This window comes from Cavia porcellus, unplaced genomic scaffold (genome assembly GCF_034190915.1).
Source record: "Cavia porcellus strain 051 isolate PalLab524CR breed Dunkin Hartley unplaced genomic scaffold, mCavPor4.1 scaffold_31, whole genome shotgun sequence".
Lineage (NCBI taxonomy): Eukaryota > Metazoa > Chordata > Mammalia > Rodentia > Caviidae > Cavia > Cavia porcellus.
The window spans coordinates 26,112,604-26,184,523 of record NW_026947514.1 but is presented as its reverse complement, the minus strand read 5'-3'; the positions used below and the strand labels follow the sequence as shown (position 1 = coordinate 26,184,523).

General features: G+C 40.3%; 1 protein-coding gene across 4 annotated transcripts; it reads left to right on the top strand.

The window, feature by feature from the left end:
* The first annotated feature begins 14,642 nt into the window (after window positions 1-14,642).
* Window positions 14,643-66,064, top strand: Gpatch2l (G-patch domain containing 2 like). 4 transcript variants are annotated; one of them, XM_013155295.3, is made up of 11 exons: window positions 14,643-14,758; window positions 16,902-17,573; window positions 30,713-30,777; window positions 34,032-34,208; window positions 35,716-35,795; window positions 38,796-38,863; window positions 39,858-39,912; window positions 42,303-42,388; window positions 48,700-48,799; window positions 53,360-53,454; window positions 59,504-59,689. In XM_013155295.3, exons 2-10 carry the CDS (start codon window positions 16,912-16,914, stop codon window positions 53,396-53,398), a joined length of 1,332 nt encoding a protein of 443 aa, XP_013010749.1. In that variant the 5' UTR covers window positions 14,643-14,758; window positions 16,902-16,911; the 3' UTR covers window positions 53,399-53,454; window positions 59,504-59,689. The 4 variants fall into 4 exon arrangements, with proteins under 4 accessions (XP_013010749.1, XP_063097284.1, XP_013010748.1 ...); XM_063241214.1 differs by lacking the exon at window positions 39,858-39,912 and adding an exon at window positions 39,766-39,805; XM_013155294.3 differs by lacking the exon at window positions 48,700-48,799 and having other exon boundaries at window positions 59,504-66,064.
* Window positions 66,065-71,920: the final 5,856 nt, after the last annotated feature.

Genomic DNA, 71,920 nt, shown 5'->3' with positions numbered 1-71,920 from the left:
AGCGCAGCGCTGCTCCCACTTGTTAGATTGCAGGCGCCTCTCCAGGGGGGGAGCCTCCAAATTGCTAATTAGCGCCTCTGAAAAGGCCTGGCTGTGATACGGCGCGGCTGAAAGCCGGCTAATGAAGGCGCGGCGCGGCCGGCCCCTCTCCCGGCCGCGAACAATGCGGCGGGCAGCGGCCGCTCCCCCAGGCCTCGCCGGGACGGCCGGCGAAATGTGGAGGGGGAGATAAGGCGGCGCGGAGGAGAGGCTCCCTCCCAGGGGCCCGGGGAAAATTTGCAGTTATTATGAAGGAGATGAGACAGATTAAAAGCCCTTGTGCGCGCCGCTTTGCCCCTTTATTTAGTGGCTTCATCTGCGAGATGAAAGAAGTTGGAAATGACTTTCTCCGCTTTGCGCTGCAAGAAGCTTCGTGGCACATTTCTTGACTTTATTCCTTCTTTTGTTTCTTGCTGCCTCGGTGTTTAACCCCTGACAGCCTGCTCCGTGAGCACTGTGGGCGCTGGAGCCTGGACGCAGGGACAGCGAAGGGGGTTTCTATGGGCCGTTGGAGGCCTGTGGCTTTATCGTGGGGACAGAGGCTGCACGGGGAAGTGACAGTGCACCCTCCCTGCAGGCCGCAGGAGACCCTCATGCTGGAGGAGCCCAGGCCTGTCCCCGGGCGCTGCAGCGCTGCTTAAGCTCTGGGGGTCCACCACCAAATGACTGGACTCAACCCCGAACTCCCCCACACATCAGTACCTGATCTTGGGCAAGCGAGGCATCTCTGTGCCTCGGGTTCCTGCCTGTAAAATGGGGGTGCTGCTTGATAATGCAGTAGGAATATCTGCTTCCTACATCTAGTAAACTGACTCATTGCTACCCTTTGTGTTGTACACCTCCCTGTCTACACCCTCTGCTGGATGCCTTTCTCTCCAGGCTCCAGGGTTGCTGGCAAGACCTGCTTTGGCCCTGTTTCACTTACAATCCTGATTCAAGCCCAGGCTAGGAAAAGTCTAAGTGTTTGTGCTGCCTCCTCTTCTTAGCATCCTGTTAAGGTGGTGAGAACACGCCAGAGCTAGCCTTTGGTCAGGAGAAAGTGTTTTTGTCAGCTTATGAGGAGAGCTAAGTTGTTCCAGACAAGGACAGTGTGGAACAGTGATGGAGAATGTTTTACAGACCAAACTGGAACCCCAAATACATTTATTTATCAAAAAGTGCCAGCACTGCAATTAAACCTGAATACCAAGGGGTTTTTTTGTTTGTTTGTTTGTTTTGGCTTGGTTTTTTGGTACCGGCAATGGAACTCATGACCTCACACTTAACCAGGTAAGCACTCTAACCGCTAAGATAAATCCCCGGCCCTGACTACCAACATTTCAGTTTTGAAAAAAACAACTGTTATCCAGGGTTGGGCTGCAGGGGTGACTGAGCTCATGATCCAACAGAGAGGACTCTGTGTGCCCACTGTGGCATGCTTGTCATAGGTTCACTGTCACCCCCCCAGAAAATTGGGCTCCCTCTGACTGGGGGGGGGGGTACATGAACAAGACCGTCCAATACCAACCATGCTTAGCCCAGGTGGTAGAGCTTCCTAGCCCCCTATGAACTTGTGAGAAGCAGTAAATGAAAGTGGTTTTAAGTAACTAAATTTTGGACTGGCATCCTATTATTGTGGCAGTAGATAATTGATATACTAGTTATGCCTAGAAATCAGGTGCTGCCTAAATCAAACCAACTCTGACATACATTGCACTGACTTTGGGATTGAAAAGCAAGTGGAGGCTGGAAAAGATGGTGAAGAAACTGCTCTAACAGGCTCGGAGGAAAGCCGACCCCTATTATGCCTGGTGCAGTAACTGCTAAGACTGTTGTCTGAAGTCATTTGGAAGATGGAAGTACTTAATGAACTCACGGGTTTCAGTAATAAGATTTCCAGGAAGAAAGCTGAAAGGATCAGGTTGCTCTTCCTAACTGAATTGATGGGGGACCCTGAAGAAAGGTGGTGTGGAAGAAACAATGACCCTTTTGTTAACAGAAGTTAGAGAGGGATGTTAACAGCCCAGAACTTGCTGGACTGGAGAAAACTACTGTTTCTGCTGTCCAGCTGCTCTAACTAATAAAAGCTACTCAGATAATAGAAGACCTGAGAGTTTCACTTCTGCCATTAGTGAAACAACAGAAACTGTATTTAATCTCTCATCTTAACTAAGGAGACATAAATATTTTCAGGAGCCATTAAGGTAAAATTAGCCATGTCTGAAAAACAATAAAAAATGGATGAGATAGAGAAGCAGGAAAATATAGTTATAAAGGAATTTGATCAATAAATATAGACACAGAAATCACATCAATGATAGGACTAGTGGACAAAAACAGTGGTCTACAGTAGACTAGTGTACAGAAAACTGACGTGCTGAAAATTATACAGCTATTATAACTATATTTCATATGTTTAACAAGATAGGAAAAAAGGCATATTAAAGAGATATGGAAGATACATTTTTAAAAAGCGCTGTATATCTGGGCCAAGGATACAGCTCAGGGGAACAGTGCCTGCTTGGCAAGCATGAGGTCCTGAGTTCGATACCTGGTACAAAAAAATCCCATATTAACTTCTGTACAAATACAATATGTGAGTTGAATATATTGGATTAAATAAACAGCAGATTAGATGGCGCAGAAGAAGACAAGATTAGTGATTTTGAAGACATAGCAATATAAACACACAAAGAAAAAAAAATACCAGTAATAGAACAGAAAGAAAAGGAGGCACAGAAGAAGAAAGGAGTAAGGAATTAAGATATAGAGGGGAGGAGGGTGTGAGGGAGAGAGGGAGAGAGAGCGAAAGAGAGATCGATTTAATAAAAACAATCTAGAGCAAGTTAATCTATGTGCTCCTTGAATAATGATGGGTTATAATCTGATAGGCCCATCACAAGTTGCAAAATTTAGATTGTGAGTCTAAAATACATTTAACATACCTAACATGTTAAGCATTATAGCTTCACCCATCCTTTTAAAAACATCTTCAGAACGCTTATGTTAGCCTGCAGTTGGGGAAAATCGTCTCTCGCGAAGACTACTGTATAATAAAGTGCTGACCACCTCTGTGATTGAATGAATACTGTACTCAAAGTGAAAATCAAAGCGATTGTATGAGTACTCTCTCAATGAACAGTGAAGTAAAAAATAAAAAACCACAAATTGAACCATTGTGAAGTCAGGCCCCATCTGTAATCAGAATTCCAGAAGTAAGTAAGAAATGAGAGGAGACAATATTTAAGAAATAATAGCCAAAAGTTTTTTAAATTTAACAAAAACTATAAACCCACATGTCTTAGTCATTTTCTTGTCTCTGGGGACAAAATACCTGCCACCTACAACTTGAAGAGGGAGAGGCTTTTTATGACTCACGTTTTCAGTCCATAGTAGGCTGGTTGCAAGACAGGAAGGGCCTGCTGGAGGAAAACTACTCAAATCATGGGAGCCAGGAAGAAGGAAGGGAAGGGAGGAGCGAGGGAGGGAGACATAGCATCTCAGGTCATGCTTCCTTGTGATCCGCCACTTCCCTCCAGGCCCCACCTCCCAGAAGGACACTGAGCCACTGAACTTACCAATGGATGAATCCACTGATGCGTGTATCACCCCCATGATAATCTTACGAAAAGCCCTATGAGTACATAAAGCTTGGGGTGAGGTATTCTTGATCTAAGCTCTGTTACCACAGACCCTAGATTCTACATCCAGCAAAGACAGCTTTCAAAAACAGACATGATAAATGACTTTTTCAGGGAAATCAAAGCTGAATGAGTCTACACAAATGTACCAGAACTACAAGGAATGCTGAAGAAAATATTTCGGACAGAAGTAACTTTATACATGGGAATCTGAATCTACAAAAACAATTAAAAGTACTGAAGATGGTTTTTATAAAACTATAAAATATTTTTATTTAAGAATTATTAATGCAATGATTCTTTATGATGAGAAAAAGCTGTAGGATTTCTGCCATATGCAGAAGTAAAATGTATGACAACTGATGGGCTCTGGACTGGTTACCCCAGAATGTGACATGTTGGTCACAGAGGATATAGCAGAAACAGGCCATGGGAACTACAAAGAATTCCTCTTGTCCTGTCCCCCTAAAGATAGGACCTTCATTCAGAGGTGTCCTCATGTGCTGAGAGAACAAGAAACTTTATTCTCCCTGGCACAGACACCAAAAGGAATCTGAACCCACAGACCTTGCTAAATTCCCCTAGTTTGTTTCCCTAAGTCACATCCTTTGTCTTCCAGTCACACGTTTGCATGTCTGTTCATAGACACATATTGTCCTTTCTTTGGGTCTTCATTTTTGAATGTTCCAGGGTCAGGTAAAACTTCTTTTAAACACATTTGCACACTTTTATCTTACTAATATGTTTTTTATTATAGGTACTTCAGCCGCGAAGCTTGCAATGCCATGAGAAATCTTTTTGAAAGGTTCAATCAGAGGTCATATAATCCTCTGCTTCTCTATATCTGGGCAAAGGAGACAGCCCAGCCACCATGGTTGTGTGCTACTTTCCATGTCCTCAACTCAATAAACCTGTTCATTTTGCACTTTTTGCTTCTCTGTTGCACCAGAATACTCTAACACTTTTCATCCCTCTATGACAACAGAGACAAGGACAGGAGAGAAGAAATGATAACAAACTTTTACAAGCTTCTCTCTGTGTGCTGAGGCTGAAACTCAGGGCCTCAGGCATGTGTGGCAAGCACTCTACCACTGAGCTACATCTCCAGTCCTGTTATAACCTTCTTATAGGAGACATGAAAGGGCATAATGTTGCTTGAAGGCAGACTAAAATAAGTTACAATTATATATTATAAACTCTAAAGCAACCACTGAAAATATAGAACAGAGATATACCCTGTAAGCTAACAAAGGAGATAAAGGAAACCATAAAAACCAAGCAAGAAGAGGAAAGAAAAAAAGAGAAAAAGTAAAACATAATGTTTGGGACAACAGAAAACAAATAAAATGGTGGCATATGTAAAGTTAACTTTCAGGGCCTGGGATGTATGATCCCTTTCCCCAAATTAATATGTTGAAGTACTAACGCCCAGTACCTCAGAATGTGACTGCATTTGGAGAGAGGGTCTTTACCGAGGCCATTAAATTAAAATTAGGTCTTTCTTTTTTTTTTTTTTTTGTCTTTTTCGTTTTTATCGGTACCAGGGATCGAACTCACGACTGCCTGCTTGCAAGGCAGGCGCTTATGCCGCTGAGCTAAATCCCCAGCCCCAAAATTAGGTCTTTCAGATGGGCCCTAATCTAATATGACTTGTCTTAGGAAACTTGGACACAGACATGCACAGAGGGAAGACCTTGGGAAGACACACGGGAAGAACACAGACAATTATAGGTCAGAGAAGGAGACCTCCGAAGAAACCAAAATTCCTGACGCTTTGGAGACATTCCACTTCCAGGACTGGGAGGCAATTCCTGTTTAAGCCTTTTGGTCTGTAGTACAGTATTTAGTTATGGAACCCTGAACAACTAATATATGAACTGCATCAGCATTCATATGAAGTGCAAATATTCCAAACAGCCTAGATACTGCTACTTGCTATCAGCCCAGCCAGAGCAGAGTCAACCTGCCCCTTTGATTTGTAGACCTCTGGGTCAAGAGGATCCACCTGCAAGGAGAGGTATATAGTTCTGATGATGATCCCAACATGCCAGAGTGCTAGCAGTGATTGAATAAGACTTCTGGCTGGGTGTCTTAGAATGAGGTATGCATATTTTGTATGTTAGAGAGATATGAATAACTGTGGTCTAACTGTGGTCTCCAAATATATATATTTGGAGAGAGAGTCTTTACAGAGGCCATTAAATTAAAATTAGATCTTTAGGATGGGCCTTAATCTAATATGACTTGTCTTAGGTAATATATATATATATATATAATTCCTAAACTCTGGTACCCTTGAAGGTGATAGTCTTTTCAGGATACAACCAAGTTAAGAAAAGGTCAGATTGCCTAATCCAGTGTCAAGAGCCCTTACAAGAGGAGAAGGGACAGGGACAGCCATATAGAGAGGAAACCCTGCAATGTGAAGATGAGGGAAGACATGGGACCCAGGCAATCATAAGCCAAGGAACACCAAGGATTGGCACCACCGGAAGCTAGGAAGAGACAAGATGAATTCTTCCCTAGAGCCATCCTTGATTTTGGACTTTTATCCTTTGGAACTGTGAGAAATGCCTACGCTCTCAATTTTGGGCTTCTAGTTTCTGAAATGATGAGGGAATGTATTTATGTTGCTTCAAGTCACCCAAAGAAGTCCCTCCCTTCTTTGAGGTATTTGCTCAGATGAACCCTTACCAAAGACATTACAAGTGGAGGCAAGACCCACCCCTGTAACTCCTTTCCCTTATTTTGCTTTATTATTTTTCATGCAATTTCTACCACCTGACATTTTATATATTGATCTGCATAGTGTTTGTCTCCTTCCTCTGAAAGAAAGAATCATTAAGTCAGGGACTTGTTTGTGGCTATATCTTTGGTATCTACGACACCAAAATATTTCCTATTTTGTTACTGTTTAAATCTAGATAGTCACCCAAAGACCATAGGTGGGGCTTTTGGAAGATGATTGGATCAAGGTTGTGACACTGGATTATAGGAATGTGATTCTGGATTAGTCTCCTGATGGGTTTATAGCTGAGTGTGTTGCTGGGAGGGGAAGACTGGTGGGCAGAGGTGGGCTGCTGGGGGCGTGGCCTAGAAGAATACATCCTTTCTACTCCCCTGACCCAGCTCTCTGCTTCCTGCCTCTCATGCCATGAGCAAGCCTCCACGCCACATCCCTCTGCCATGGTGCTCTGCCTTGGAGCCAGCTGGCTAAGGACTGAAGCTTCTACAAATGCTGAGTGCAATGAGCCTTTCCTTCTTTAAATTGTGGGTGTTGGATGTTGTGTTCCAACAACGATGAAAGGAAGTAAGACTCTGATTGAGTTAATGAACAAATGCTACTGCAGGAAATTCCTGCCAAATACCTTCCTATAGAAAAGAATGTTTAGTGAAGAGCACCCTCTGGAATCATATGCCTAATTCAATCACAGTTTTTTCATTCACTTACTATGTGACCCTGTTTCACCTGTCTTAGCTTCAGTTTCCATATGTATGTAAAGTAGCTCTTAAAGGGTTACTTGAAGGGTTAATTGACCTCATCAATATATATAGGAGATAAAACTTTCTTTGCACAACCATATACACCTAACAGTTAATATATGTCATATATGTTTGTGTTGCTATGTGCTGTGCAAAATGTTGTGTACACACTGTTGTTTCAAGGCATTACAGCTTAGTGGTTGAAGGTTTGGCTCCTGATGTCACTCTGCCTTGCTTACAGGCTAACTAGTTGTTTGGCCTTCAGCGAGCTAGTTAACCTCTTTAGTTTTCTCATCTGTAAAAGGTAGATAATAATACTGCCTACTCACAAGATTTCTATGAAGATTAATCTTCAGAAGATTAATGAGGTAATTCGTGTTAACACATAGAATACTCTCTGGGAACTACTCAAGAGATCCTAAAGACTATTATAGTCCTGTACTAAATAATCATGTTTTGATCAACAGTGGACCACATATATAATTGTGGAGCCATAAGATAGGAATGAAGCTAGCCAAATGTGGCGGTGCATACTACAATCCCAGCACTTTGGGAAGTTAAGTCACTAAATTGCCTTGCTTGGGCAACTTAGTGATTTAGTGAGACCCTGTTTCAAAATTTAAAGAATAAATTATATAGAAAGAGATGGTCATGTAGCTCAACATGAAGGGTTCAATCCATAGTACTTCAAAACCAAAAACCAAAAAGATCATTAAGCAATTCCTCTCATTTCATGACACAGCAGCTGTCATAATAGTGTGGGGCAACTTATTACTCATGTGTGTATGGCGATGCTGATGTAAACAAACCTAGTGTGCTGCCAGTCACACACAGTGTAATGGAGCTAGGACAGTGGTGCACACCTGTAATTCCAGCCACTCAGGAGGCTGCGTTAAAATGATCACAAGTACAAGCCCAACCTGGGTAACTTAGCAAGACCCTGTTTCAAAATTAAATAAAATAAGTGACTAAAAATCCTGGGGATGTAGCTCAGCATGAAGACCGTAGGTTCAATTCCCTGTAACCATCAAATGAATGAATGAATTAATAAATATTTTAAAAGATAAAATATAAGAAGGGGATGAGGGATATACTTGAAGGTAGAGTGTACCTGAGTTCAATCTCTAGTACCACCTACTTGTACTCAAAGTGTAGCCCTATGTACAGAACATAATACTTAATGACAGTAAATTACAGTGACAGGTTTTGTCTTTACTGTACTGTACTTCTTATTGTTACCTTAAAGTATACGCCTGCTACTTATAATCAGTTAACTTCACTGGTGATGCCAGCAGCAACTTCGCACATCTTGTGTGTATTGCATCTCTCGGTTGCATCAAGAGACCACACTGAGTGACGGACCCATACCAGCCAGGCTCGTGTGAGCATACTCTATGATGTCTGAACAATGATGAAATTGCCTGATGGCACATTCCCCAGAACGCATCCTTGTTGTTGTTAAGCCATGCATGACTATATTGTATTATCACCTAACTTAATCTTTCATGTATTTCTGGGGCAGTCTTTGGCACATAAATACTAATTCCCTACATACTGTTTTTGCTTCCTTCGTCTTCTTTTGCAAATCCAGGTTTAGGTAACTTTTCTTTGGTTTTCTCCTGGCTTCCCAGTGAGGTCCATCTTGAATGGTCTTGTCTCATGTCTCTGAGCCCTAGATTTATTGCCTTTTTTTTTTTTTCAACAGGGAATTGAACTCAGGGCCTTGTGCTTGCCAGGCAGGCTCTTTGCCTCTAAGCTACATCTCCACCCTCTTGTCTTTTTTTTGTATGTTAGCACTAGCTCAGGCAGGCAAACAAAGCAAACGCTCTGTTTTTGGTTCTTAACTTCTCATTTTCTGCCCAGGTGGTCCCTATTCCTTGTGAGACTCCTTCCACATACAGATCTCCAGGAATTTGTAATGCCAACCTTTCGAGTGGAGAAAAATTTTTATGCTTCTGTTGGAGAAGACTGGGTATGCATTTCATATTCATTTCTGTAAAGGGATGGAACATGGGATGTAGGCAGAAGAGCTGCACATTCTAAGGTACACTAAGTAGCAGTACATGGCAAGAAAAGAGAATGTGGTGGTTATGGGAAAGTGGGCTCAGTGATGGGTGGGTAGAAAGCTGGGGTACTTTGGGCTGCAAGTAACAGACTATTACAGCTCAAAAGTTGTTTAAACAGCAGCAGTTAGTATGTCACATAACAGAAAGTTCTAGAATAGACCCTTCAGGGATGATTGATCCAGGGCTCTGTGTTCTGATCAGGGGTCCAGATTCTTTCCATTGCTGTGCTCCTCCATCCTCACCATCAGTACATCCTTAGGATGGTGTGGCAATTCCAAGCAAAATTTCCAGAAAAAGATGAGAAATGGTCTCTTCCTATGATTCTCTCTTAGAAACATATATCACTGGGTGCCCCAATCCTTCCCTTCCTACTCATCCCTCATTACTGTGCATGGAGAGTGCGATTGGTTATGCTGTCACCCTCCCATGGCACACACTTGCATTCCTAGCTACTTAGGAGGAAGTGGGGAGAAGTATGAGTTTGAGAATAGCCTGGGCAAGACCATATCTCAAAACTACAAAAAAGACTTGGACAGTAGGAGTAGAGGGAAAAGTAAAAATGATTAATATGTATATATATATATATATATTCTCCAAGATGATTAACATCTATCACCTTAATCTTTTCCATATATCAATGGAAAACAAGAAGTTTAGGAATGTAGCTTACAGGTAGAGGGTTTGCCTAGTATACACAAACCATGGATCCTCAGTAACATGAAAAAACTATGACTGTGCCAGGCCTGTGATCCCAGCACTTGGGAGGAGAGTTCAGGCTGCCAGCAGTAGTGCGTTTAAGCCCAGCCTGAACTGCATCACAGACCCTTGCCTCAAAAAAAAAAAAAAAAATCTATATTTTTATCTGTATCATCTATATTTATATGACCGAGGTAGATACTTTTAATTTTCCTAACCCAGCATCTAATGAACAAGTACTTATTTAATTTTTAATCTATATCACAAGGCCAGGTATGTTGTAGGTACTCAGGAAATATTTGTTGAGTGAATGATTTCATTGGGCAGGCAAACTTCTATATAGTTGCCTCTAATTCAAAGATGAATGAAGAAACTGTTGTAATGAAGATTCTGGCAAGAACTGATAGAGAGGCGCCAAAGGGGAGGGCAAATGAAAGGAAGCCTTCATGGAGGTGATGTTGGCACTGAGCCTTCAAATCACCCACATCCCAAGGGTGTTTGAGAACCAGCAAATTGTGGGTTAAGCATCATATGGGAGGAAGTGGTAGGTGGCTAAAGTGAAGGGATCCAAGTTGTGTTTTGGGAAGCTAACCGTAGAACCAGGCTTGAGAATGGCTTTTCTGAGAAAATACTGAAAGTGGTGCCTGCCTAGATGAGGTTAAGAGCAAATTGAAAATGAAAGAGGGAGGATGGGCTTGAGAATCCTGTAGGACAGGCTTAGCATTTAGCTAAGTAAATGAGCATAAAGAGAATCAAGAACTGAACATTATTTTGAAGCTTTTCACCTGAATGAGTGCATGGGCGTGGTGATGTTTCCCAAACAGGGAAGAGTAGAGAAGGGGCAGACTTTACAGGTATCATGGAAGAAACTAAGCTTTATTTTGACATCATAAGTTGGAAATTCTGGTGGTGGGTATAAGTGGAGACATTAACAGAAGCAAAAAATAAAAGATTTCAAGAAATTTGGGGGATTTAGCTCAGCGGCATGAGCACCTGCCTTGCAAGCAGGCGGTTGTGAGTTCGATCCTCGGTACCAATAAAAAAGAGTGGAGATGCTATACGGAGCCCACTGTCCTGACTTCCTAGGATAGCCCATGCCATGTTTTCCAGACACAGTGTGTACTTTATAGGGGCTGGGGACTTAGCTCAGTGGCATAAGCGCTTGCCTTGCAAGTGTGCGGTCGTGAGTTCGATCCCCGGTACCGACAAAAAAAAAAAAAAAAAAAAAGAAATCTCGCAGCTCTCAGTGCAGATAGAAGTAATGGACACTACAGGAACTGATGTGATTTGTACTGAAGAATTTTAAGTGGAAAAGAGGGTTGACAGCTGTGGATACCTGTTAAATATTTCTGTACTTCTGCCCTGTGGGAATCACAAATTCAGTACATCCAAAAGAGAAAATAGAAGTGATCATCTTCCCATCATATCCCTTTCCTCTCTCCTCCCCTTTCTCCCTCCCACCCTCTCATACCTGGGATTGTACCCAGGGCTAAATCACTAAGTACTCAGACTGAGCGCAAACGTTGGATTCTTCTGCCTCAGCCTCCCAGAGGGTTGGGATCAGAGGCTCTTACCGGTAGGTCCAGCTACTCCTCTTGTGCTGGTCTTGATTTCTCTAGCTCTGAACCCAGTGCTGATCCGTCTTGCAATCACTCTGGTGCAAAACCTGACTTATTTTTGTCTCCTCTCCTAATTCTACACAGTAAATTTCACCTACAGGAAATACTGAAAATTCGTAAAAGCAACAGGGTATAAACGTAGGCATTTAATGGAACTATTTTAGCACAGTGTAAAGTATTGTTCTGGTCATATTCTTATGCAAACATAGTTTTAAGTTTTTATATGAATACTTTCAAACTACATTTTTGAGCACACTTTTTATTAACTGTAACAGCCATACAGAAATATACTGTATCATAAATCAGTAACTTTTCATGTCATTAAATATCTTTCCATAACAACAATTTCATAAGGCCATAAGTTATTCTGTCCCAGAGATGGGCTAGAATTTAACTAACCCCTTTAGTAGCAGTTCTGGATTTTTTTTTCAAGTCTTTTCACTCCTCAGCAATGCCGCAGAAATAAATTTACCTGCATTTAAGATATTTGCACCCATTTCCAAGTCTTCCTTAGACTAAAATTTTTAGGAAAATTTCTGAGCCAAAAGCCATATGTGTGTTTAGAAATAATCTTTTAATTTTTGAATAGTTTCAGGTTTATAGAAAAATTGTGAAGATTTTGAGTTGGGAGCATTGCTCACTGGTAGACTACTTGTTTAGTATGTGCAAGAGACACTGAGTCTGGTCCCCAGCACTCCAGAAAAAAACTGAAGATTCTACAGCTTCCACATAACCTACAAGCAGTTTCCCTTATTGTCATCTTATATTAGTACAGCACGTTATCACAATTAAACAATATTAATAAACTATTATTAACTATACTCCATTCTTTATCTAGATTTAATTTTTTCCTAATAAACATTTTCTATTCTAATATTCCATCCAGTATATCACACTCTGTTTAGTTGTCAAGTGTCCTTAAGCGTCTCTTGGCTGTGACAGTTTCTTAAACTTTCCTCATTTATTTTTTGCGATAGGATTCTGTTATGTAGTCCAGGCTGGCCTTGAATTCACTTTGAAGCTCAGGTTGGCCTGGAACTCACGTTGATCCTCTTGTCTTAGTCTCCTGAGTGCTGGGATTACAGGCATGTGTTACCACACCAGGAATTTTCCTTCTCTTTGATCTTCATAATTTTGAGGAATTCTGGTCAGGCATTGTGTATGATGTTCCTCAACTGGGGTTTGTTTCCTTTCTTACAGTTATGTCAGCAGTTAGGATGGGTCTAGCTTTAGTGATAAGGAAAATTAAAACTATAGCACAAATTTGCAGGAAAAGGGTTTAATTAAAAGAGAAAATAAAGGAGAGCACAGCTTCGACAAAGAGCAAGCTGGTTCCCTAACAAGCAAAGTAAGAGCGAATGGGAAAGTATTTTAACTTGAATAGCTGGAGGGTAGGAAGAGGATCAGACTGGTCCACTCACAAAAGAGAGGGCTGGGGGCTGGGGATTTAGCTCAGCTGCCTTGCAAGCAGGCAGTCGTGAGTTTGATCCCTGGTTTCGATAAAGAGGAAAAAGACCAAAAAAAAAAAAAAAAAAAAAAAAGGAGAAGGCTAACTTATAAGGATCAGCTGAAATGGATGGATCAGGGTCCAGTGGATCATTATCTCAGTTTTGGTTTCCATAGATCTGAAGGAATTCTTATGATATGAGGGACAAGAGATATTTTCACATGGGAAAATCTCAATCCTGTGAGGTTCTGCTAGAATCCGAGGTGACCTTCAGTGTAATGCCACCACTGAAGGCTTGTGTAGTTGAATGTTTCTGTAAATTACTTATCTCAGAGTCTTCAGTCTTAAAGGGGCACATGACTATGTAAATTCAGGGCTATCAACCCCATTTTGCCAATGTTTAGGCATATACTCCCATAGGTTTAGCATACCTATGTGCAGAGCTGAGATGGTATTTAACTTAAAGTTTTAAGGTAACAAGACTGTCAAAGGAGGAGGAGGAGAAAGAGGAAGAGGAAGTCCAGCTTTGTTCTGATTTTTAATTACCTATTGAACATCTGTAGACCCAAGAGGTCCCTTTTATGTCTCAAATTGCCTCAGAAGAAAACACAAATCATGCTTTTAATGAGTAGCAGGTTAAAGACCCAGAATTTATTTTTTCCTCTATCCCTATGGTGGTCTCTGTGTCAGTTTGACCAGGGTTACAAATTTTGGAAGGAAAGTACTATAAAGTGCCACTCTCTGTCCATCAAGTTCACACAGTGTTAGCATGATGCATCACTGTTGATGCTAACCTTGATCACTGTTGATGCTGAGATAGTGTGCCTCACGTTTTTCCACCATAAAGCCACTCATTTTGCCTTCATCCGATACTCTGTACTCATTGGAAAGGAGTCACACAGGGAGCTGGGAGTTAAGCTTGGATGCTGTATACACAAATTAGGAGTGTTCTGCACGCTGTACCGCTGAGCTACATCTCCAGCCCTTTTGTAGGAAATTTCTCTTCCCCACTTATTAACTTTGTCACTCATTTACATCAGTATGGGATCATGAATATTTCTTTTATACTTTAAGCTATATTTCAACACTACTTGTTTTATTGTTCAAGGTAAATATATATATTTTGGTACGGGGAATCAAACTCACAACCTTGCGCTTGCCAGTCAGGTGCTTGTGCCGCTGAGCCAAATCCCCAGCAAGGTAAGTATATATTTTTTTTCTTTTTTCTTTTTATTGGTACCGGGGATCGAACTCATGACCGCCTGCTTGCAAGGCAGGTGCTTATGCCGCTGAGCTAAATCTCCAGCCCCAGATAAGTATATTTTTAATGCTTTGAGTAACAATGCAAAATCGTCCCCTTTCAAAGTTCATGCCGTCTTATAAGGGTAAAAATCAAGATCCATTTCTCTTTAGCTTAACAAATCTTCAGCGCCCAACTTTCTGACGCCCACTGGCGAGATGAGGCTAGCCTGCGGGGTCTACTCGGGTTCCACACAGGAGCCACAAAGACTATTCTTGCCCCCCACCGAGCAGCTCTCCCCGCCCTCTGCCCTACAGCAGTTTTCCCGTGGCCCCGCCCACCACATGGCGGAAGCGATCGCGACCCCGGGCGGAAGCCGCTGGGTCCTGGCGGAAGCTCTGGCTCGGGGCGGGCTCTCCGTTAGCCCCTCCCATTCTGCCACCGCCCCACCCCTCCGGCCCAGACCGGAGATGATGTCAGAGGGGGAAACTCCGGCGGGGAGGCTGGCCCCCAAAAGCGGTGCCAGTTGGAGGTGGCTGCGGCAGCCGGTGAGAGGGGGTGGAGCGGGTTGAGAGGTTCGGGGTTCGCCACTGCCGGGGGATCCGGGCAGTGGTCTGCGGCTGGGCGGCTAAGGATTTCTAGCGGCCGTGGCTCCCCGCGGGAGGAGCGAGAGTGGCGGGCCTAGCCCTGCGGGGCCTGTTGCCCCCATCCCGGGTGGTGAGGTGTCTGTGTCCTGGGCTACTGTCTTCCTGTATTCTCCTTTCGGCAGGCGACAGCGTGAGGGATTGGCGTCTTGGGTCTTGGTCGCAGTAGCTCTCGGGGGCTGACCGGAGGGTGGGGAAAAGTCCTTCCAAACAGGTTATCTTTTGGGGTCCCCCCCCACGTAAGTGGCCCATGGTATAACTCTCGATCGCAGAGGGAGTCTGCTTGTTGTTTAGCGGTTTCCGACTTAGAAGGGCAGACTCTACTGCTTCGGGTGAGCCCAAATTCGAAGTTGCCTCCTGCCTCCCTGCCTTCCACAACTCCCATCCTACTTCTGGCTCTCCTATACTGTCTGTCAATTCCTGTCGTGACAGTCTTACCCCTCCCTGGGCCGGTCCTGGTCCCTGGGGCCTCTTGGGGTGTTGATCTGAGCGAACCTGGAGGTGTGGGAGTCTCAGGGCTCTTCTGGTCACTATGTTTGAATTGTAGTCTGAAAGGCAGGAAAAGGATTCCGCGCGAGTATTTGACTACAAGTTGTTTGATAATTTCGTTCCAGTTTGTGCATTTGTGCAGTTGTGCAAGGGTTTTAAAACAATATTACTTTATGAGGAAATGAGATTTATAACTGCTATTTCTACTTGTTTGTCTATTTCGGTCATAGTCACGGTACTATTCCAAACCCCAGCAGGAATCCTAAACTACTAATTATTTAAACAGTCATACTCTTTTAGTGTATGTGGCTTTTGACACCTTGAAGTTCTGCTTGGGTGGTCATTTTGTAGCCAGGTGTCTGTGTTGCTCCCATAAATATGTCACATAAGCTAGAAAACTTTTCCTAGCTTTGAATTGATTGGCATAGAGACAGTGTGAGAACAGATTTTTGAAAGTCCTTTGCAAAATGTAGATTGCATGAACAGAAATATGGGCTGAGAGTGGCGAGCTACCTAGTTTTCCGTTCTGATTATGGTCTTGAAATACTTTGAACTTAACAAGAGCTAGGCAGAAAGTGTTAACTTATTATGTACTTTATTAAGTGTTGCACACATTAGCTTTCTTTTTAAAAGAGAATTTTAAAACTTGCTTCTACTACTACCCCTTGAAAGGTTTGCCTCTGAAGTGTAGTTTCATGAGTGAATAGAAATACAGGAAATTTTGAAAAGCAGTTAGCCAAAAACTTCATTTCCACCCCATCCCCATCACTTTAGCTTCAGTTATATTCCGTGTGTGTGTGTGAGAGAGAGAGAGAGAGAGAGAGAGAGAGAGAGAGAAACATTGAGAGAGAGGTTGTGCAGCACCAAAGCACATAATTAGGATGATCAGAATGGGGAGAGGAGCCTAAAACTTTCTAATTTTTGAAAATAAATGACACATTCTATAAGGTTCTCTACCTAGTAGCTTCCAGATGGCAGTTGGTACACCTGCATCACTACAGATTCTTGGATCTCTTAAACTGCAAGCTGTCCTCCTTAAGTGTGTTGCTTCTCTTTCTGTTCCCTGCCACACACATTCTCAGCAGTGAACCAGATTCCAGTCTCAATACCATAGTGCTACTGGATCCCACCCTGTATGCTCCCAACTCTACTGTGACTTTAAAATTGTGTGTTTTTTCTGTTCCTCTTTGAGAAGGCATTGTATAATCTTTTGGGGTCTCATCACTTTGTAATTCACTGATAAGTTTAATTGGGGAGGGAGGGAAGAGATCTATTCCAGAGTTTGCTTGTTTTTGCTATACCTCAGTTATCTTGTGAGTGGTCAAGTTTTTGTACTTAAGAACATGTTGGAATCAGGCATTTAACAGGGATAAGACATTTTTAGTGGCTTAAGGAGGCAAGGATGGTGGGAGCATTATCTTATGTGAATCCAGCTACAAGCTGTCTACACATGGGCAAGACTCCTTAATCTATTCATAGAACTATTTGAAAACAACATCCTATTCAGGGTTTTTTTTTTTTTTTTTTTTTTTTTCATTTTTGAACTTTTTCTTGGCAGATGTGGCCTCATGGATGAGCTGGTGCATGACTTAGCCTCAGCCTTGGAGCAGACATCTGAGCAGAATAAGCTTGGTGAGCTGTGGGAAGAGATGGCCCTGAGCCCTCGCCAGCAGAGACGCCAGCTTCGGAAACGGCGGGGCCGGAAGCGCCGGTCTGACTTTACTCATCTGGCGGAGCACACCTGCTGCTACAGCGAGGCCTCTGAGTCCAGTCTGGATGAGGCCATTAAGGACTGTCGAGAAGTTGCCCCTGCCACCAATTTCAGTGATTCCGATGACACAATGGTAGCCAAACAGCACCCAGCTCTCAGTTCCATTGTTAAGAGTAAGCAACATTCTTGGCATGAATCTGACTCCTTTACTGAAAATGCACCCTGTCGGCCACTCAGGCGCCGGCGGAAGGTGAAGCGAGTAACTTCAGAGGTGGCAGCCAGCCTTCAGCAGAAGCTGAAGGTGTCAGATTGGAGCTATGAGCGAGGCTGCAGGTTCAAGTCGGCTAAGAAGCAGCGTCTGTCTCGCTGGAAGGAGAATACTCCCTGGACCTCATCAGGCCATGCCTTGTGTGAATCGGCAGAAAATAGGACTTTCCTAAGCAAAACAGGAAGGAAAGAAAGAATGGAATGTGAAACAGATGAACAAAAGCAGGGCTCTGATGAGAACATGTCAGAATGGTGAGACTCCCTCGCTGTCAGATTTTCCTAGTTAATTTTACCCGAAAGACAAGTGCAGTCCCTTGATGAACTCTTTTTTCCTAACCAGCCATTCTAGTTTGGCTTTGTGACCTTCCCTGAATTAATCAGAAGTTTTCTCTAGTTTTTAAAGTAACATTTATGATTCTGATTCCTTCCAAGAAGGTTCTATGTAATAGAAACAGTTTGAGTCAAAAATTGTGTATTCCAAATGCATAATCAAGAAGTTAACAATTTGCTGCTGTTTATACTATATAATCCACAAACATATATTGTTCTTTAGAACAAGGGTCTTAGCAGAGGCTGGTGATATAGTATATGTGAGAGAGAGAATGCCTAGGTGCCACCAGACAAATGCACTCTGTAAATGTTTCTGGTAAGCTGCACTTTTAAGAATCATGTTTAGCCTGTAATCCCTGTACCCAGAAGGCTGAGACAGGAGGAACATTGTGGGTTTGAGGCCAGCCTGGGCTACAAAGTGAGTTCAAGGCCAGCCCAAACTGCATAGGGAGACCCTGTCTCAAAAAGACCACCAAAAAAAAAAAAAAAATCATGCTGTAGATATTTTGGGATCATACTTCTGCTCTCTGTCACTTGTGTATGAGTGTACTTTTTAATGACAGACTTTCGAGTTGTCTGAATACATTGTGAGCTTTGAAAATATCAGTGCCAAGTGATACTAATCTTAGACCAAATAAGATCAGATCAGAGAAATTTGTCTCTAAATGGCTAGATGTTTAAATGTCAGTGTAGCTTTTGAAATTTTTCTACATTGCATTCCCAGGAAGATTGATGCTCTCCAACTTTTTACTTTAATATTATTATTATTAATCTGTCACTTTCTCAATGAGGATCCTGTTGGTGTTCTGGGTAAGACTGTATTTGGGTACACTGCAGGATATTTAGCATCTTTTCAGTGTTCCTACCCTTCATAAAATCAACCCAAATGTCCTAGAGGGGTGACTCTTAGGTGGGTTGAATACTCTTGGTTGAGATAGTTGTATATTCTGTTACTGTTAATTAAGATTCAGTGTCATTTATTAAGCACTGTACTACACACTGGATATTGTGTTTTAATGTTCACAGCTTTGCTGTATGGTAGAATTTCACTATTTCTATTTCATAGAAGAGGAAGCAGGTTTAAGAGAGTTTAGTTAATTGGCTCAGGGTCACCCAGTCCCTCGCGTTTCACCGTGTTTTGCTTGGTTTCTTCCATGCTGGTTTCTTCCGTGGCCCTTTTTCTGTTTCGTTTTAACTTTTACAACTGTAGAGCATATGACCCTTCTTAGGAGTTTGCTTCTTCAGAAGTTTTATCTTAAAAACAAAGACATCAGAGATTAGGCTGTGTCACTAACAGGACAAACCGTGTAGGTGCCTGTGTCACTACCTTTATGGATGGTTTTTAGTCCAGCTTTCTTACTAACTTTGAATTTGCAGGTGTGGTCAGTTACCGTATGGTAACAAGTTGGTCCACAATTTGGCTTTCCTAGTTTTTCACTATTCTAAGGCTGATTTATACAATTTATATGTGTATTTTTGGATTATAAAAGTCTCTTTTTCCTTATGCTATTTTTAACCAAACAAGAATTGCATAGTCAGCTTGTAGCCTTTCAGGATATTAAAGCCCTCCTTTGAGGTATTCAGGATTATTTTAATATTGAGTATATATACCTTGTAATTGTATGGTCGAGAATGATGATTTTAAAAATAATCACTTGGAATGATAGTTTGTGTATATGTCTTCCCCAGAATTTTTGTTAAGCTGTGAAATAATTGTGTGTGTTAGAGACTGTTAACTGTCTACTCTAAGGTACATCTGCAAGTGCAAAGCGAGTGGCCTAGCAGTGACATGCTTTAGTTTTTCTTTCCCTTCTTATCCCAGACCATCTATTACAGTGAGGTGGTGGTAATATAAATCTAATTATCTCAGAGGCTGAGAGATTGAAGTAGACAGAAGTTCTTCTGAGTTTCTTTCTCTTTTTAAACTAAAGAAACCTGTTTTTCCCATTTGGACTACTTCCCTGATCTGTGACTCAGAGTTCCTTGAGTAGTATGGTGTAGAGTCCTGTAGCTATGACGGAATAGCGAATGGAGTAAGAGCAGACAAGAGAAAGAGAAAAAAATAATCTTTAAAATCTAGTTATTCAGGAGTCCTAAATTGCCCTTGACTTGTCTTCTTTTGTGTATAGTTATAAACAGAAATGCTTTGTTTTATTCTGCCTGAATTTCTTTTTTTTTTTTTTTTTTTTTTTTTGTCTTTTTCATTTTTATCGGTACCGGGGATCGAACTCACGACCACCTGCTTGCAAGGCAGGTGCTTATGCCGCTGAGCTAAATCCCCAGCCCCTACTGCCTGAATTTCTTCCGTGGGGGAAGAGAGATGATTCTTACTTGGCTTCATATTGTATCCAGACTCTCTTCAACAGTGAAGTGGAACGTTTGTGTTTTAATATTCAAGCTGCTCTCAATTATGATCCCTTTTTATGTATTCCAAATGCTGTGGATTGAACTCGGTCTTGTGCCTGCTAGGCAAGTGGTGTACCACTGAGCTTCATCCCCAGTCCTTCCTTCAGTTACTAAATACACTTTACAAAAGGGCTAGCATGAGCGTGTAAGTAGGTAATAGTGTATGACTCGGATATCATTCCATCTTTGTGAGTTGATCCTGTCAATTCTGTCCCCCTACGTTAGAAGAAGCACTTTCAAGAATCCTCTTGGTTACTAGTTAATACATCTGCTTAAATGTGACAGTTTATTTACATAGGGACCAAAGTATAGAACTTAATTTTAATAGTGGTATTGAGGGTGTCAGTCATGATCCACCTTGTAAAATTAAGATCATTAAGTTTAAATTGATTTTGTCAGTGGATAGTTTTAAAAAGGATGGAAAGATACTTTAGATTTAAAAAAGTTATGTCTCAGTCAGCTTTATTTCTAGTTTCCTTAAATCCTCTTTTTGCTGCCTAGGCGCTGAGTAGTTTAAAGATTAACCAGTATTTCTGTTTTGCTTCTTTCTTTCTGTTCTTCCTTCTGTTCTGTACCAACTTTGGAACTTACAAGTTCTGAAGAACTGAAAATGATTAGTGTATAGATTTTTTTAAGTGTTGCATGAAAATCAAATAGTTATTTTAATTTTATCCTTGTTTGTGTTTTTGTGGATATTTTAAAATGGGGCAACACTTACAAAATTACTTTCTATAGATTTATTAAATTGTCTGTATAGCAGCTATTAGTTAGATGACCATGGTCTAATTTTGCTCGGTTTTCAGTAATGCGTCGTTTGTTTTCCTTTAATGTTATTTATCTTCTTTTTCTTACATAAATGACTTGGTTAGGTGATGGCCTGAAGTCACATTCAGGAGCCTTCCTAAGGTGATGTATTAGAGGCTGTTCTCACAGAAAAGAAAATATTCCCTTCTCTTGGAAGGCAAGTGACAGAGATAGAGTGCTAACCCTCCCCCTCCTTCTGCAGCCCAAGCTGACCTTCTGAGGCCCCTTGGTGCTTCTTGTTTTCTTATTTTTATAGAAAATCAATATCCCTTCTGACACAAACAATAGCTCAGAAGCAAGAATAAATGGGAGAAAGCTGAGATCTCTGTCCATCACCTCTCACTTTAACTCCCCCAAACTCTTTAATTATGAGCATGCTTTACTCCAGGTGTTTGTGACAGTGAAATTGCTAAATGAGGACCATTTTAACCAAAGATTGGGTGATCAATAACACTCTATAGCAGTAGCTTGTTGGATCAATAGCATTCATTATTTCATGGTTAAGGTAAGTAGCCTCCTTTGCAAGTGGAGGTCATTAATCAGGGGTTACTGAAGCTGAGGAGAAGAATATATGTGCTAGGTTGGTGATGTTCTGTTTTCTAGGAACACTGACCAAGAATGTACTTACCATTCCTGCAGTTCATAGTATTCATTGGAGAATGCTGGCTAGCTAGCATCACTTATATAGATTTATGCAGAGTTTTGTTGGTATATCCTCGGGGAACAAATGTAAAAGAAGACTCCTGAGGTGGATATGGTACTATTGTATTTAAAGGTCTATCTCTTGAAAGAGTGTATCATTCTTGAAAGAAACATTGAAGTTATTCTATGGCTCTAGAGGAAGGGACTAGGACTAGGGGTTAAAAACAGTGTTAAGTGTTACCTTAGTATAAAATATAACATTCTTTTATAACTGTAAAAATAAATAATCATTTTACCAAGTTTTTGCTCTCTGGTGGGAGTGGCCTGAAGACTGCTATTACTCTAGAGCTGAGGAGGTTGGACTGAAACACTTCAAGGACCCTTGGAACACGATCTTGTGATTTTTCAGTCACTACCTACCTTCTACCATTGTAACATTAGTTTTAAAAGGCATCTGATAAGCAGCCTTAACTGCTTTCTAGAATATTTATTAAAAAAATCCAGTATTTGCCCATTCACATAGTCAGAAACCAAAAAGCAGTTAGATTATTGCCAGAAGTTCCTGAAACTACGGTACAAGGCTAGTACAGCTGTGTTTGGGAATGCATTTGCAGACTGGCATTAGCAGTGCTGAGCCTGCCCTGACCCTGCAAGACTATGTGTCCTTTTCCATGGGCAGCCTTCCCAAATGCAAGGCCTGCTCAGTCAGGGAATTGGGGAGAATGTTGCTTTGGCTGGGGGTGTAGCTCAGTGGTACAGCTGCTTGCCTAGCGTGTTCAAGGCCCTGAGTTTGATCTCTAGCACTGGAAAATAAATAAGTAAGTTAAAGGTTTTGGACTGGGGGTATAGCTCAGTGATGTGGTGCCTGGCTGGCAAGCAAAAAGTCCTGAGTTCGATTTTTGGTATCCAAAAACAAAACAAAGCCAAAAAGTTGTTCTGTCCTCACTTCCTAGTCTGTATCTTTTGTTTTCTGTTTGGAGGCAGTGTCTCCCAGAATGCACTTGGTTAGGGAAGTTAAGTGTTTTGTGTGTATTTGTGTTTGTGTATAGGAGGCAGATACAGGGTATTGAGTCCTGGAAAATATAGTCTCTAAGAATAAAGCATGTGTGAGAAGAAAAGGCCTCTTTTGAATCCATCCTGGAGATTGTGGTGTTTTGTATACCATATTGAAGACTCCTGGAATGCAGCCAGAATCAGCCAGTGTGAGTTGGGCGGAGATCGTTTCTCTGTCTGGCACACCTGTATGAGACGAAAGCCCTGTGGGAGCACTGAGAATTAAGTTGGGGCTCTTCTCCTGGCCAGTTGTAGATCTGAGAAGAACATGTTACCCGTATCCATAGGAGAAGAGAATGGGACTAAAGGTAATCTATGCACCCTTTCTGTTGGCAAAGAAGAGGCCTTTGAATACATTCTGCAGAACAAGGGAAAGGGAACATTGTTCAGAAAGTTCAGAGGAAGAACAAGTCTTTGAAGATGATTGCCAGTGGGAACCAGGGAATATTTTTGCAAATCTTCATCAGGATGCAAGAATATGTAATCATTTGAAATAGAAGCAGTAAGTCATGGGAGAGAAAGATGGCTATCCAAAAATTCAGTAGTTGGGAAAAACTGTAGAGAAGCTTAAAATGTAATTGCAATATTAAATTGAAGGACAATTCATTCTGCAGAAAATTGAGTTGATGTTGTGGAAGACTTTTGGAAACTCTCCCAAAATACAGAGCATAGAGACCGAAGAAAGAAACCAAAGGAAAGGAAAAATTTAAAAGCTACAGTTAAAGAGAAAAAGTGTTTCTGAATTGAAAAAAACGTGCCTAAATATTAAAAGGGAAAGCTGATGAAAAGAGATCTCTACCTAAATGCATCCTGGCAGTATTTTTGCATTCTGCATTGTGGTGGAGGTGGCGGAAAAATGAAGAAAACCTGACTGGTATTCATCGTTCCCACAGGGGCTACATTAGCCTGTAGGTTTGAGGGGAAATGGGTTTTCATACCTCATCCTGAGTTTTACATAAAGATATATTTCATATGGAAAGTCAGCAGAACGACATTCTTTAGCGATTCAGGGCTCAGACTGTGTACTCAATTTACTCTGGACAGATATTCCATTCACCTGAAGATGAAGCACTGTTAGCTCTAAGAGCAGGTAAGTCTTACAGAGATGGGTGGGCTGCTCTGAGGTCCAGCCCCCAGCTCAGGAGCAGACCTGTGAGAACGATGATGATCTTGGCAAAGTAGACCTGATTGCAGTAGTCACAGTGATGGGCCCGAGAACTGGAGAGATCACTGCTTTCATGTGTGGGGCTGTCTGAATGAAACTGAAAAACAGCTTCTCTAGCCATTCCCCTAACGTACGGGAATACTTTTGGAATTGAAGTGAGTGTTTTCTCTAAGTCACTTTCAGTCATGTTTATCACCTGGTTCAGAAACCTGAGGTTATAAAGGTGCCGCTTTGACCCAGGAAATACAAGCAAGAGCAGGATGTCTTTGGGCAGTGGACCAGAGAGGGAGTTTTTCTGAAATTTAAACTATAATTCTAATTTTTGTGAAGTGCATTATTGTTTAATGAAGAAATTAAGGTAAAAATCTTTTGTTTTTAGAATGGTGATATAAACCTTTTATTTGTTTAAACTAAACAGTTACTGAAGGTTGAATCCAGGGCCCCATACGTGGTAGGCAAATACTCTACTGTTGAGCTATAACACTCACCTGTTTTAAATTTTATTTTATTTTATTTTATTTTATTTTATTTTTGTCTTTTTCCTTTTTATCGGTACCGGGGATCGAACTCACAACTGCCTGCTTGCAAGGCAGGCACTTATGCCGCTGAGCTAAATCCCCAGCCAGTTTTAAATCTTATTTTGAAACAGGACTTGCTATAAATTGCCCAGGCTGATCTTCAAGATCCTTCTTTTTTAGTCTCTTGACTACCTGGGATTACAGGTGTGTACCACACCTTGCCTGTTTATTTTAAAATATTAAAAGTGTAAAAGAGACCTCTTATTAAGCTACTAGGTTAGTAGGATCTTAAATAGAAGAAAAACACAACCAGGTGGTAACTTGCTAATACCTAATACCAGCGTGTGCCTGTGTGTGTTTTACTCTGTCCCCTTATCCTCGTTGTATTTTTTATTTTGAGATAGTGTTGCTACAGTCACTGAGTTACCTAGGCTGGGCTTGAATTTGTAATCTTGCTACCTTGGCCTTCCAGAGTGCTAGTGTTACGAGCGTGCACTACCATGCCTGGCCCGAAAGACAACTTCTGATTAGAGATGATAAACAGATTCTCTGCCTTTTGTTGTAGTTGTACAGGTATAAATTACCCCATTCAGTTCTGAATGTGTCAGTCTTTTGTGGGTAGGAATAGGGAAGGAGGATTAGCCAGTTCTCAGGTCAGAGGAACTGAACTTTCTTTTTTTCCCACAGTTTTGGAAATTTACAGAGTTGTCTTGCTGAAGCTAGGCGCTTTAATTACAAGTAGAATGTAATTATTTTCAAAGAAGAGTTTATAAAGCTTCTGTACTACCTGTTGCTGTGGGACAATCGCCCTACAGCTTGTAGCTTTGAACGGCAAACATTCCCTGTCTTCCAGTTCCAGTTCAGGAGTCTGCAAGCAGCTTGGCGGGTGGTTTTGCTTTAGAGTCAGTCCAGAAACTGCTGTCAAACCATTGGGAGGGGCTACAGCCAGTCAGAGTTTGAGTGGGCTGGGGGCTCTTCCAGGCTCCCCCACTGGCTTTCTCATTAGGCTGTTGGGCTTTTTCCACATTCTTCTCAGCCCCCAGCACTGTCATTGTCCTCAATACAGTAGCTGTTTCTTCCTGTGTGAGTGATCTTAGAGAAGTGTGTGTGACAGGATGGGCGAGTCCAGGTTGGAAGTACAGTCTTGATAACTGAATCTCAGGAGTGACAGCGTTACTTCTGCCATGTGCTGTTGGTTTACACAGATCAGTCCTGGCATGTTTGAGGACTACATTGGGGTGTAAAATAACCAGCGTATAGGTTCTGGGAATTTGTTACTACAGATGGCTACTGGCTGGCTGAAATATTTTTTTTCCTATCATATACGATAAAGTTTTGCTTTTTATTCATTCCTGTAAGTCAGTGTTCTCAGCTCAGGGACTACTGACATTTGGGCAAAATCTTTGTAGAGGGTCTGTTCTTTAAGTTGTGAGATCCATCCTGTAGACACTAGCATCCTCCAGTTGAAGCTGTAACTGAGATGTGTTTCCAGACTTTCCTAAATGACCCTGAGGGGAGGCATACAAAGTTGTTTCCAGTTGAAAACCACTGGTGCAGATGTTTTTGGTACTGAGGTTGGGTTTTTACCATTGATTCTGCTTTACCAACAAGATTGAGTTTCGAATTGAGAAAACTAAGACCCGAACATTGATCTCTCATCTAGAATAAATATGCTATAGTATTAAAACAAGTTTTATTCTTGCTGATTTGAAAATGAAGCCCTTTCACTGTTCCTTACCAGGCGGACAGTGCATTGTTAGAGCTTGAAGAACATTTCAAGTGAAAGCACATTCAGTTCTGTGCTAAGGTGTGTACTGTTTGGTTGTTAGTGTCATTTGTAGCTGGATGTGGTGGTGCACACCCGTAATTCCACACTCTAGAGACTAAAGCAGGAGTATTGCCATCCATTCAAGGCCAGTTTAGAATACATTGTAAGACCCTGTCTCAAAAACAAAACAAAAACAGAAGCCAGTGTTTGTCTTGCAATTATTTCAGCAGACAAGCGTATCAAAAGTGAGTTTTTGTGTTTTGTTTTGTTTTGCTGTTGGGAATTAAACTCAGGTTCTTGTCCAGCTTCTGTCCCACTGAGCTACACCTCTGACCCTCCAACAGCATTTGTTAGGCTGGATTCCTATGATAATATATTTCTGTGAAATAGACACCATTCGCAATCATCTGGTCTCCTGAGAGTGCCACTAATTACAAAGTTCAAGTTTAGGTGGACAAGCAAAACAAAACGAAACGTTATTTGCAGAATCTAGGTGATAGAATGTGTGTAAAAACTTTCAACTTGTGTATTTGAGAATTTTCATCAAAATGTTGGTGGGAAGATTAACTTTTAGAACTACTGTTTTTTGACTTTCTTTGCATTTCTTTTATTTCAGTTGGATGTGGCTCAGTTGCTAATATAGTAATTAGGGAATACAATAAGTGATTCAAAATCCAGGCCCTAATTTTATGTGTATCTTACTTAAGATGGTGATACACCGCTGAATAAAATATGGAAATATTTTTGAATGAAAGCCATCATAGAGAAGTGTGATGTATTATAATTTTACTTTCATGTCATTCTCAAGGCATTTCTTGATTTCTGAGTGTTAAGGTTAAGTTACAGATTCTCACCACTCTTTAGTATTTAGGAGTGTTTGTCTTTGGAAAGCATTCACCTCCCTGCCTCTTCATACCCTTTTCCTACTGTCTCAACTAAAACTTTCATAAAATGTATCACTTAAATTGTGATTAGAATGTCTCTTTGTTTAGTTTTAGTGTGATTATGGCAGCATCTGAGATGTAGGAAATATTTAATAAATACTTCCTAATGAAAGAATAGGAGAAATGGGGTGGAGGTATCTTTCCTTCTTTTCCTGTTAGAGATTCTTTTATTCTCTCAATTCAGAATTGGATTTTTTAAAGAATGTGTAAAGTATTTGAAAGATTACTGTACTTATCTAAAATGTTTGTGAAATAGTCTAGAAAGTTTTTGTTTTTGTTTTTTTTTTTTTTTTTTGGTCTTTTTCCTTTTTATCGGTACCGGGGATCCAACTCACGACTGCCTGCTTGCAAGGCAGGTGCTTATGCCACTAAGCTAAATCCCCAGCCCCTAGAAAGATTTTTGTATGCAAACCACTTGCAGGTTAGAATCCCCTAGCTCACATAAGAACAGGGAGTACAAAATGGCTCCTAAGGCAGAGACAGGAGACCCTGATGCCTCTAGGAGTGGCCACCATTTAAAGAGAGGACAAGGCTTTGTTAACCTGCTGTAGACATCGTTCTGTTCTGTTTTTTCCTCAAGATTCATAAAGGCTGGGTTTCTGTCTTTTGACTAAGCTTTAGAGAACCACAAATGGGATAGACATTATAGGTAGACTCAATTTTTTTCTTATGAAAAAGCTCATAGCAAAAAAGTTATAGGCAAAATTGAAGTCTTATAATTAGGAAAAAAAAATATGTGAGAGCCTGACATCTTTGAACTTTGAGACATATGATCTACAGAGATGCTAAAAGAAAATTGTCTGTTGAAAGGTATGAACTTGTTTTTAACAGATGTTAAATTGAACTAGCTATACATTAACATTTTGTATTTGACTAAATCATTATTAAAGTCATGCTGATCTGAGCCAGGGTGAATGAGGGCTGCACATCTGGAAGGCTTTGGCCTTAATTCTGAAGGGAATTTTGCCTTTGTTTTCTAGGTAGCAGTACGTTTTTACAGGGTGCAGCATAGTGTTTATGTGCAAGCATGCCTTGAAGCTCCTACTTTTTCCTTCTTAGCAAAATGTGCTAGCAACTTTTTATCTATGATTACATTTTCACAAGTTATTCTAAGAGAAGAAACAGAATTAGCAAATGCTATCAGATAATACGTTCGTTTCCAGATACTGATAAAATTGGGGATACATGATTCTTTTTTTTTTTTTTTTTTGAGACAGGGTCTTACTGCATAATCCAGGCTGGCCTCACACTCTCAGTGATCTTTCTACCTTAGCCTCAGACACGTACCACCACACCCAGCTGGACATAATTTTTTATGAAGAAAATATGTCTCTATTTTCCTTGAGTCCTGAGGATATTTCAATAGTATTATTACTACTGTAATGAGTATTTGTAGGAAATGGGCTGTTGGTTGGTTTAGCAGTACTGGGTTTGAACTCAAGGCATGCACACTGAGTTATATCCCCATCCATTTTTCATTTTTTGTTTTGATATAGGGTCTTACTAAGATCCTGAGTAGCCCAGGCTGGCCTTGAACTTATTATCCTCCTGCCTCAGTCTCCTGGAGTGCTGTGCTAGCTAAGTTCCAAAGCTCTTTCAGGTTTGTTTATTCTCTTGACATGCTGTTGATAAAGCAATACAAAATGTGCCTTGACAAGGTACCCTCACCTTCCTGATCCAGCAGATATTCTGTGAACCTGCCCCTTTTATTTAAAATATTAGAAGTCAGTGGATTCCTTGTAAAACAGATCATGGAAGCACTGTGTTATGTAGTGTTTACAAATGGCTGGAAATGAATAGGATTGAAAATTGATGGACTTTGTGATAAAATAGATGTTTAAATTTTAAATGGGAAATATTCACACAGAGGAGACTTTAGTCATTGCACAGCAAAACTTGTAACACATGTAGAACAAGGATCCACAAACTTTGTCTGTAAAGGGTAAGATGGTAAATACTTTAGAGCTTTGTGGGCGAGTCTATGTTATAAGACCTCATCTGTGCAGTTGAAAGTAAAGAAACCATAGGGTACGTGTCAGTGAATAAGTGTGACCTTGTTCCATTGAGACTTTTATTTACATACATTGAAATTTGAATTTCATATGATTTTCAAGTGTCACAAAATGTTTGTCTTTTGACACCTGCCCCCCCCAACCTTTAAAACTTTGAAACCTTTTTAACTTAACATGTCATACAAAAACAGGGGATATAGCATGTTTACTGATCCTAAGTCTCACTAAAACATGACATGACGGTGGGTAGACCCGTGGGCTAATTTGCTTTGTGTCTTTTCTTTTTTGTACCTGGCATCGAACTCACAGCCTTGCACTTGCCAGGCAGGCACTCATGCCACTGAGCTAAATTCCCAGCCCTGTATCTTTTCTTGATATCACAGGAAGTACAAAAGATAGTGTAAGATTTGCTTTATAATTGAAGTGAGAGGAGGAGAGATACAGTCACTGTGGTAGGACTTAATGGTATGAGAGCACTCAGGTTTTTCACATCTGCTCAGAATGCAAAAGGAACAGCATTAAGTTTAACAGGTACAGTTCCTTAAACGCCGCAGTGCACAGTACTTGGTGAGGATGTCTTCTGGATATCACTGCAGAACCCTTTGAAGGTTCTGGCAAGATAGCCTCATAATACATTGCTTAGAATGACCCCTGAGTGTCTTCTCTAAGTATACAAGAAAATAAAAGGAAAAGACCTATACAGAAATAGAGTGTTTTATTGACTTTCGCTGTGACAGAGCTCTTACATCTGTTATTCAGAGGCAAGCTTAAGTGAGCAAAAGATTGCTACTAATTTATTCAGTATTTGAAGTGTTAGTGTTGGCAAGGTATTTGGAAATGTTGCAAAATATAAAGTATTTTCAGAGTTTTGACCCAGGAATGTAGGTTAGGATTTTACCAATCTTGTTCCCTTTGTAGTATAGTAAAATGCTTTTTCTTTACTTTGATTTCTTCCATCTTCTAAGGTAGATGAAAAACAAAGTTGACTAGTTCCAAGGGAAATACTCCCAGTGAAGGAAATAGCTAATCTTGTCAAGGATAGAGAAATTTTTCTTGAACCATTTAATGAAGAGCAGGTAGAAAAAAGCAGCACAAGAAGCAGCAGGACCAGTTACTGTGTTTGTTTCATGAGTCAAATGGAATTTGGTTTTTTGTTTTTATGTTTAACTCCTTTCAAAATGAGTTTTGTGTGTTTGTTTAATATCAAGGAAAACATTAAATTTTAGAAACTACAACTTTTTCTATATTAATTTTCTGTCCATGGGTTTTTGTATGCTGCCTATAAGTGAGAAAAATGCAAAAGATGCTAGATGTCTTTTTTTTAATGCTAGATGTCTTAAAGCTGCATAATTTCATTTGAAATTGATTGTTGACAATATTTTTAAAATAAAATTAGAAAAAAATTGGCTAGTAAATGTAAATTTGCATTGTTTAGCGTATCGAACCAGTTGAGGTTACTTGGATCAGCTTTAATAAATATGATCCTAAACAAACAAAATGACTTTAGGTATTTTAAAAGTACTTTGAAATACAAGTAACGTTTTTAGCATTCTCTTATATATATTTTTATTTTTTGGGGGAAAATAGACATCACCTGTGGTTTCCCTATGAAACTTCTATATCTCTTTGGCTAATACACTGGAATGAAATTAAGGAAGCTTGGGGTGTTTCTGTTGGAAGACAGGAAGAATGTCAGTGATTTTTGACTGGAATTGATGAGTTCTGTGTATCACTTTTTTTTCCCCCCAGTGAAACCAGCAGTGTGTGTAGCAGCAGTGACGCCGGGCTCTTTACCAATGATGAAGGACGGCAAGGTAATCTCTATCCCAGCTTTGGACTATTGGTTCATTGTTTATGAGAGGATTAATGATTATAGGACTGGGGCTGGGGATTTAGCTTAGTGGCATAAGCGCCTGCCTTGCAAGTATGTGGTCATGAGTTTGATCCCTGGTACTGATAAAAAGAAAGAGACAAAAAAAAATGATTATAGGACTGACTCACTGAATACAGAGATTGTCTCTGGCAGTTCTGAAATTTTAGGACACATGTGAGCCATGTGGGAAACTATTAGCACTGCAAATAGCTCCTGGAAACTAAATAGGCCTACAATTGGCTCCTGAATCTGCATTTTCTCCCAGTATCTAAAGTATCCAAGTATCTTAGGCAGGTCGTTCATATTTTGAGACTCAGTGGTCTCGGATAGTGATGGTGAACCCTGTAGAGCTTTCATTGATAACAGACAGCTAGCTGCCACGCACTTGCCATCACTGGTCTAGGGGGTTAAAGTGTCAAGGCTGGGACTTTGGGAATACTTTTTCTTGGAACCATGGAATATTCTTACTGTACTATTCCCTTTTTTGGATAAAATATTTTTATTTTTGTAGAGAGAATTTTACCTTCTTTGTAAGTGATTATAGTGTGCTAGGTGAATATTTTATATAAAATGTCTTCTCTCAATTTAAAATGCCTAAATATTAATATAAAGCCCCGTGAATAAAAGAAGTGTATGTTAATTTCTAGCTCTTTATTTTTACTACTTAAAGAATAATTTGAAATTTCACATTGGTATGAAGCCATTTTACTCAATTCTTGTTCTCTAGACTTACATAGGATCCCACTACTTGTATGCCAATAAGAATTTCATTCCTTTTCAGATTGTATTTTTCTTAATCTACTCAAGAAATGTGTAGATCTCCGAAATCCCTTCTAGTGCTGAAATCCAATGATCTTTCTGCAAAGGTTGAGTGATTAAAGGACAGGCACAATGGCTGCATGTCTAGGTCAGTCTAGTTAGGCTCCCTAGAATTGGAGAATCCGGGTCCTCTGGAAAGGGCCTGTGGAGAGGGTATCTCAGCCACACCTCAGAGTTGTAGGATAGAGACAGCTTCATCTCCATGCGGTCATTGTGCTTTCTCCTATAAAGGAGGCTATTGTGAGTAGCTTTTTCCTCCCTGATTTTGAGAGAACCAGGAATCCCTAGAGGCTGAGGATGCGCAGATAGGCTCCTCAAGCTAGTCTTGATTCTGTTATGCTAAGAAAGGCTGGTTGTCTTACGTGGATGATCTGGCATATACTCTTTAGTTACTAGTGTTTGCCCTTTTTCTTTGATTTTACTACTTTTCAGAGGTTATGAGTTACACAGAGGTGTAAGAAAATGTGGATCTGTTACAGTAAATCAGGTTTTGAGCCTTCAGAAAGTATTTTCATTAAAAAAGACTGCTCGATTTACATTGAAAGCTTATAGAATAGTCTGCAGCCTCAACTCTTTGTCTCTGTCTCACTTTTACACATTTAGTGGTTTTTAGATGCTTAAAGTTCTCAGCGCAAAGCAGTGCTAATTTCAGTTTCCATATCATTGTTTATGCTGGTCTCTGTTTGAAATCTTGTCGTTATTTTTCCTTGACTTGCAGACACTGGTCTTCTTTTGCCCCTTTGGGGCACAGTCATGGCTATGTCAGTGGACTTTTTTGCTTACAGTTTTCTATTGTATTTGTCTAATAGGAGGCATCAAAAGAAGAGTGGAGAAATGAATGAGATTGGTTGTATTAATGAAATTTTTATTATGATAATGCTGCTTAACTGCCCTACAATTTCAGTGGTTGACCACATTTATTTCTTGCCTCGGGTTGTGGGTTGGCTGTGGTTCATTTGATCTTGCCTGGACTCAGCTGGTTTCTGGGCTTCAAGTTTTATCTACTCCTTGCATCTTTTTAGGCTAAAGAAGCAGGATGGAATTCTCATGCCGGAAGACATAAATGCCAAGTGACCAAGCCAGACTTGCGTATTTAAGCCTTTGTTTAAATCACACCTATTAATGTTCTGCTACTTTCGGCAAGGCATGTGACCAAGCTCAGCTTCATGAGGATGAGGAAGCGCGCTCTGTCTGATGGAGAAGGAAGGCACCATGGCAAAGGGCGGGGGTGTGGATGAATTATTCTGTTACAGGGAGGTCCTGAGGACATTGGGTTATAGCTTTCCCTGGCTGCCTTTCTGTTGGGTTGTCTGTTGACAGTCGTTTCGTTCCTCTGTTGGAAACTGCTTCTTCTGTTTGACAGATTTTGCCCAGTAGTGCAGTTCTCTCTCTGGGCTCTGATAACCATTCTTTCCCACTCCAGGTCTAGCACTGGTAAAAGCTGCTTGCTGTGCTGGCTTTGGGTATCAGCATTTCTTGTTGGTTTCTTGGTCTGTATCTCTGTAACCTTGTAAATAGTCACTTAATGAAAATACCCTCAAGTATCCTGTTTCCGTGTGCATGTTTACTGAAAAGATTCTGACTGATAGCCCTTACTCTTTCTTTGTGCCACTGTATTTTTGTGTTATTAAGAATTGAATCGAGGGCCTTCCACTGAGCCATGTCCTCAGCCCTCCTTTTATACTTTAAATTTTGAGACAAAAATCCTTCTAAGTCACTAAATTGCCCAAGCTGGGTTCAGATTTTCAGTCTTCTTGCTTAGCCTCCTGGAGTGCTGAGAGTATAGGCATGCACCACTGTGCCTGGCTATCGTTCACTTTTTATGAGAAATTTGAATATAGGAAAAAAAAAACCCTTAAGAGTAGCTAGCTTTGCAATAAGGAATATGTATAGTTTTAAATCCCTGTGTTTACCTGTACACAGAGAACGGTAAGGGAGGCAGTTTATTTTTTGTGGGAGAGACCTCAGGTTTGGAGTCAGTGATATTTTGGATTCAGAATCTAGCTTTTATCATTTATCAACTTAACCTTGACTTCATTGGCTGTTATTTGCCTCATTGTAAGCTGGAGTTAGTGCAGAGGTTGGCAGAAATAACATAGTCGTGGATTTTTAGCCTGGATCCTTGTGGGTTGTAAAGGCTTAATAAGTGGTAGCCTTATTAAACATTGTAATCTAACAGCATGCTATTCATGCGAACCTTGTTTGATGTCTCAGTTTTCATCATATGTATATCAAGAAGAAAGACCTGAACAGTTTTTTGCTACTTTTATTTAATTAAAATATAGTCAGAATGATAGCACGAGAAATGATCCTCCTATTTGGTTCCTCTTAATTCATGTTACAATTCTGGCTTACACTGTGATCTGTTTGCTTTAGGGGACGATGAACAGAGTGACTGGTTCTATGAAGGAGAATGCGTCCCTGGATTCACTGTTCCTAATCTTCTGCCCAAGTGGGCTCCTGATCATTGTGCTGAAGTAGAAAGAATGGATTCTGGGCTGGATAAACTTTCAGATTCTACATTCCTTTTACCTTCTCGGCCTGCTCAGAGAGGTGAGTTTTGAGGATACTAAAATACAATTGATGTTTTGATGATTCTCTTTGGCAAAAATCATCATGCTGTACTCAAACATGCTCACACCTCTAAGCACATATTACTATCTGAATTGTAGGGCTAGCCAGGGACTTCCTAGAGCAGAGATGGCGACCCTTCAGAGCTTTCAAACAGCCCGTTGCGGCATGTGTACCGTTCATCACACCGCAGAGGGTTTAAGAGTGAGTTTTGGGGCTTGTCCTTTCCTACCTCGGTCAGTCCATGGAGTCTCTCAGGGTCCGTTTTAGCATGACATCTCTTCAGCTTGCCATTTTGTGCCAGGTTTAGGAAGGCTAGCTTAGTGTCACAGCTGCTTACCTTGCTGTAAAACTGATGAACTACTGAGTTTCATTGGAAGCCCAAAATATTATCTCATAGAAAAAAATAGGGTTTAATAAGAACATTCATATACAAGATTAATGGCATATTAAGTGGATGATTTAAAAATACTTTTTAAATGTTATTTTAATGATTATATTATTGCATACTTTAACACATATACATATCCTTTCCCTTTGTTCTTTCACTTGTGAGTTAGCAAAACAGGGTGGAAAGAGCGTAGGTCAGGGAGAAGGAAGTGTGGTAGTCATCTTTGGTACTGTCTTCTGGCTCTGTGGTGGTGACTACTAAGTCTCTTTATTTCCTTGAGGGATGAGGGTCATTATTTAAGATATATAACATTTAATAGGCTTCATTAGCTCTCTAAGTTTATGGTACTAGGATTCTCATTAACCAGTGATCAGCCAGTTAGCCCATTATTAATTATTTGTTAAGTAATATTGGTGGTCAGAATACACTAAGACTATAAACTCCTATTTTGTAGGGATTTATTTGATTTTTGTGTGTTTGATTGGCCTTCTCAAAACATTTGGTTATTGGTAAAGACTGGTTTTTGCTACCTTAATAACTTATCAGACATTTCAACAAACATTTCTATAACTCCTTTATGAACCACTTAAAAGACCCACAAGCAAGACTAGCAAGAAGAAACTTCAAATGGCCTTTAGTCCTTAACCTAGAGACCCCATCATTGATAGGTATGTAGATTCTTTGAGATGCTGTTTCTGTGGGGGACACATATAGAAGTTAGAAAAACTGTGTTTTTCTGCATTTTCTTTTCACCATTATTTCACCAGCATTTACATTTAAAACTAGAAATTATTAATAATACCTTACATTCACATAGTGTTTGTAGTTTACAGAGTATCTCCCATTATGCTTTCACTGGGTCTTTAAAACAGCTGCTGAGGTAGGACTGAGCAAGTGATTATCGCTTTACAGATGAGGGTGCCCAGCTTGAAGCTGAATGGCATGCCTGGGTTCATGCTTGAGTGACAAGGAGATGGGAGTATACATTGTTGGCAGACACCTTTCTGAAGATGCTAGGGGTAAGGGCTCCAGGGGACTAGATGCACTTGATTGCTTGTGGGGTTTCTGCATTCAGTAACTGAGGCCCTCTGTTTTTAGGGTACCACACTCGCTTGAATCGTCTGCCAGGAGCTGCAGCTCGATGCCTCAGAAAGGGGCGAAGAAGGCTGGTTGGGAAGGTGACAACTCTCATGGCTTTTGAGGCACCATAGGAAGATGATATTCCCAGTGGGGTTTGTGTGCCCTTTTGACAATCAAAGGCCCTACAGAGCTCCCTGGAGTTAAGGAAACCAACTGGAATATTTTGGGAGTTCACCTGAGTAAACATTTTGTAGAATTTGAATGAATACACACATAACAGATAAAAGCTTCATTTACAGAGAAGTTCTGGCAAGGAAAACACTCATTGCCGCCTCTGTCATGTATCAGTTCATGAACCTACTGTCTCTTCTGCACCATCCACGAGTCCTGTGGTACTGAATGAGTAAAAGTACAGTTTTGTTTTTGTTTTGTTTCTTCTTTTGAATTCAGGAATGTATCTTTGTTTAATCCTAATTTTATTTTTTTCGTTCTAAAATTCATTTTTAAAAAAGTAGACAAAAAATCTCTCTCAGTTCTAAGAGCCCTTCCTCTGCCAGGAGGGGGGAATTGCTACCATTTTTCAGGTCTGCCTTTGCCAGGGACCGTGCCAGGCACTCAGTTCACTGCTTCCTCCCAGCTGCTTTGCTCAAGGTGCCAGCCCCCTGGGGCAGCTGAGAAAAACTTAGGTTCAAAGGAGTTAGATGATGCCTGATGCTGCGTGAATCCAAGTGGCAGAATAGAGATTTGAACCCAGGGCTACTTTATCTCTCTTCGTCTTTTATTTTTTTCCCCTGTAACTTTGAGAGGGAGAAAGTAGAGTAAGGCAGGGCTCCTGCTGGTCAGAGCGGGTAGTGCTGGGCAGAGTAAGAAAGAGAGAGATCTGAGAATATTCTGTTCGCTGGGTGAGCCTTGAGCATGTGTGGCGAGCTGTGTGTGCGGTCGTCAGCCGCAGTGTGCTTCCTCTCAAAGGTCAGTTGCTTTTTGAAGCCTCGTGGGTGCTGTTTTCTGAAGTTTGAGGCATGGAAAGAAGTAAAGCTGTTTATTTCGAGACAGACTCAGATTCTTATTTCTTTAAATTCCAGTTCAAATATCCCAGTAGAAAGACGTTTGATGATTGGATTGCTCAGTTCAGTCAATAAAGTACTGCTTTTGCTGGCAGAAGGCTCCCTTCAGCTGGGCTGGAAGGAAGCGAAGGCCATTGGCCATGCCTCTAATGATGTCGCATGAGTAGGGTAATATTTACTTGTTTAATTCATCTTCATCACCTTAGAGGGATATTTGTCATTTCTAGCAGAGGTCACTGCTCTGCCCCCCTGTTTCTCCCTCCCCTGTTTCTCTTCTCTTTTTCCAAATTGTAATCATAAATAATGAGTTCCATTCACAGCTCCCTGCCAGCAAGCTGCTAATTACGCAAAGTACTGCTTGTAATTTACACAGTAATAAACTGTAAATTTAAACATTACGGCATTTTAAGTTAATAATTTTTCTGCTGTAACAAATAACTCATTTTTCATCCATCCCTTTCCTTGGCCCCCTACCATTGTGTGTCTGTAATCAGGAGGCACAGCCGTAAGGGACGAGGAATATAAAGACTGCATCTTGTGAAACCTTTTTGTTTAGCTCCATTCCTGTCCAGGATCTGACCTCAAATTAATTTTTCTAAAGCTGGTGGTTCTGCTAAAATATGTACGCTAATGTTTAGGCTAATCCGAACACAGTTGAATACGGGTAATTACATTTGCTCAGAAACAAAATGTGTTAAAGTAGCAGGCTTGACATCCTTGACATTCATGCCACTGACTTATGTCCTCTGTGTTAATCCTGGCTCCTTGTGTGACTCTTATTTGTACTGGGGTCGGTGTGCTTTCTCAGGTGTTGTGAGAGATATTCATTATTAATGTACTCAAGTTAAATGAAGGCTGAGTGCCTTCTGCCACTTTCCAATTTTTTGGAGACAATTAGTTTCTGAATTGCAGACAGTGTTTGGGTAGGCTTTAACACTACAAGCGTGAATGTCCTGAATTTACTAATCAATTTACACAAACTTCCATATTGCTTTGAGGTGATGTTTAAGGCACAGAATACAGGGTGACAACTTTTGTAAGCCACCAAAATCCTTTAACATATAGACATTCGGTCAGCAGGCATTTTGACTGTACTAGTGAGGACTCAGTGAGAGTCCCAGGGTTAGGGTCTCTGTGGTCACAGTCACACAGCCGATGGAGCTTGGTGTGCTGAGTTGATAAAAATTGGCTGCTGTTGTCAAGCATAATGCTGCATGCCGTAATCCCAGCACCGAGAGAAGCTGAGGCAGGAGAAGTCGGAAGTTGGAGTCCTATGTAGACAGTATAACAAGCCCCGTCTCAAAAAATAAAAGGGACTGGGATGTAGCTCACCATTAAAGCAATCCAGGGTTCAATTTCCAGCACCCCTCTTCCAAATTTTTTGCTGTTTAATTTTCTAAAAAAGGACTTCTATTCCTATATACATGTATAATTTCAGGAAGTATTACTATATTAAAATATCATGTATATAAAGAAATGATAAATATTTGAGGAGTAGGTATAAACTAATTTAAACAGTATAGGATATATGTATATATTGAACATCACATTGTATCCCATTGACGTATAATTTTTATGTTTTATGTATCAGTTAAAAATAAATTTCTTTTAACTCAAGTGTGGCACAGGTTTCTAATTTCAGCCCCCTGGGAGGCTGAAGCAGAAGCATTATAAGTTTGATCCCAGCCTGGACTCCCTTAATGAGAGCCTGTCTTAATATAAAAGTAAAAAGGGCTGGGGAGTATAGCCCTGGGTTCAATCCCCAGTACTGCCAAAAAACAAAATAAAAAAATAAATTTCACCTAAAGTTTAAAAGTATTATGACTTTTTTTGGATCATTAGAATAATGAGGGTATATAATCCCTTAAAGGTAGATTCCCACAAAGAACTATAGTTGCTATTAGATTTTGAGGTTGATGTTTGACATGCACATTTGAAATTGTGTGGACTGGCACAGTTTTGAGGACCGGTGAGCTGGGTGACAGATTGTCGCCTCTGTGGTTGATGATACTCTTGTCTACCTTGTGTTTCTAGGAGACCAGCGTAAGTACTCTGGGTACTGAGAGGATAAGTCATATCATCAGTGACCCCCGGCAGAAAGAGTAAGTGCTGAAATTCTTGCTGGCTGTCCTGGCCGTTCCTTAGAGACAGAAGCAGAAGCGGGCTTTGTAAAGCAACCTACAGATCAGCTTCACAGCAAAAAAAAAAAAAAAAGAGAGAGAGAGAGCTTAAATTTGTACAGTCAGGATGGTTAACCTCCTAAAACCATGGCACTGATTTGCTTTTAGTTCTTAGTTTTTACTTTCTTGCCTTTTATATTTCTAAGTGCTATACTAGTACCTGCCAGTAAGGCTATTCTATTTTAAAGTCATTTTTCTGTCTCTCAGAAATGTTTTCTTTTTGGAAAAAAAAAGTTTTTTGATTCAAAATTGGTGATCACCCTATTTTGCTATATTGTGAGTTTTTTTGTCCTAATTTCTGGGGTAAATGCCATAAAAAGCTGTGTGTAGCTCCAGAAGAATCACCCTGCCTTTTCTCATGACAGCCTGCACCCGTCACGTGGTTGGCTGGGGCAGGGGTCCTGTCTGTACACACCATGGCCAGGAACCAGTTACAATCTTGTGCACATCCGTCTAGCCTGTGTTTTAATTTACAGAGCAGGAAGAGGTACATGAGTTTGCTACTCTTAGAGAGTTGGGATCCTCCTGTAGTGTAGCTGCTCTGCAGGAAAGGCATATCACGTGTAATCTTGGGTTTACTCTCACCTGTCCTGTTATGTATGTACCATTATGAAACCTTCCACCCTTTCAAGAGTTAACTGTCAGCCAAAAAGTGTACACACAGTTAATATCTTTCTCTTTTTCTCCTCCAACTCCATCTTTTTTTCCCATTTTTTCTTTATCTTTACTTCATTATTCCACTGTTTAATCTTTTCTCTTTCCTAATATTTCTGTTACTTTTTTTTATTATTTCCATTCCTATTATTTTCTCTCCCTCTGTTTAGTTTCTGGTTACCATCAACTGGGAAAAGAGAACGAAATCAGGTAAGATCACTTTTGCCATCTTTGTTTTATCATTTGATTTCCTTTTCTTTAGAAAGAATAAAGCGTTGCCATGTGATTTTCCTCACATTTCTGCTTGTGCGCATGAGGTAAGAGTCCCTCCTCATGTTACTCTGATTTCCTTTGAGGACCGTTTTCTAATATCTGTCACCCACTAATGAGAACAGTAGCCAGTCTCCCCTTTGGAGCACAGTTGTGATCATCAGTTTTGTATAACTCATTACAAGGAAACCCTGTTTTTACCTTAGTTTTGAGCTTTGCTATGAGGAATCCGAACAAGTTCAGCATCAGAATCCCATGCTGTGCAGTCCTGAGCTGACACCTAGACATGAAGCGGAGAAGGTGGAGCTGCTTTGGGTGAAGTGGGTCAAGGCCTGGGATCTTTGCCCTCTTAAGACATTTCCCCAGCTCCACCCGAGAGGGCCCTGGGCACCTTTGGGCCTTTTCTGTAGGCTTCACAGCTTAAACATTACTTGGAGTGGCTACTGTGATACTCACTTATGTTTGAAGTTTTTAATTGGGCTTGTAAAGATTGCTTTATCTTAATAAAGAGTTGTAAGATTGATGAAGACTGATATATGTAAAAACTCCTAGGCTTCCTGTTTGCTTAGGGAACTACTTAGTATCCTATTGAGCTGAGATACAGCTTATGCTTGGAAATTTCATTGTGAAGTTACCATTTTAAAATGAAATGTAACATTGAAGACATAATGTGTATATTTATGAGACAATTTGACGTATATGGATACACTTTTAATTTTAAATTTTGTATTATAATGTACATTATCGAAATGTAATTATTATCAAGCTTATTATTTCATGGAAACATGTAGGGTAAGACTGAGTAAAAGTAATTGGTATGAAGAAAAATACTAGGTAAGCATAGTGCAAGTGAGTAGCCAGATAAAGAAAAACTCATGAAAGTTCGTGTAAAGAGACTCAGTTGGGGACTCTTAGCCAGACCACTGATCACGCTTGCATTAGAAAACCCCAAAGCAGAAGGGGACCTGTGGTCCAGATTTGTCATGTACCTATGGGGAGCTGGAGGCCCATAAAATTTAAAATATTCACCCAAGTTATAGCTAGTAGAACTGGGACTGGAGCTTCATGGTAGAACAATTACTTAGTTTACATTGTTTTTTTGTTTTAAATCAGATTTCATTGATACATTTTAAGTATACATAGTGATCACATTCATCATAGAGAATTTGTACCTGTGTATGATGTAACTTGTTTTTTCCCCCCATTCCTCTGTCTTCCCTTCAACCCCTGCTCCCCTCCTCTTTTCAAAAGCTTTGTTTCCATGTTTTCCTCTCTCTCTCTTTCTCTCCTCTCTCTCTCTGTCTCTCTGTCTCTGTCTGCTTCTCCCTTCTTTCTACATTCTCTTCAAGTATTTTTGAAGTTACCATTTTAAATTCTTTTCCTTCATGGTACTTTTAGTTATGGACTTTGAAGGAAGGATTCTTACAGGAAAACTTCAAAGAAAGCTAGTAAGCATGAAGTGAGGTGCTTTTATATGTAGTATCCCATCTGATCTTCATAACCCCCGTCTTGTTTTCGTGTTTTGATGCTCGGGATTGAAGCCAGGGTTTCATGCATACTGGACATATGCTTTACCACTGAGCTATACCCGCAACCCCACAGAACCAGCTTATGAGATCAGTAGTTGTTTTACAGATAAGAAACTGAGATTAGGCTGGAGATTTAGCTCAGCGGCATAAGCACCTGCCTTGCAAGCAGGCAGTCGTGAGTTCGAACTCCGGTACCGATAAAAAGGAAAAAGACAAAAAAAAGAAACTGAGATTACTTTACAACCTGAAAACAGTATTTCAGTTAGTCTTTAGAATAACCCTGTAACATAGTTAAGACATATAAAGCTCAAAGAGCTTATTTAATTTTCAGTACAGGATACTCAGTGGTAGACTGGGATTAAAAATTAGATATTCTAATTTTAGTCTTGTTTTACCACTATGATGCTATAGTGTGCTAACTATTTATCCTTTGAAATACTTGCAAAAATAAGGGAATAAGGGCCAGGGATTTAGCTCAGCAGCATAAGCTCCTGCCTGGTAAGCATGAGGTCATGAGTTCGATCCCTGGTACCAAAATAAATAAATAAAAAATAAGGGAATAAAGAGGTAATTTTAATCCTAGTCTTCTTGGGGCAAAGGGTAGATATGTCATTGTAATTAAGCATAAGTTCCTGTTACGTTTATTGGAAAGTACTGTCTTCTGCTATTTAAATGATTATTGTCTTAGAAGTTTTGAAAAATTGTTGCTTTAACATGTAATAGTATTTTTTTGAGGTATGCTAGACCAAGCATACCACATTCATGGGCATACGAATATGCATAATTTTATTGAATGGTATCTGTTCAGTAAGAAAGAAGTTGGACAAAGAGGAAAAACAAATAGGCTATCCTGTGGGACTGCTCCGTTCCATTAAACCTTAGTAAAATAGTATTATTTGTCTCCACAGTTGAATCCCCTCTCTCCCCTTTACTCCTTGGATGTTTTTGCTGATGCTTCTCACCGAAGATGTTCACCAGCGCACTGCTCTGCCAGGTATTGTCTCCCAGTGGGTGCTGCCTGCCATGTGGCCTTCTGTAACACGTCAGATTGTAAAGGATGCTTGTGTGTAGGATCTAGTTTGATCCTTAAAACAACCTTCAGAGGTAAAGTAGCTGTTCTACAGATGCAGAAACTGGCTGAGTGTGCTGAGATCTTTCTTGTGGTCACATGGCTAGTGTGTGATGAAGTCTCAACTGTATCCTGAGTCTTCTGGCTCATATTTCCTATTATTTCCATTGCTAAAAAGTCCCATCTTCAAAGAATGTTATTAGTGTTCCTTGCCATGACCTGCAAAGCCCTGCATAATCTGATTTCTACACGCATGTCCAGCCTCCTTTCAGTAATTCTTCCTGCCTCTCTGGGGGAAGAGATGTAGCTGCACCGGGGAGCTCCAGCTGCTCTTCAGAAGTAGCAGCCTTTTCTTCCTTGGTCCTTCACTCTTGTTCCCTTTGCTTGGAGACCTCAAACCTCTGCTTGTCTCAGCTGGAGTGTGGCCACCTCTCTGACCATTCTATCGAATGGATGCAACACTCTGTGCTTATTATCTGTTTGTTTCCTTTATGGCTCTCACAGTCTGGAATGAATTTGCATATTCATTTAAAAAATTATAATTTTTTTCTCTCCCCCCTGTCTTTCCCATTGACTATAAGCTTCAAAGTTCAGAGACCTTGTTTTATTCCTCAACAAATCCTCAGCACCTTGTCTGGCACTTGTCAGGCATTCAGTGTGTATTTGTCAAGTGAATGAACCCTATTCTTATAAATTCTCTTGACTTAGGTGAAATAAGTAACTATGGTTTCAATGCTAGCATTCCTTGGGGTTATTGTACAAAAGAGCAGCTTACAGACTAGACTGTAGAACTTTTATTATTTTGATGCTACAGATTCTTTCCAAGGTTTTGATGATTTTCTTTCTTCCTAGTAAGTTCTTCAGTAGATTTTTAATAGGTTTGGGGGTACAGGCTGCACAAACAAGTAACTTTTTATTTATTTTTTTGTTACTTTTTATTCATATGGTTGGAACTCTCACTTCAGCTGTCATAGTGAACTCTGAACCGTAACTACTCCTAGATCTTTCTCCTGGAGAAGAAGTGGTATTTGAATAGGGAAAGTCTAGAAAAGAAAGGCCATCATAAATGGTGTTCCTAAGCACGTGGAAAAGAGTGGAGTCATGAAAACCACCGTAACCGTTCCTCAGTGGCGTGCTGTTTATTCATCATCCATTCACTTGCTGACTTGCTCCTGTGTGGGGAGCGTTTGTTAGCAGTTAGGAGGGATTCCTAACCCAGAGACCCAGAGGAGGTTTTCTTAGAGGTGATATGCTCAAAATGACACATAAGATGTCCATCCAGAGGAGAGCAGTCCTGTAGCTTTTTATCTTGATGTCAAGCAAAGTAGTGACTGTGTGTACTCTGGGAACCCGGTGTGAGTACCCTGCGTCACATTCCACGCTTAGAGTGGACTGCTTTGCCCTCCTTCTTTACCTCCGCTAGCTGGAGCTGGCAGTGCTGAAGTCAGTGTCACTGCTTTTCTTGGATTTCTGTTTCTTTGAAAGACCTCATCCTGTGACTGGCCTGGGTGGCAGCTTCTTGTTTCTCTGTGTGCCCCATTTTCCCCATCGTTACTATCTCTCTTTGTCTGGCACTGCTTGTGGCTAAACTCGGAAACATAAAGTCTCAGCTGAACTTCTGTTTCTGTTGTGCTCTGCTCTGAAGAAATGATGTTGTTGCTTCCATTGCTAAAAACAGAGAAGAGAAGTATGGGTCATCTTTGTCCTTACTTTTTGCCAGCATTCCCAGGGTAGAGCATACCGTGTGGGTTGCATGCATGAAGGATCTTTAAAGTAAGAGGAAATTACTATAAGTTTAACATCTGTTTATCTTATCCTTGAAGTTTACCTGTATTTTAAATCACATCTGTATATATATAAAATACATTTGTATTTTATGTGTACTGCATATATAATGACTATTTCCTCGAGGCCTTTTTACTTGCCAGGGTAAACAGAGTCAGTACTGTTTGGAGACCGCTGCTCTGTGGGAAAGATGAGTCAAAGTGACTTCTGCAGGTTTTAGAAAATGTAAATTATGAATCACTGAACTTTCAAGTCTATCTCTTACTATTTGGGAATAATGGGGTCTCTGCCCAGCCAAGGGTCAATGCAGAGGCAACAGTCTTCACTGCAGTATGGGAGACCAGCAGGAGCAGACTTAGAAGTGGATAGTGGGTTCTCTGCCAATGGACTGCTTAACAAAAGCCCGGCACCCAGGAGAGCCTGGGAAGGAGCAGTGGCGGTAGGGATGAGGCAGCCAAATGACTGTATTAGGAAGGATTTTGAGTGGAAATGTTATCTTTTTCTCGTCCCATTTTATTTGTAGTAGGAAAAGATTTTTTTCAAAGCATCTAGGCAGCACTGGGAATTTTACACCCATCATTAAAACGATTTGCGTGTGTTATGTGGTGACTATGTTATCATTAGTGGTATAATTTTATTTTGCAAAGAGAGAAGTGTTTCCTGTTTTATCACAGCTTTCCCTGAGGAGGGCTGGTGTATTAATTTGCTGTATTGCCTCCTGGCTGTTCCCAGGCTGTTTTTCCTCTTCATCATGGAATTTTTAATGGCCCTCCCGCCTCTTGGGAAGCATGTGAGGAAGAGTTCCTCGGGGAGTGCTTCCCTTTTTTCACATGCCTATAATTACTCTCCTTTAAGGGCACAAAGAGTCTGCTAGTCATGCCTGGACTATGAAGGTTCTCTCCTGTCAGTGCTCTGAGCTGGGGCTGCCACTAGCATGGGCACTGCCAGTTGCACCCCGCCAAGTGCCCAAGTCCTGTGTGTGCAAGCGAGGTCACCTCAAGGGCCATATACAGCTTCATTCTCAGAATGGGCCTGGGATCTCTGATGCGCGATGAGTGGCCTCAGGGTATTCTCTTGCTTATATTTCATTGCTATAAACACATAAATAATCAGACTATAATTTTAAGATAATACTGTATTGATGTATTATTTTAACACAGCTCAGATGGCAGGGAATGGGAGGGTGAGTTTTGTGGTTTTCGTGTGACTTATTAATAGATTGGTGGATTAAGAAGTTTTTCAGAAGTACCGCTCTAGGAATACTTAAGTTTTAGTGCTATTAGATCCTGGCTTCCCTTTGGAATTACATGGATAGCTTTAAAAATATATATCCTTGCTGGGCCCCACCAATAGGGATTCTGGTTTAATAGTCTGGGGTGAGGCCCAGGCTTTGGCATTATTGTAAAGCATCTCAGGTGACTACTAGGCAGCCAAGGTTAAGAACTGTGCCCTACGTGTATATGGTTTACTGGTGCTTTGTAATTTGCTTAACAGGGATTCCCATTTCATAATTGGTACAAACTCCATGCTTTGGTCTTGTGAGCACAATTCCTCTGGGAGTCAGACCCGTGGACTTCTCTTGGCTTTGGAGAAGATACAGCAGGTGAAGAAGAGTTCATGTGTTACACAATGCCCCGCATATAGTTACCGATAAACAGGGACGGGCTGAGGTCTGTGGGGTGCATGTATACAAGGTTGGTGTTCAAATGAAATTCTTAAACCAGTTGTTTTCTTTTGGTTGCTAGCATTGGGATCCCCTCCTGAGATAGAATAGTTGGAGTTAAGAATTACTGCTGCTCAGACAGCAGATGGTGTGATTGGTGTTCTGACAGAGGCAGTGGTATTGTTGTCAAGGGCACAGTCACAAATTTGTAATGAGACTTGAGCTGCAGGGAACTTTTCCCAATCTGAAAGATTGATTGATTGTAAAAGATAGCTTTTTTCCATTATTACCTATAGGAAACAATACCTGGAACTAGAATTTAACGATTGCTACATCTGTGGTACTCACGTTACAAGTTGTCGTTGTTGAGTGCTTTGTGGCAGTTTTGAGTTTTCTTTAGCTTCCATGACTTGCACCCACCGTTTCCATTTTTTTTTTTTATCTTTAAGTTGTAAAATAGCACAGCACATGTTTTATGTCTTTTCAAATCAGTCAGTTCCTTTGTAAATACTTTCATTTGAAAAATTTTATTTTCTGTTCCAGTAAGGACAGCAGACACCAAACTGTTATGTGATTATTATACATACTTGTTAATTAATGAAAAGTCTCATAGCTTCTACTCTTTTCTTCATTTTTCACAAGGTATTAGCAGAGGCACTGTGAGATTAAGAGCATGGATATTAATGTGAGATGGACCAAGCAGTAATCTTAGCTCTTCCTGGGCAGACGACCTGACCTCCCTATTCCTCAGTTTCTTCATGTTTGAAGTGGAAATATTAGCACTTTTCTTATTGGACTAGTGGGGATCAAGATGAAGTAATGTATGTAAATATTTAACATCCTGATAGCTAATATTACTTCCTTTATGGAGTTACTTCCTTAGGATAAATTGCAAATTTAAGAACTTTTGAGTTGGCTTTGGGAGTCATTTGCTGATAAGCGGCAATGTAGATTCTTGGGGTGTTTACATGACTCAAAATATTAAGAGGAGAGGAGGCTTTTGGACAGCATTTGGGTGAAAAAGAGAGAGAACTTCCTGCCCATTAGAGAGTTGAAGTAAGGTAGGCCAAGCTCATTGTAATTCATTTTATCTGTTCGGGAGCATTGTGATCTGCATATCAGAGTTGTGTGCCCAGCTGGCTGTGCCATTTGACAAGGAATTTCAAAGAGCAAGAAGAAGACTCAATTCATGCTATTAATTTTGACCTTTGGAGCCGCAATAAACAGCCTGAGGTTTTACCCCAGGGCTTGGGGGAAGGAACGTTTTATTAGTCCCCTCTGCTGGGGATGCAGTGTTACCTGCGCAGTGGCTCTGGCTCAGCCCTTTAGTGCCTTAGTTTCAGCGCGCGTGAGGAAATGTTTCTGCTGTGAAGTCCACAAGGCTGCCCACGCCTAGTAGAACCCCCCATTGTACAGTCCACAGTCCGAGTCTTGTCCTCTCTCAGAGGGCCCCGTTTACCACAGCTCTCAGCTGACTGGCACCTTACTGCCTACATAGAGTGATGAAAGCATCTGTCCTTTTCCATTGTAACATACCCATCTTTCTAACTGATGGGAGGTGGTTCTGCTCCTGCATGGCATGAAACTGCTTCACAATGTCCTGCGTTGGTCCGGCCGGCTGAGAGAAGCAGATGAGGGAAGATTTTCAGGTACTGGTGAGCACTTTATCACAGACTGCCGGAGGTTAGATCTAAAGCCATTAGAGAAATTGCAAGGATCTTTTCCTACTAGATAAGCCGCCTCTGCTCCCTATGGTCCTTGTGAAGTAGCTGTTCCTGGTGTCAGAGGCAGGGGTCTTCTCCCACATGCGAGTCTGTGACTGTCTTTCCTCTACTGGGTGTTTAATAAATGTCAGTTACCCCTGAAGGTAAAAGCACAGGAGTGAGGGGGTCTCCCTGCTTCCCTGGATTTTACCCTCGCTCTCCTCCCTCCTTCTCCTCCGTTTACCGCTGCACTGGAATCGTTCTTTGATTACAGCTTAGTGCCTCATTATTAAGTTCTCAGTGTATGAACAACATTGCCAGCTTTGGAAGGGGCCTTGGCTCAGCTATCAAATATCTGCTCTCTCCACATCCAGCACAGTGTTCCAATAATTTTGTTAAAAGTAATAGAAGTCAATAGATTAGTAATCAATGAGAATAATTGGAATATATGATATATGTGACCTTTGGTCCTTAGAAACATCAATTTTCCCCCTGATGTTACTTATAATGTATGTGTTCAAAAAAAAGTAGAGCAAAGAAATACCTGTTTTACATCAAAGTTTATTTTTATTTCATACCAAAAAATGAACTTATGGCTTTTAAAAGTCAGTGATTTCAAAGGTGAAGTGTTCCTTAGCTCACCATTGGCGGATGGAGACTGCTTTCGCTCGTTAAGGATGACTGTTAGCAACTTTGGTCTAAGCTAAAAGCAGTCATTTCAGTTGCTTTTGCCAGCACTGATTCTATTATACACACATGTATTTCTCAAAGTAATTTTTTTCCTTAAAAGTACATTCCTGCCCCAGGGACATGGTGATCTGCCCAGTTTCCTAAGTAACACTGCCATTTGAACAACTCACCTGATCTTTCAGTTCCCTGCAATAAAAACAAAGCAGAAATGCTATGTTTATATGTAATTATAAAAAATACACATTCCGTTCTCAAAAAAATACTTTCAATTAATTGTTCATCTTCCACATTCATCTTCATACTTAATGACAAGAAACTAGACTTTCTATAAGAATTTTTTAAAAATATACTGCTTTTAATGGTCACTCCTCGTCCCACCCCCTCCTTTCTGGCAGGCCCTGCCACAGGCGGAGAACATGGCCCTTCCAGGGGAGTGCGGATCCTGGCACCCTGCTACCAAAGCAGCGCAGGCCCCGAGCAGTTGCTGACTTGCGTGTAGGTTTTCCTGTGGCCTCTCTCAGATGAAATGGAACAAGCGGAGCCTATTTTTTCTTTAGGTTAATTGCTTCTAGAGTGGGGAACAATGTTTTTAGCTAAGTTTATATTCATGTAGTTGTTCTGTTACTCTTTAGGCTAAGTATTTAGATCTCTGCCATTAAAGAGAATTTGATAGATTTTTTTTAACTCAGTAATTTCCACAGTAAGTGCTGCTTAAAATTATCTGGGGATAAATTTCAAAATAAACCCATTACAGATTCTGCTCCCACTCCTAGCCTACTAAATCAGAGTTGGTGGAGCCTGGGTATTTTTGTAAAAAGTGCCTTTTGTGAGTCTGATCATCATTTGCACTCTAGGGGAGAGTGATGCTTTGATCAGGTAGCAGCATTAGCTTAACTTTACTTAGCCTCTTCTTTAGTTAGCACTCTGAGTAACTGAAAGGCTCTTGAAAGGTATATGGTTCACCACAAGAACAACTGTCTGCTTCTCTTGCAAGAGCATTCTAAAAATCTGGTTAAATCTCCTTTTTTCACACTAAGAAGGGGCCCTATGTTAGAAGGCTTTTCAGTTCCATTTGTGAATGGAACCAACAATGCCACAGTAAAATAACACACATTAAATAAGTAACAGATTAAAAGGAACAGAAGGCAGGTGGTTGAATGCCCTTAAGTGAAAAGTGGAGAGGAAGTCAACCTCTTTATTTTTCTGTCCCTTCCATAATTTTTAATGTATGCAGTGATAAAATGGGATTATTTGAGGATAAACAAGAAACTGGAACTCACATGGATGGAGGTGGAGGCTGCAGCAGTAGCTGCCCACATGCTGAGTTTCTCCAGAATCCTCCAGGGCCCTCCCAGCACCGCCAAGCCGGGCTTGCCCTACCTACGCTCTCAGCGTGCTCTACAGCATGGCTGGTTCCATTTCTGATCTCTTCTACACCCTCTTGCTCCGAACACCCCAGCTTCCTCCTTATTTCCCGACAGCTTGTTCTAGGTCCTTTTCCTTCTTTGTTCTCTAAGGTTCTTTCCAAACAGGTGGATCCCCCACATTGAAAAATAGATTTTTCCCAAGCTGTAAACTCTTAAAGCTAAAGAAAAAAAAAAAGGAAAAGTATCTTACTTTCCTTTTGTAAATTTGTTTTTCTTCCCTCCCCACACATTGACCAAGTGTGACATAAAGGGAGAAAAGGATCCCGTGTATATTTAGCCTGAAGGTACAGTGTTATGCTGCCTCCTATGAAACAGCTCTCCAGTGTGGACATGGGTCTGAGTAGAAGTCTTTCGAGAGGGAAGGCGCATTTAAGTGAGTTTTTAAAATGAACAGGCCTTCCCTTTATTGCTGACTCGGTTTCTCCACTAGTCACATTTTGTAACCAGAAAGGCTGTCCTCTACAGATAGGACTGGTTAGAAGATCATCAGGGCAGAGACTGTCCATTCATTCCCTTGTTCCTGTATCCTCAGTGTCCAGGAGGACAGTGCTTGCCACAGAGCAGCTGCTCAGTAAAACTTACTGAGTCATAAAGAAGTTAACAAACTGCCGAGCAGCAGGGAAGCAGTGCACGCAAAAATAACACCCTTTTACCTGGTGTTCTTAGGAAGCCTGCAGTTTTTCCCCAGAACTAGAGAGACTTGCACATTGGAGGGATTTTGATTGCTCCAGGCACCAATCAGGAGTGGGAATGGTGTGGTAGAAGTGGACCACTCACTTTGGAGGGAAGTCACGGGCTAGAAGCCTGGCACGCAGGGGTCGTTAGTGTAAGGAGGGTTGCCCTGAAGTGCTTAATGCTGCTGTGCAGGAAGCCATGGGGACTGAGTGGCGGGGAAGTGTGGGGGCCACCTGAGCCATTGAGTCCACTGTACCCCCCAAGAATGTTGCCCAGTGTGGTACGGTATGAGGACCGGTATACATAATGGCAGGTAATACTAACTTCATTTCAGTAAAATAAACATGCATTTTTAAAAACACCACATTTCCATTAAAAATAGGTAAAATTTAAACATTTTAGTACATTAATGATTTCATCTTTTTATTCAAAATAGGTCATTCCTTGAAAGTTTGAGATAAATGTTAGTGACTGTATCCATAAAGAAACAGATAATACGGGACCTTAACCATGGCACTGACATTACTCAAACATACAAAGCTGTGAAAATGAAGGATAAGGTATAAATATAAGGCTACACTTAGTTGGTTCAGCCCTAGTTGATACTCTGGAAATTCGTATTTTAATACCCTTTGAGTACTTTTTTCCTACTTCTCATTTTGTGTCTGTCTCATAAAATTCAGCATGTTTAAACTTTGATCTTGAAAAAGTTTTTTTTTTTTTTTTTTTAAAATACTGGAAATCGAACTCTAGACCTTGCACTTGCCAGGCAGGCACTTGAGCTGCTGAGCTATATCCCCAGCCCAAACAATATTTTTTAACTTATAAATTTATTATTTAAGGATAATAGACAAAGAAATGCACTTATGATGATCACAAAGTCAGCCAATAGATCAGCATCTATTTCAAGAAAATGAGCATTACCAAGAAGCACCACAGAGCCCTGCATCTCTGCTGGTCGTGGGCCCTTCCCTCACGCACCTCCCATCCCAACTGTAAGAACGCAGGGTAGTTTGAAGCAGTGGTGTTAACCACTGCTCTGAAAACTTTTGGAGGTCCCTTCAGTCAGTTTAAGGGAAAGAGAAGAAAATCTCAAACACAAACCAGTAACCCTTTGTTTCCCTTTCTTGTGAAGTACTTGTGGCTAGACATGATTAAATTATATCAAAGCACCTCGCAGTTTGAGTTTGCATCCCCATGTACTCAGGAACCTTCTTTTTGAAAAAGAAAGAAGTTATATGTCTTGTGTATGTCTCAGTTCTAATGAGAAGACAATTTTGTAGTACCACTTTTCTGCCTGTGTTCTGAATTCAAAGGGAATTAACACCTTTCTATTCAGCCAGAAGTTCTGTGTACCTTTGGTGTTCTGTCATCTGTGTTAATTTATTATTAAATCAACATGCTGATTTACACTTAGTGCTTGAGTTCACTTTAGGTATGAACTATTTTTCTTGCTTTACACATTTTTTCAGAATTAATTATTTTGTCTTTTGGAATTAACTTCTCATGAGGTATGCAATTTAAAGTTAACTTAAGCCTCATTAAGAAAACCTTGGGGGCTGGGGATTTAGCTCAGTGGCATAAGTACCTGCCTTGCAAGTGTGTGGTCATGAGTTCGATCCCTGGTACTGATGGAAAAAAAAAAAAAAGAAAACCTTGTATCAGGGCCAGAGATGTAGCTCAGTGGCATAAGTACCTACTTGGCAAGCACAAGGTTGTGAGTTTGATCCCTGGTACCAAAAAAAAAAAAAAGAAAGAAAGAAAGAAAACACGAGCAGTGATTGAAAAAATATGTGTTCAAATTTTTAAAAAAATTATTACAATAAAAGACACATTGCCATTAATCTCCCTCAGAATATTCCCTGTCACTTTGAGCATGCCGATCCTATCATTCCCAGCACTCTGATGCAGTTCTGGAAGTCTTCTTTCATGAGTGTCTGTGAGTTGTGGTCAAGCTTGTGAATGCTACTGTGGAGTGCCATTTGACAGAAAGGCAGATTCATAAAAACATTACAGCATGTTCTCTACCTTATACACTGGATCTGGCACGATACAACTTCCCCACAGTCAGACTGACCATGAAAAGTAAACATGTTCAGATTCATTCAAGACATTCACATTTTTTGTTCTTTTTTTGTGAGAGCAACGGGAATCAAACTCAGGACCTCAGGTTTGCCAGGCAGGGGCTGTGCTACTGAGCTAAACCCCTGACCCTTTTGATCTTATTTTGTTACACCACTTAAAGAATGGTCCATGCTAGATAAGGCCCCAGTGTCCAAGAGAAGTTCTATGTAAGATGAGGTTTGGCTTGGTCTTTATCAGGGGCAGAGTTTGTCCTTTGTGAGAGAGAAGAAAGTGGGGAACCAAAATAGCAGATCAACTATTTCAATATTAAATCCATTGTCTTTCAGAGGATATTATATGTTTTAACTTCTGAAGTTGAATATTTAGATAAGGAAGCACTGGCACATTTATATTTTTAAAAGTCACCAGAGTTTATTTAATTCATGAGATAGTGTTAAAATCCAGATACATAGTGGCAGAAGGGTTAAACTACCTATTAAAATTCTATGCTAATACATCTGTTCATGCAGCATTAAACTTTTCAGTGTATTATCACTTGGGAGTAGGTATTTCATTAGTGAGCTTAGAACAATTGCAGTTATAGTTTTCATGGAAAATAATTGTCCAAAAATCAGCATGTGAGGAAATACATATATGGAGTTAATCTTAAAAGTCTGCTACTCCAAGATCAGGTAAAAAGTTTGGAGAGGTTTTGTTGTGCATAAAGAGTGAGTTAAATTAGCTCTGAATAATCTTGTGTCCTAACTGAGTGGCGGAGGATGGTGCCCATTTTGTAAGTAAGTCTTTGTAATAGGTCTCATCTGTACTGAACATAATGCTGTATGTGTAAATAGCACCAATATGAAACCATCTTTTCTCATTTCTCCAGACAGGCAAGTGCACACTGGGGACCCCCATGTTCACGTGACATCAAGAGGAAACGGAAGCCAGTGGCCACAGCATCTGTGTCCAGCCCCAGTGCAGGTGACTATATGAGCTGTCATTTATTGAGTACCTAGTGTGTGTGTCAGGCACTAAAGTGTGTGTCTTATATCCTTTCTGTGTACTCTTTGCAGTAAGTGAGATAGTTTTAGTCCCGTTTTATGTAAGAAAATTGAGACACAAGCAATTTGCCCAGCTCATTGATCCTGAAGCCTCTGCATTTTTACCCTGTTCTGTGGCTTTCTAGAGTTTGAAACTTTCTATTCCACAATCAACAATGTCCAGTCAGCTGAGCTTTTGTCCTGGCACAGATAGGAAATTAGGTTCATATTAATGAAAGTATAGGCGGAGTCAGGGAATCACATGGGCTCATTTGGTTTCTCACTTGGTTTTGGGGTACACTGGTTTTATGTGTGGGACAGTGATAGTATATATAGGGGAGTAGTTGTAAAATTTCTGTTTAAAAACAATTTTTCAGCTGAGTAGGATGGGAAAAACCTATAATCCTAGCACTTGGAAGGCTGGGAGAGTGCTTTTAGTTCCAGCCTGGGCTACATAGTGAGTTCAAGGCCAGTTCAAGGCTAAATTACACAGCAAGAACCTTGTGTCAGAAACCCTAAATCCAATCAATCAATAATCTATCTATTTTTTTCAAATTAAAACCTTTTATTTTCTTTCTGTGAAAAATGAATACCAGTTGGTATAAGCTAAATTGGTGTTTATCTTTGGTAGGAGATATTGACCAAGAAAGGACACAAAAAACCTGGGGCAGTGGAATGCTGTCTTGGAACCAGGCAGGGGTCACATGTATGTTTATAGATTCTTTAGCTGCATACCTGAGGCTTACATACTTCACTACGTGTGTGATCAAGAATGTTGAATATGGAATATAACATAGATTTTTTTTTCCCCTTAGATAATACTGGTTAGTGATCTAATCTGAAAATCCCCAAATCTGAAATTTTTTAAAATTCCACACTTTACCTCACATGATAGCTTATACGACAATAACATAGGCACAATAAAAATTTTGTGTAAAATGACCATTAGACTAATGATGTTTATGAAACATAAGTGAAGTTTGTTTAGACTTGGGTCCTACCCCTAATATACATATATGAAGATATTAAAAAATGTGAAAAAATCCAAAGCCTGAACCAAGCACTCTGGTTAAGAGGCACTCCGCCTGTGCTATATATTATGTAGGTCACAGCAGTTGATAGCTAAGTAAAACTAAATCTCAGGCAGATATGGAACTCTACCCCTTACCTTTACTTACCAAGTTTCACCATTCTCAGAAATCAGCCTCTTTGAGCTTCTCTTTGAGGGGACTGCTTGATGGGTGAGTCATACTGGATCATCTTAATCAGAGGTCTAAGGATTATCATAATTTTTATGGTGTTTTCCACATGGCTAGGTCCTGAACTGAATACACCTTGTGTCATTTCATTTAATCTTTGCAACAGCTCTGTAAGATAAGTGCCGTTTCTATTCCTGTGGTTACACGAGAAAACTGAAGCTTAAATCACTTTGTCATTACATGATGGTAAGTTGCAGAAAAGGGTCAAGCTCAAACCAGTTTCTCTGTAGCTCCATTGATGCCCTCTTAAACCCTGCAGGTGTTTTGTCTTTGTGGACAATGGAGCTGGTTCCAAACTGGGACCCTGTGTAAAAATTCAGGTCCTCATTCAGTCTGTGGGATTTGAAGCATTGAAACTAATCTCTCCTCATATTTTTCAACTATCTCCCCTTTTAATATCTAGCTTCTGTTTTTAGCTTTCATTTCTTTGTAACCAAAGAACCATGTGGAAGAGTTTAAATTGTTTATCCCATAGTCACATAAGAGAAATGTGTTGCAGGGGTTAACCCATTTATGCTCAAGATTGCAAATTCTTTGCATGAAATTCATGTATGTTACCTAGAAAAAGTCAAAGACTAAGAATTTGAAGAGAAAAACTTCATCATGTTCCACTTGCCATTCTAAAAGTGGAATGCTAGGCATAAAAAGATTAACTGAGGCCCAGCATTAAAAATTCCCCCTACTCAGCCCAAGTCGTCTCCTCTCACTTGTTGACTGGGCCCTGCTTCACTGAGCATTTTTGTATTTTTTCCTACCCACAACCCGAGTGCCCCATGGAGGTGAAGGACATAGCCCGAGCCCGCGCCATCAGTCAGTAGAACAAATGGGCTTGCTCTGCCCACCACCGGGCCATCTCAGATCCCACCTCTTTTATAGGAATGAGTGATGAGGAGAGGTGCGGCCCGCTTCGCCGCTGTATTAATACACATCAGGGGCCAGCTCCTGGCACTAAATCACACTACTGCATACATCTGTTATCGGACTCCTCACCAGTGTGATGAACAGGACTGCAGATAGAGGCTTCCTTGTGTCATTCTTTATAGGATTTTCCTAAAAGAATAAATAGCTCAGATCTCTGCCAACACTCTCCGCTGTCACTGTGATGAATTCAGCTTCTTTCTTAAGCATGAAGCCACAAATCTTTTCCCTTTTCCCCCTCCCCCACTGCAGAAAGTTTAGTTGAAATTGACTGAATTTAAAGATATTAATAAGGCTGGAGAGATGAAGTGCAGGAAGGGACAGCATGTCTTCCTTGTCTTTTTGTTCTAGTAAAGGGAAAAAATCTTTTCATAGGCTCACAAAGTGGCACGTTGCTTTTTTTCTTCTGACGTTATGGAATGCAGGTGTCTTTTATACAGTGCCACACTCTGAATCTTAGTTGGTGAGTGTGGAAGTCTGCTTCTGAGATGATACCCAGGGTAGGGATTTCCCAGCAAGTCTACCTCCTGTTGACGTGGACTAGGTGTGTGTACTCTTAAAGAATCTACTTAGAAAAGAATTACTATTTTCCCTAAAATTTGAGACTAACTGTAAGAAACCTAAAGAACTCAGATGAAAACCAAACTTCATTTTCTTGAAATAGTTGTCTTAGAGTGATATATCGGAGCCATTACCTTGCAAATTCCAGATGTTAAAAAGTAAACACGGGGCTTTATTAAGGTAGAATTGAATTGATCAAAGATTCTGTTTCGCGCCTAGGCTGCTTTTGCTGTTCCAAAAACTTCTGACCTTCTTCTCCCTGGAATAGGTGTGCACTCTGAGAACTTCATTCACAGTGGTGCTTAGCAGTTTGCTGGTCAACTAGTTACATCAGATTCCAAATACCCAGCCAGTGATGGGGCTGCATTTAGAATGGCCGGAATTTCCATCGCTTGTTCCCCCTCACTCCATCAACCTCTGAGAGAATATGTATCTTATAGAAGAGCCTCAGTGGATTTGTATGAACAGATTAGTAGTATCTTAAAGTTGAAATAATTGTTTTGATACTGTTCTAGCCCCATGGTAAACATTGGATGTTTGTAAAGAATATTTATAGCTAATATTCAAACAATAGCGCTAATACCTATGTATTCATCCACTTTAAGGAAAAAGCACATTAATTTTAAAACCTTCACCCCACTTCTCAGAAGTAAGGGTTATCCTGATGTTTTTATCATTTATTATGTTTTTGGTTTTTCAAGTGGTTTATGTAGAGTTTGTATCTCTAGGCAATACATTCTTTAGCTTTGTATGCTTCTAAACCTTGTGTAAAAGACTCAAACTGTATGTCATGCTTCATAAGTTACAAGCTTCACTTCTTGAAGTGAGTTCTGTTTTTGAGATCCATTCATGTTTTGTTCTGCCAAAATTCATTCATTTTATTTGTCATATGTACTGTATTCCATTGTGTGAAGGTAATGTATACACTACAATCACATATTCTTGATAGGCATTTGGATTGTATCGTGCTTTATGCAATTGTGAAAAATATTACATTGTTTTTTTAGATAACAAGTACAAATGTTCTAGGCCTTCTGACATTCATTAGGAGAGCTGTGTCACAATGTAGAGCATCAGGTGTTGGCAAAGATGTCATCGGACTCCTTGTGCATTTCTTCTGAGAATGTAAAACAGTACATCACTATAAAAAACTATATGATGGTTCTTCAGAAAATATAAAACTACTGTGTAATCTAGCAGTACTGCTTCTAGATATATGCTTTACAAAAAATGGAAAAAATTAAGTACATTTTTTACACCCATGTTTACAGCTACAGATTATTCATAGTAGTCTCAAGGTGGATAACCAGACATGGTGGCACACCCATTTTCCCAGCACCGGGGGAGGCTGAGGCAGAACGGTCACAAGCTCGAGCCCAGCCTGTGCAACTTAGTGATTTAACAAAACCCTGTCTCAAAATATAAAAAAAGGGAGAATTCCTAGAATCTTTCTCCTCTTCCACAAAACTAGAAACAACCCTGGTGTCCCTTGCCAGATGAATAGAAAACAAACTGTGGTATTTACACATAACGGAGTGGTATTTAGCCTGAAACCCTTCACAGTACAGAAGCACGCTACCACATGGATAAAGACGTGGAAAAAAACAAGTGCAAAAGGATAAGAAGTATATGGTTCCACTTTTATGAGCTATCTAGAATAGTCCAGTTCATAAAAACAGGACCATGATTGGAGGAGGGAGGTGTGGGCAGTTATTGCTTAGGGGTCCATGTTTCTGTTTGAATTAATGAAAAATTTCTGGTGAGAGGTGGTAGCGACATTTGTAACAACAGTGTGAATGTACTTAATGCCACTGACTATACAGTTAAAAATAGTAAATTTTGTGTACAGTGTGTACATTATAATAAAAAGTAGCATGTACATGCACACACGTATACACACTGATTTTTATCACTGTGGTTTGGTAACAATATAGTAAGGAGAGGTATAGTTTTATGAAGTTGTTACCAGTTAAATATGAACATGTGTTTATAAGTTTGTGTGAGTGTATGTGAAATTTGAGTTGTCAAAAGTATTTCTTGGGGCTGGGGATTTAGCTCAGCGACATGAGTGCCTGCCTTTTAAGCAGGCAGTCATGAGTTCGATCCCTGGTACCGATAAAAATGAAAAAGATAAAAAAAAGTATTTCTTGCTGCTGTGATTGATATACCAAAACATTTAAAAGCCATTGCTGTCAAGAAACTCTTGTGTTACAGAGTTAATAACTTTCAAGATTTCTTTATGTTACCCTGCAGTAGAGCATTCATGTTTGAATATATTTGTGGATGCAAATGTAAATATGAAGTAAACTCTGGGCAGAATTGGGTATTTTCTACTTTTCATTGAGGAATAAAGAAGTACTGGTCATGACTCACTAAGTTGGCTTTGTGACCTAAAATTTGAAAATTATGCTCCAGGTTGCATTCCTAGGAGAAGAAAATACTGAGTAGCAGTATTTATTTAGATCTTATCAAATCTAAACTTTACTATAGTTGCTATATTTTAATGTGTATTTATTTTCAGTACAGTGATGAAGGTGATGCTGCTTCCTATGACTTCACTTGTGCGCTTCACAAAGTGAAAAAACTGGTTGTCACAGTGGTAAACACTATTGCCATTCAGTGGCTAGGAGCTGGATTGCTGAGTTTTCGCACACGCCATGATTATTCTGTCCAGAATGTGTCCATAACTTTGTCGGGAAACACTGTACCTGACCATGTTATTTTTCTGCCAGTTCCCTTTTTGTCCCTTTATTGGTGACATTATATGAGAAGCCTGAGGTATGGCAGAAGCAGCACAGGGCTTGAAGTCCAGTATCCAGGTTTGAGTCTTGCTACTTGCCCGGCGTGGTTTCATCCGTGAACGTGTTGTCTGATCTTGCTGCAGTCAGTTTCCTGATCCAGAAAGCAGAGGTGGATAAAACCTGCTTCTCAGCAGTTACATCAAGAAAGTCATGTTGTGAGGGATGGTTAGTGGTGTAATGCCTGGGCTGTATGTGCTGTTTACTGCATGATGAGCTGAATTTACCCGTTTGTTCAGTTAAACTCATTTTCTCAGATGTAGAGATATTTTATATAAATCTGGCCTTTATTTTTTATAAAGGTAAAAAGAGAAATGTTACATGACTGCTTCGGTTAATAAACACGAAATGTAAGGATTTAAAAATGTTTATTTACATGTCTCTCATTCTCATTTCCTGTTCTATTTTGTCTCCCCTTGGCTGTTTTCTTTCTTACTTTCATTGTTGCAACCAGGTCACATGGATGCAGTGGAACCGGTAACCCTAGCGACACAAGGCCGGAAATCTCCAAATTCTGAGTGGCTGGTCCGGACCTCCGCAGCAGACAAAGCCAGTGACTCAACTACAGCAACATTTTTTAAAATGCCGCAGGAGAAGAGCCCTGGATGCAGCTAGAGAGCTCGGGTTTTCTCCCACTCCCCGGAGCTGGCTGTGTGTGTTTTCCAGTCTCGTGGATCTCAGTGGACTTTCCCAGTCCTTTGACCTCCGGACCGACTCCCCTGCACGCACAGCTGCCAGCTCTCTTTGAAAGGCATATTGTGGAAACCTTTTTATTTCTTTTTAATTAGTAAAGGGTCAAGGCAGCAGTTTCCTTTTTTTAAAGGTTGTTCTCTGCTTTGTGAGTTAACTTATTGCTATCCTACCATTCACCTACAGCTCTTTATAGAGTTGTTGCTTTTTGCAGGTTTGTCTTTGTTCTTAAAAAACTAGTGACTGCTTTTGCACACTCTTGTGTACAGCTTTTGGTGCCATTTGAGGAAGGCAGCCAGGCCAAATTCCTACAGGGAAATGTGTCTGCAGCAGAAGAGGCCTACCTGGAGCCAAGTCTTGATTCTCAGAGTACCATTAAGGCAGATATGCAAGTTCTCAATTTGGAGCCTCGAAAGAGACAACAGGAGCATAGGCCTTGGGAACGTCTTTGATTTTTCTGTGGATGGTCTGATGGGGACACCGGCAGCTGCACTGTACTTTACCTCGTCTTCAGCGTTTAAAAGTTCTATGGAAAGAGAACACATCTATACACACAGACAGGTGTAATGAAGAAGATGGTTTATGTCAGTGACTGTTGCAGGAATGCAAGCAGTCCCCTGCAGCACATGCGCCATAGGTTCAGCACGACTGGCTTAGCACAGCAGACTTAAGTAGGCAGCAGAGTATGTCTTGCTACTCCGTGTCACAGTGTAAGCCTTTATGTCCTGAGTGGGACTTTATTGTTAGTGTTATATATAGGTCAATGACCTGCAGCAGAACTTCATACTCTATTATAATAATAGCTTCTTGGGGCTATGCTTTGGGGAGGAAAAATGTCTTTTTGACATGCCTTTGTACTCGGCTTGTTTATGACAACTCAGCTGCGCGTCAAGTTATATATACAGTAGTGCCTGAAGTCAGATGCTACTTTGTCAAAATGAGGAATCAGTGACTGCCTGGAGCTGTGGGAGAAGAGCCACACTTTCTAAAAAGTATTACCAGGAGTGTCTGTCATTCAGGGGCTTGGTTGACAGAAGAGTTCTTTTTTTTTTTTTTTTTTTTTTTATGACTCGAGTGCTTTTACTCTGAAATACTTGGAGCTGTTTGCTAACTGCTTCCTGCTCTGGTCATCTGGAAAAAGAACATTCACCCTGCACCTGGATGTTTTGTTCCACACAGGTGCTGAGAGGGATGCACCTTCTCTCCCCAAAGTGTGATGGCCCCTTCCTCCGTCACAAAAGTAATTCATAGAGGGTGGTTCTATCGTGTTCCCTTTAAAAATTACTAATCAGCAGAAGCTGTAGAATTGCTTTATCAAGGAAGTAGGCAGGCAGGTGGATGTGAATCATTGGGATGGAGGATTAGAAGAAGTGGTGCTTTATGTAAAACCGGGAACATGTCAGTTGACCAACACAAGGAATATGGTGGATGGAGAGGGGAATGGAGGTTGTGGGGGAGGGAGAGAGTACAGAGGCCAGCCCCGCAGCCTGGAATCGTCCCTGGTTCTCATGTGGCAGTGAATATACTGATGGTGTCAAGACTGCACTTCCCTTCCCTATGGGCTGCACCCACAGTAGAAGTGTCATGTCTGCTGGATACACGGTAGCACTCCTGACTCATTGTGATGATAAAGGTACATCTTATGTCTGTCATATGCAGTGTCACCTAGTACTCCCAGTGGTCTTCGGCACATACTTCTAACATGCTTGTTTGGATTTAGGGAACAAATTTATGGACACAACTCTTTCTTTGTGTTGAATTGTGTGGCTCATGCAGAGATTAGTCCTGCGACCATGGTCTGTTACACCCTCAGATGCAGAGGTAAATCCAGCATCTTTCCTTCGTGACCTATTGCCTATTTCTCCCATTTTTTACCTGTAACTTAAAGTAATTTATATATGCAAACTTATTTACATTTTAAACATTTCTATAAAGTCATACCATTTTACAGAGTTGAAAACAGAGCTGAGTGACTTGCCCAAAATCAAGTGACCAAACCTGGACTAAAATTCTATACTGCATTGTTTTTCATTGGTTGACCTGAGCAGTCTGAGACCAACATTTACAAAATGAATGTTTATCATTTTTCTTGGCCATGATTTTCTATATATTTTGAATACTTTCGACAGAGATCACTTAAGAATGTAATAAATAGGAAGAAAATGAGTTGCCTGAGAGACTAGAATATTAAGCACACAAATACTTTCCAACACAGGGTTGTAAACTGCTCTCATTTTAAGGTGCTGAATATGCATGGTTAATGAATTATTAATTTATTCTGCATGGATTTTTTTGTATTAATCAATTTGGGGGACTAACCTTAGAATCAAGTGTATTTTAAATCCTAAATCTTAAATTTCCTTTTTATATGGCATAGATATAATGTTACAAATTAAGCAAAGTCTGTTACATTTCAAGATAGTTTCAAAATGAGATTTTATAATTGTGTTGAAAAAACTGAGCATGACATTTGATGATAATCATTGATCACGTGTTTGATCTGCTGAAAAGTCTCTCTGAGGGGGTTCCATATTTTTTATTTCTAATTCTGAGTTGTCCTCACTTGCTGTACAAACTGTCTGAATCCTGTTGATTTCCCACAGTGGGCAAAAATCAAGACATTATCTACTTGCATGAGAACCATTCATAAAAACTTGTTTTACTTATGAATATAAGAGTATTTGAAATTATTCATATAGTTTCACTTATGAATATAAGAGAACTTGAGATTAGTTTTCAGATGGAATATTTTAAAGGAACAAGTTCATTTATATCAAAACTCTTGTTGCTTTTTGGTAAGAATTGTTGAGAAATTAGTAGCTGTACAGTTCCAGATTTGAAGAGGGCAGAAAATAATTTTACGAATGGAAGTGCTTGGGAAATAGTCCACAGTTAGTCTTCTTTAGAACTCATTTGCAGTTAAACATTTCCACTAACGTTGTGCTGCTGGACAATGAAATGGGCTCTAAGCAAGGCAGTGCTCGAAGCTAAATATGCAAAGTGGAAATGTAGCTTCTTAAACTGTTTTGTTATGAGTGGCAGCCTTTGGTAAGAAAAGCAACGCCTAGGACAAGTAATTCAAGTAGGAATCCCAAGTAGGTTAATCTGATTTATCTTCATTTTGGAATTAGAGATTGTACATGTTCCCTTCGCAGTCTGGGAAGTTCTCATAGTGTCAAGATATGAAAGCCACGTGAAGTTGAAAAGTTCCGACAGCGCTGAGATGAGCCAGGCTTTGGTAGTGTGATGGGTTCTTCACTTAGTCTCCAAGAGTCGGTTCCTGGTAGTATATATTCATTCCAGGTTTTTGCTTAATTTTCACTTCATTGCTGTGGTTCTGAGCGACACATTCCCCACTGTACCTGTTAGGAGGCTATGCAAACAGGTCAGCATCAGAAGCTGTAGTCGGTGTCCAGCAAGCTGAGCACAGACTGACCTGCTCCAGCAGTTAGGGATGCACTCTAGGGGAAGTTTAGCTTAGAGCACGTGCCATGTTGGTGGACGGTGGAGGGATGGCAGAAGCACTTTGTCCTTGTCAGCTGCTTCCTTTGCTAATACTTCGGCCGCCAGTTGTGCCTGTCAGTTATTTCCTTCTTTCTTGCTCCTATTGAGACAGCAGCGTTAGCAGTGCTGACAATGGTCATGACTTGTTCTAATCCATCAGAAGGGAGGGGTGAGGAAAATGGTAAGCGCCACCACCAGGCCCGAAACACAAGTGCCCAGAGATGCTGTCTCCTCGGTCCAGATCACAAGGAGATGAATGTCCAGTGCCTGGAAACAGCAACACGGAGGATAAATAAGATGAGCAGTATTTCTGAAGACTGCATTATAAGCCCAACAAAATTACATATGACCAGAAAAAAATTTCCTGCAAGTAGATATATCCGCTTAGCAAAATCACCAGATGTGGAGAGTAAAAGTTTTTCAAGTACAGTGTTGAAGAATAGGGCCGATCCTGAAGATGTTTACCACGAAGCATCCAGCTTGATGAGGTGGGGAGACAAAAGAGTGGAGCGTGGAGCAGGGCTTCTGAAAGCTTGGTCTCGGCCAGCAGCGTTCTCCCCCAACCTGTCATCCTGAGTCAGAAGCAGGGTGAGCTGCGGGCTTTAACAAAACGCCACAGGAGGCTGGCACACTAAAGTTTGAGAACCTTGGTATGCCACAGTTTAAAAAATGCTTTTCATGTGCTGGTATCTTAGCTAAGCTCCAAGTTGCTGTTCTGTTTTCCTCTGTAACTAAAGAAATGTTTTGTGTATGATTCCTTGCATAAATTGTTAACGTCTTTATCTTCCACATTTTTTCCCACAAGTTCTTGAAAAATTGAAAGTATTAACCAAGGACAGTGTGGAAGACAATGCCATCAAATCCCTATTTAAATGGATGGAAATTACTTTTTAAAGAAATACAAAAGTACAGCAGAAAATTTTGAGTCTTTGAGTGATGGTCCTTGTTCATAATCGACAGTAAAAAGAGTATTTGTGTAAGATCCTGCCACTCCTGAGTTTACTGTATTTGCTCGTTGAGTCTTAGTTTTAAGGCAAAGTACATATTTTCCAGCATCATAATAATCACTTCTTTAAAGTGTGACTCATAAAGTGAAAAAATAATTGGGAGAAAATCCTATCTTGTATAAATAGCAGATATGTAATAAATACCTGTTGAGTTTTTTATAATGTGCTAGGACTTAATCTCAGTACTTAAGAGTATGCAAAAATCAATTTTCTGCAATCCCACTTACACTTTATTGTCTTAGTTTTACATTTCAGCTAGTTGAGTCTGCAGGGGTTAGGAGCCAACAGCATTATGCTGATTTTGTTGTCTGACTTGGATTAAGTATTTCAGAATATCATATTCTAACCTTAAAATTTTGGAAAGAAATCTTGTAGTTAGACTGGGTCCTGGCTTATTGGCAAAGCCCCCAAACCCATGTTCTTTTAGAAAACAGACAGGCTCAGGAGTTTGTGTGTTTGCACCAGATAGTGTTCAGCAGCAGTGTTTACTTAGATGTTTGCGTTAAGCTGTTTTAGCCATCATATAAATTCCTACAGTTGTCTTCTTTAAAATCCTTTACAATTTTTCTCTCCCATCTTAAACACCATTTAAAACTACCTGTGTCCCAAAAAAGTCAGTTACTAGTTATCAAAAAAATCTTTTGTGTTTCTTTAGTGTCATTTCTGATCTTGCAAACTTCTCCCTGAATGTTTTGCATTAAAAAAAATGAAAATACATTATCTTGAGAACTCAAAAATAGCTATGGTAGCTTTAAGTTAAAATCAGTCCATTTCACTATGGATAGATTCTACATCTTGTTCCTCTCCATAGACCAAGGAGAAAAAAAACCACAGAGCAATCCGATGCCAGCAGTTTAATTGCTCAGTATATATCCCAAGTTCCACCTATTGTCAGCTGCTTTTACAAATTGATGGTTCAAAACCCTCGCGGTTCCATCTTGAGTTCATTAGTTCTGCTGTCCACTGAAACTGGTTTTAACCCTCGCTGTGCATTAGGATCACCTGGGTTCTTAAAAAAAAAAAACAAAATTCCCCAGCTGAAGGACAGGTTACTTCAGCACAAAGCAGGGTGGGGTGGGGTAGGGCATCCTTCAGTCTTAACTGCAGCAGGAGCTGAGAGGCACTAGGCAGAAACCTGTCCACCATCCTCACCATCGTTCAAATTATTCTTACTTGGTTCAGTGGTGACTTTTAGCTGCCAAAATTTCGCCCTTAGGTTGATCTTTATGGTACTGGTATTTATAACTACTTTGCCAAGAGAGCAGGTTAGAAGTGGGAGGAATTTAAAAAAGGAAGTGTTTTGCTCTTCATTTCAGGGGGAAGATGGGTTGCTAGTCTGGCACAGGCAAGATGTGTGCCTCTGCCTTCACTTGCATTACTTTGAGTAACACCTACATGCTACAAATTCCTTTGGTATGCCACCTTAGTGCTGCAACTTAAAGCAGCGACTCATAGGGAAACGCTTAGGTTTATTACTTATTGCAAACTTTGAGGAAAGCATACTCCTGCTTCCTTTGCCTCCACTGTTCCTCCAAATCCTCGTACTAAAGCAGGAGAAATTACTAGTCAGATTAGAATAGAATCCAGAATGCATTGCCCTGGTGCCTACTCGTGGGTGGAGTGGCAACTCATGACAAGTCAGCGTTAGACTGTGTCCCTCAAAGTCCAGGACAGGTGAATCTGAGTAGTCATGTCCTAGTTGTATGAAGTGAAGGTGAGATCTTCAGGAATGTTCTATTGGGGATGGGAAAATTCCTCAAGTCCAGGAAGGTCCTTTGGGGACTGAATGACCAATAAAAGATAAATCTGGTAGAGCCATTGCCTCTGGTGGTTGATTCAACATCTGAACACTGACACCAAGCCCACCTTCAGAAGCCTTAGGAAAAAGGGTAGCTGGCTGCTGTAGACCAGGATATTCCAGGGTCTCTTAGCCCCCTCTGAAACCTCTAGACCTATGTATTGCTAGAGATATTGTTATACCCAAAAATAATGGTGAATATTTAGCAAATGATTATTATATACCAGATTATTTATTTACCTATTTACTTTTTGAGACCCGGTCTCTCAGTAAACAGCATCATCAGTAAACAGCATCTCCTTAACAACTTAGGTACTTTTATCTCCACTGTAAAACAAATGCCTGTAGTTATTTAACTTGCTCAAAGTTATATAGTTACTAAGGGTCTTCCAAGAGTCAAATCTGTTTGATGGTAGCATGACTGGTCATAACCAGTACCTCTGCTGCCTGTTTGTACAATATAAATGAACTGCTGAAAGTCATGTACTAAGAAATCACCGAGTCTTTAGGGCCAGGCGTCTGGTGAAGTCCCTCTAACCACTGGCCTTTTGCTCCTGGCAGGCTGTTTCTCTGTCTAGCAACTGAATAGGTGCCTGCCTCCTCTGCCTACAACAGAGAAAGGAAATAGCCAGTTTCTGTGACATCCTTTCCTAATAATCCATTTTTGTTTTTGAAAGTGACCAGCACAACAAAAAAGTCAATGAAAATCTTTCAAATCTATGGCAATCAAAAGGTGTCATTTGTGTAGCAAGGTACAACCAATTCCTCACTGGGGGGCTTGTTTTGAGTTGTTGATAATGGTGCTCTGTTGAATGTATTGCAAAACAACCCCTAGACTGCTATCTGAAGTCTTGGCTTTTAGAAATGCCCACATTCAATAGATGTGTGTAGTTCACATTTTATGCTCAGCACTGTTAGGACAAGAGAGACATTCCTGCATTTAGTTATTTCCCTATTTACTTTTTGAGACCCGGTCTCTCTATGTAGTTCAGGCTGGTCTTGAACTCACCACGTATCCAACTGGCATCAAACTTAGCAGTCCCGCCTCAGCTTCCCGATTACAAACATGTCACTCCACCCAGCTTCATGCTGTCTTAAAGTCCATAGTCTTTTGAGGAAGAGACAAGAAAAGCATTACAATGTGGAGTGGTAGATTCAGGCTAAGACTGTCAGGGCAGTTGGGTAGTGAGGAGAGGGTACTTTAACTCAAACTGGGCAAAAAATAAATAAATAAATAAATAAAAATAAAACTGATGCCAGTTCTGAAGGATGGGCAGAAGTTAAGGGAGCAGCAGTTGAAATCGTGGTTTGTTCTGAGCACAGCAAGTATTTTGGTACAGTTGACAAAAGCACATGGACTAACGGATAGGCAGGTAGGAAACGGAAAATGAAGGACCTGTGTCCGCCGGCTTGCTTGTGGATGTGGGGAGCTGTGTGGACTCTCTCCTGAGCTCAGGTGGCCGTGGGAATGCTGCTCTGGCTGACCCATTATACAAACAGTAGGAATTTATATTCCCTTGATCATCTTCCCTGGGAAACGTAACCAGGGAGCCACTGGCATGATTAAGAGTAGATTAAATGGAATTGGAAATAGCAGCTTTTCCCATGGCTGAGTATGTAATCTTGCCTGTGTTCTAGCAAGACACCAGGCTGAGGTTATTTCCCTGGAGCCGAGGAGTTTAAGGCATAGTGTCACAATCCTGGTTCCTAGTGCTGTTCTTCAGCAACAGAACTCTTACGACCAACTACTGCTGCAGCACTGTATGTTTAGTTTCCAGGGGTGACAGTAAATTTGTGCTGTCCCATTCATACCTTTTAGAGTGGGCACTCTTGCTATCTTCGATATTTGGAGCCTGCGGAGAAGTATCCAGAAGGTAAAACTAACCCAGCTGACTGTAAGCTTTGATCGCATGGATTTGGTTTCATTAATACCATCCTATAAGGCTTGCTAACCCCACTGAAGTTGTGTAAAAGTGAAATAGATGATTTTGGCCAACATTTTTCTAGAGCATCTTTTGACTGGCCATTTCTTTAAGTTAGGAGTTTTGTACATAAAAAAGAGGAAATGACTTTTCTATTCTGCTAAAAGTATTGTAATAAGAAGAACAAGTAAATATGTTAATTTCATCACTGCTTTTAGTAGGTAATGAAGATATAGTGGGTAAAGAAAAAGCATTAAGGAATCCTATGATATAGCAATAATCCCTAGAAGAGAAATTCACACTGTTAATTGTGAGGAAAAGATGCATACATGTAAAACAACCAAAAAACCCTTAAAAATGACAGATTTTTAAGGTTATTAAATAGGACCAAACGTGTCTTATGAATAAAGGATTAAAATGTTGAGGTGACATTAATTCTAAGTTATAAGGCTCAGAATGGTTCAGAAATGTTGATCAAACAAAACAATGAGAAAATAGATTGTAGACTCAATATCAGGCAAAGTTGAACTAAAAGCAAATGAAAGAAAGTGAGATATTTCATGCTAGAGGATGCCTCTCCTAATGAAGATAATAGTTACATGTATTGGCACAAAATGACCATTGATATATTCTAAACTGGAGACAGAGAAAGTTACAGATATCTTTGCAGAGGATGGAAAGTTGGCGATCTCAAAGCCACCATCAGTTCATGACAGAGCAAGTAGATAAAAGAACATAGGAAGATTTAAATAAAGTAAAACGATGAGTATATATTAGATTTTATTCTAGAATGGTGACTACACTTTATTTTCAAATGTCCATGAAACATTCTTCTGGCTGAGTATATTGGAGCATAGAGAAAACATCCATAAATTCCAGGAAGGAGAAATAGTACAGATGACATTTGGTGATAAAAACACAACCGAGTACCCAGGGTTTAGCTCAGTGTGTAAGTGCCTGCTTGGCAAATGCAAGGTTGTGAGTTTGATCCCTGGTACCAAAAAAATACCACAACCAAGTAAGACCAGAACACAATGCCTTTCTGCAGTCTAAAATGTTTTCTAGCTCTTCCACTATTATCAAGTTAAATAGGAAAGTCAAAACATTTTAAAAAGCATTGTTTAAGTCTGAAAGATACAATTGTTCTGATGAGATTGAAATAAAAGCAATGCTCAGAGCTCCAAAATTTGTATATTGAAAGCTAGGAAAAATAAATGTACAATATAGGGGATAAGGAAAAAGCATAACAAATCTTTTAAAAGCAGATAACAAGAATAGAGATAAGAAATTGACTAGTTAGAAAAATGAAATATGTGAAGAGCTGATTTTTACAATATATGGTAAAATATACATTTTGAGATAACATAATAGCCAGACAGATGAAATAAGATTATATCGCAAGATCCTGAATAAGACTTACATTTTACTCAACTCTGCAAATAATTTAAAACCTTGGGATAATGAATAATTTTTTTTTGGAAAAGTCTAACTTGCCAAAAAGGACTTCAAAAGAGAGAAGCTTACACTCAGATAATGTGTCTCCCTTTGTTTAAATCTTTTTTGTGTCTGCCTTTAAAGTATGTAAAAAATTTCCTTGTACAGATTTTGTGCATTTCTGGTTAAGGTTATTTGAGTATTTAATCTCTTCGTTGCTAGTAAATGAAGTTTCTCTGTCTTCGTTTCTTCTACCTAGTTACTGATATTTGAATGCTAATTTTTTTTTTTTTTTCAGGCAAGGGCTCAGTATGTAGTCCAAGCTGGCCTTAAACTCCTTATGTAGCCTAGGCTGGTCTTGAACTTATAGCAATCCTCCTACCTTAGCCTCCCAAGTGCTGGAATTACAGGCCCCATGCCTGACTTTGAATGCTAATTTTCTACAGTGGAATAAAAATAAAAATCTATCAATATAAAAATTATCTGAAAGTCTGAACCTCAGGAGACAAGTGAGATGGAAGCCATCTTTCACCTGTCAGGTGCATGTTAACCCTGATCCTGAAGACTGGGATGGGCACTGGAGGCAGGCAGCATCTGGCCAAGGCAGGGCATTTCATCTGAGATGCCCACCACCAGGGAACCTCAGGCACTGCTCTCAATGTGAGAGTAAATGCTAAATAAACCACTGAGCAGCCATGACAGCAAGGAAACTTGCCTTTTGTGATTTTGGCCCTGGTGCCAGAGAAGTGTTTGTTTTGTTTTCTTTCACCTAGAAATATGGAACAGTTGTTCCTTTCGAGGTTTATGGTCTAGCCAACCAAAAACAACTACAAAGTCTGTCTGGAAGAATGAAGTTTCAATTCAGGTATCAAAGAACTCCCCCTGATATTAGTAGCTTTCGTTACCCAAGAAAGAATTATATATACTTCAGATATTAAAAGGTTAATGAGAATGCTATGAACAGATTTAACCAATATTTTTGAAAACATATAAGGGACAAATTACCCAAAAAAAATTTACCAAAATTAATCTGGAGAAATAAAAAGCTTAGTTAGTCCTATAACATTAAGTAAATCTAATGAGTAGTTTAAAATCCAAAATATTCCTGTTGAAATACTTTTTGTGATCTTCCAAAATACCATGAGTTCATTTTCTGGTGCCAGTCATACTGATGATAGGTTCATTTGAAAGAGCAAAGGAGCAAAACTAGCCCCAAGAAATTCCTCCAAATGCACTTGGAAGTGGAAGGCTTGTCCCGCTGCACTTTAAAACATAAGGCCTCCAACTCTGAAAGGCACACAAATAGACACTCCAGTGGAATGGAAGAGACAGTTTCAGAGCTAGGCCCAGCCGCATGTTAAAACGTAGGATTCAGTCAAGTGCTGCCCTAAGTCAGTCGGGGAAAAGATGGACAGTGTTAGGACAACTGGACATAGTTTTATAAATAAGTCAATTAGAAAAAGAAAATCAGATATATGTCTCATACCATATGTCAGGATAATTTTTAAATTGATAAGATGTAATTGTACAGAATTAAACCAGGATGAATTCCTATGTAACAGGGCCAGTGAACTCTGGCCTGTGGGCCAAATGTGTCCTAAAGCCCATTTGGGCGCTACTGTGACCTAGGAGTGGATTTTGCATTTTGAAGGATTCAGTTAAAAAAGGCAGGGAGGACATGAGACAGAGACATTGTATGGTTGCAAGTCCTATCCAACCATTATTTTTTTTTTTTAAATTGTTGCCCCTGCTTTGTGACCAAGCTTTTCCAAATGAGTTGTATAATAATATCGCCCAGTTCCACCTGAACGGCTCTCCTCTGGTGCCCTATTGGATCTGTTAAAAAATATATTCCACCTCTCTAGTAGAAAGGATTGTAAATTCATGTGACACAAAGGGAAGGGGGTACAGGGAAGGGAGAAGTTTGGGGATCAAAAATGTAATTCTCCCCACCAAATACTCTTAAAGTAGTCTAGATGCAGTTGGGGATATGCTTGACTTTGTTAATAATAATACAAAAACCTAACAACTTCTGCATACAAATACACTGTGAGAAAAGTAAAATACAAATGATAATTAAGAAACATGATTGTACTTTACATCCTTGATTATTATGATTATTTATAGTTATTATGATTATTACTTCATGGATGACATTATTATATTATTTGGTACCAGGAACTGAACTCAGGACTTTGTGCTTACCAGGCAGGTTTTTATGCCACTGAGCTATAGCCCCAGTTGTTTTTTGTTTTGTTTGTTCTTTTGAGACAAGGTCTTACTATGTAGCCCAGGCTGGCCTCAAACTCACAGTGATCCTCTTGCCTCAGCTTCCCAAATGCTGAGATTACAGGCCCATGCCACATGCCTGGCTCACATAAACAGATTAACGGCTGATATTCCTAACTTGTAAAGAATTTCTAAAAGTGGAGAATATTTTATAGAATAATGGGGCTAGATGGGAACAGATTGTCCATACAAAATGCAAGTCTCTTAACCATAAAAAGATGCTGAGC

What these genes read in the sequence shown, in the direction of transcription:
- Gpatch2l (XM_013155294.3), top strand. Translation starts at nt 16,912, where the DNA reads ATGGATGAGCTGGTGCATGACTTAGCCTCAGCCTTGGAGCAGACATCT. An exon ending in CAATGATGAAGGACGGCAAG is followed by an intron (nt 30,778 to 34,031) that starts GTAATCTCTATC and finishes TGTTTGCTTTAG; the next exon opens with GGGACGATGAACAGAGTGAC. An exon ending in TTCTCGGCCTGCTCAGAGAG is followed by an intron (nt 34,209 to 35,715) that starts GTGAGTTTTGAG and finishes CTCTGTTTTTAG; the next exon opens with GGTACCACACTCGCTTGAAT.